This window comes from Talpa occidentalis, unplaced genomic scaffold (assembly GCF_014898055.3).
Source record: "Talpa occidentalis isolate TD23 unplaced genomic scaffold, MPIMG_talOcc4v2.1 talOcc4.7, whole genome shotgun sequence".
Classification (NCBI taxonomy): Eukaryota; Metazoa; Chordata; class Mammalia; order Eulipotyphla; family Talpidae; genus Talpa; species Talpa occidentalis.
The window spans coordinates 105,647,027-105,701,673 of record NW_023605083.1 but is presented as its reverse complement, the minus strand read 5'-3'; the positions used below and the strand labels follow the sequence as shown (position 1 = coordinate 105,701,673).

At 40.6% G+C, this 54,647-nt stretch overlaps 2 protein-coding genes and 1 long non-coding RNA gene across 5 annotated transcripts; 1 reads left to right on the top strand and 2 right to left on the bottom strand.

The window, feature by feature from the left end:
* The first annotated feature begins 514 nt into the window (after positions 1-514).
* On the top strand, positions 515-11,654 carry HEATR9 (HEAT repeat containing 9). 3 transcript variants are annotated; one of them, XM_037492780.1, is made up of 15 exons: positions 515-736; positions 1,871-1,920; positions 3,489-3,676; positions 3,966-4,095; positions 4,308-4,364; positions 4,557-4,613; positions 5,226-5,283; positions 5,654-5,784; positions 7,917-8,096; positions 8,473-8,565; positions 8,681-8,800; positions 9,866-9,939; positions 10,415-10,466; positions 10,854-10,940; positions 11,171-11,654. In XM_037492780.1, exons 1-15 carry the CDS (start codon positions 649-651, stop codon positions 11,552-11,554), a joined length of 1,749 nt encoding a protein of 582 aa, XP_037348677.1. In that variant the 5' UTR covers positions 515-648; the 3' UTR covers positions 11,555-11,654. The 3 variants fall into 3 exon arrangements, with proteins under 3 accessions (XP_037348677.1, XP_037348676.1, XP_037348678.1); XM_037492779.1 differs by having other exon boundaries at positions 7,914-8,096; XM_037492781.1 differs by lacking the exons at positions 5,226-5,283; positions 5,654-5,784 and having other exon boundaries at positions 7,914-8,096.
* On the bottom strand, positions 3,207-13,434 carry LOC119231127 (uncharacterized). The gene is made up of 3 exons (XR_008549455.1): positions 12,956-13,434; positions 12,246-12,299; positions 3,207-3,265 (listed from the first exon to the last, which is right to left on the bottom strand). It is a non-coding gene; the product is annotated as an uncharacterized LOC119231127 (long non-coding RNA).
* A 4,545-nt stretch (positions 13,435-17,979) lies between these two features.
* TAF15 (TATA-box binding protein associated factor 15) lies at positions 17,980-46,291 on the bottom strand. The gene is made up of 16 exons (XM_037491711.2): positions 46,182-46,291; positions 40,146-40,185; positions 38,656-38,707; positions 38,488-38,572; positions 38,304-38,403; positions 35,145-35,338; positions 33,805-33,925; positions 27,070-27,104; positions 26,405-26,437; positions 25,113-25,222; positions 23,702-23,831; positions 21,351-21,443; positions 20,614-20,695; positions 20,410-20,498; positions 19,604-20,288; positions 17,980-18,305 (listed from the first exon to the last, which is right to left on the bottom strand). The coding sequence occupies exons 1-16, from the start codon at positions 46,186-46,188 to the stop codon at positions 18,266-18,268; spliced, it is 1,896 nt and encodes a 631-aa protein (XP_037347608.1). The 5' UTR covers positions 46,189-46,291; the 3' UTR covers positions 17,980-18,265.
* Between the last annotated feature and the right edge of the window lie 8,356 nt (positions 46,292-54,647).

The following is a 54,647-nucleotide window of genomic DNA, read 5'->3' as shown; positions in this document are numbered from 1 at the left end:
CCCAGTGCAGAGGACCTCAGGGCACTGATGTTCATTCACGGGGCCTGTTAAGTCTGATGACTCAGTGGCCATGTTTTCCTGTCACAGTGAGTGGCAGCTGTGTGTCAGGCACTAATCCATTTGAGAAGCTGTTTAACAGGTAAAAGGGAAGTAAAGCCTTGATGGGTAAAGTGAAATAACATGCAAAAGGAGGAAGTCTGAGGACAGTTCCTTACCACACAAGGAAGAGTTCAGTCTCTTGTCACCAAGGCAAGAGGCTTTCCCATCCCCGCCACTTTTCTGATGACTAATCCTAAGAACAACTCCTTCCACAAACATTACCAAATTCTTTGACTTTTTAATTTATGCCTCACCACAGCCCCTCTGACAAATGCATCTCACTTGCCACCTGAGGAGACTGAAGCTCACAGAGGTAAAGATCACAAGTCACTAGATGCCAGGGCGGGGGCAAGAATGCCGCTGGAGTATTCTATTTACCTAGGAGATCTGGTTGCTCAGGGCTTGCAAGCTTCTACCTGTAGAAGCCCAGATCTCTCACTGGTCACTCTTATCCACAGACGGGCCAACCGAGCTGTTCTTCCACTCCAACAGCCCTATATTCTCCCCCACTCAGGTTTCCTACAGTCCTTCCAGGAGAAGAAAAGAAGGATGGCCTGTGATAACCTAGCCAATGTCATTGACATCTACAGGTCAATGGTCAACTACCCATGGCTGAAATATCCAAAAAGGAGCCAAGGTGAGGCTGGACTGGACAGGAAAGGAGTCAGGGGCAACTGCAGTTGCAAAGGAAAACTACAGGGTTCTCACAGGGTCTGGGTGAGTTCAGAAAAACCATGAGAAGGGTCTGGGCAGGTTTTTGGACACTTCAATGGCTCCCCATGGCCTTCAAGGTAAGTCTCCAGCAGCGTCTAAGGTGGGACATAGGCACGTCTCCCTGCTGCTGCTCCCTTATCTGTACCTGTCTTTCTAGCCCAACTGGCACACCTCCCACTCTGCATAAGCTATTCCCTGTCTCCAGTGGTTCTCCCCCTTATCTATCCAGCTGACTCCTACATGGAGTGAAGACTCAGTTTGTATAGTACCACCTCCGGGAAGCTTTCCCTGATCCACCCAGCCAGCTAGAGAGCCCTCACTTGTACCATCTAGGCCACTATTTGCCTTCACATTTATTTCCCTTTGCTAATCACTAATAAACAATTTTGTGGTTCTAAAAAGTGTGGTCCTAGGACCAGCAGCATCAGTAGTTTATTAGAAATGCAAATTTTCAGACCCCACCACAGATTTACTGAATCAATTCTCTGGGTATCTGTCCAGAAATGTGTTTTAACAAGCTCTCCAGGTGATTACAGTGCACACTCAAGTTTCAGAACCACTGAATGAGACCAGTGGTCTTTATTATAAGCTGCACATTAGAATCCTCTTAGGAGCTTTCTAAAAAATCTTGGCCCTGTCCCCAGAGAATCTGATTCCATTAGTCTGATGTATATTAGACTTCCCCCCAAGTTATTGAGTCATTCCCCCCTCCGCCAAATAATTCTAAAATGCAGTTCTCAAGGCAACTCTGCTAGGCCAGTGTTTCTCAAACTTCAGTATGAGGAATCTTGTTAAATGAAGACCCTGGTAGCTCCAGGGCGGGGCCTGAGATATGCATTTCCGAGAAGCTTTGAGACTACGGCAATGTTACTGTTCCACAGACCACATTTTGAGCAGCAAGCTACCAGAAAACAGTTAGCCTCTTAAGGACAGGAATTATGTTTTATTTACCTCCCTGGTGTCTGGTACTAGTGTTCACTAAATGTGGAATAAATGAGTACCTGAATGGAAGATTCTTCAACTCAACTTTGCAACTGCTGTCTCATTTATACAACAGAATTCAAAAAAGTCATGACTCCTATGCACCTGCCCCAGTCCTCCTACAAGGTAAGATCACTAACTTTTGTCACCCTGGGAGCTTTGTTGAAATAGGCATTTTCTTAGCCCATTAAGATCAACTCTCAGAACACTGACACTCACCACCTGGGGCTGCCACTAATTCTGTGACATTGGACAAGTCACTTTCCCCTCTCTGAGTCTTGGGAGCTTCCTCCGTCATAGGCCAACCCTGCCCAAGTCTCTTTGTAAAGATGCCATATGATAATATCTGTAAGGTCTGGGATATGCAGGCAGTGCTTAAAATTTTTTATTAGGGCCTCCCCGGTGGCGCAGCGGTTGAGCGCTGCGTTGCGAAGCTGCCCGCAGCCTCTGCAGCACCGGTTTGATCCCCAGCTGCTCCCCGGCCACAGGAGGAGGGTCCCACATGGTGCGCAGACCTCTCCTGCCGCCCGCTGCTCCCCTCAGCAGTGTACTTCAGTCTGCCTGCTCTGTTCCCCGCTCTGGCTCTGGTGAATTCTCTCACCCTCCCTGCACTTCTGACTGTACCCAGTGCTTGTATAAATTAAATAAATAAATAAATAAATAAATAAATCTTTTTTTAAAATTTTTTTATTAATTAACATAGGGATCCTCAGAATTGTCAGATAAAATACAGATGCCCAATTAAATTTGAATTTCAGGTAAACAATAACTTTTTAGTATAAATGTCTCAAATATTACATTCATCACCTGAAATACAAATATACTGGATGTCCTACTTTTCATTTGTGTGTTTTTACTAACTCTGACCTCCTCACTCATTGTGAGTCAATGCTCTGATCTCTGAAATCATGACAGTTACCTGAAGACTCTTACAATGATTTTCTCAGTCACCAAATTTGGAATCACTGTCTGAAGCCCCCCTTTCTTGTTGCTCAGAGAGATCTGTTGTAAAGACAGGAAGGCTTGAGAAGATGAATCCCAGTCATATCCTCAGAGAAAGCCTCTGACCCACTCAAAACATGTATCAGGAGATATATCAATATATCTCCACTATAATGAGAGTTACAGTTTCACAATTATTTAAGAGATAGGTCATTTGGAGAAAGTCTCTCTTTCCAACTAAAGTGTTAAGTTCCATGAGGTCAGGGGTAGTAACTGCATCCTCAATGCCTAGTGTAGTGCTTGGCTCATAGTAAGTGCTCATTAAATTGTTACTGAATTCCTGGATGAATGTGGCCTTGGACAAGTCACTTTCCCCTCTTATTTCACATCTCACTAACCTTTTCAGCTCCTCGCCCAGATGACCATTTCAAAGTGCTTGGAGATCCTCAACAAACCAAAAGGCACTCAGATCAATTTACAGATCACCAATGGCTTCACAATCTATAACTCATTTGCTCTTCATAACCACCTTGGGAGGGTACAGAACAAGGTTATTTAGCTCCCTCTTGGTGGGGTGACATAACTTGCCCAAGTCACACAGTGGGTTATGTGCCCAAGTCACACAGTGGGTTGTTGTGACTCTAACCCAGGTGAGAGGCTGAAGGACACATGTCTTACCTGTTCCCTCCCACCCCGGCCCTTTTCCCAGCTAAGGAATATTTCATGACTGCTCTGCCACTCATACCCCACAGGTGCCAACAGAAGAGTTTCCTCCAAAACCAGAGTGCTGGAGGCCACACCCAAACAAGTCAAACTCAGTTCCTTACTGCTACCACAATAAACCAGAGATCTACACACACTGGCACACCCTGTATGATCCACGATGGGAACAGGAACGGGAGTCTCAGAAGATGTTGCGAAAAATGAGAGATCACTTTAGGTATGCTTTGCCCCGCCCTAATTGCCATACCCTCCAGGTCTTCTAGGAAAGAAAGGAAGAAGGATGGAGTCGGGCAGGGAGTGGGATATGTCAGTCTAAAGACTCCAGAGTGGACCCTGGAGTTGAAGGCAGCGCAGTGAGTATGGCTATCACTGAGCCCTCATCTGTTTTCCTCTGGTCCCATCACTAAGCTGGGCTGAGGGCCAGAGGCAGAGGATAGTTCACAGCATAAGGAGGGATGGAATAAGGGGACCAAGGCTGCCTGCATAATTTCTGATTTCTCACACAGATACTCCAAAGAGGATTCCCCCATCTCTTCCCCATTCTACCTCCCCATAAACAAGTTGGCTATAAAACCGCAGATGGGACCCAAGCCCTTGGACCCTACTGGAGACTCCCTGAAGTGGCAAAGATTAAAGGTCAGGGACCATGGTGGGAGGAAGAATAGGGAGATTTCCTCCCTATGTGGACCCTTACCTTGGGCTCCTACCACCTTTCAGCCCTCAATCCCTGCCTACAAAATGGGAGAAGAGGAAGAAAAGGATTGGATTGGATGAGCTCCTTTCAGTTTGAACCTCTACAACTATATTTATCCCTTGCTTTCTTTCTATTGGCTATCTTGAATGGGCAGGAACTCGCAAAAAAACTGAATTCTCCCAGAGAGGATGAGCAGTGCTATGCAGCACAGGTGAGGAGTGGAAAGGTTGCAGCTTGGGCACAGGTAGGAGTTGGCTGAGCTGGAGGGTAAAAAGATGCTTGAAGTGCAGGTGGGGTATGTGGTATTCCAAGACCAAACTCTAGCTGCATCTAGAGGATAGTGACTCCTGAGGGTGGTATTCAATGTCTCTTTCCCTTCCTTTCTCTACATCTGTTCCTGCAGGCTCTGGGGCGTCTGGGCATCAGTGACAAGTGTGTCATGGAGGCACTAGGGAAAGTGGTGAGTATGGGGCAGCCTGAAGTTCAGGAGAGGAGAAACAGGGTCTGAGTTGTATAGAGCATGGGCACATGGGCACTGGCAAGGTTCACTGGGGTGCAAGGACCATGCAGAGCTAGTGAGGAGAGAACCCCCATCTCAGGCCCTTGGCTCCTTCAAAGGGTGCCTTGATTCAAAAGATGAGGAAGGAGGAAAACACTGGACTGAAAAACCAGGGACTGTATTCATTTCTAATTTAACTGAATCAATGTATAATATATACGCCAGTTATGTTGGGAGCATGCATTCTTATCTATAATTTCATTTAAATCTTACAATGCTAGGAATAGGTAGTACTATCTGCAGTTTCCTCATGAGAAAATGGAAACTCTGGGAAGTCAAGTGACTTGTCCAAGGCCATGTAGCTATTAGAGAAGAGAGAGGGATCTGAAAAAAAGTCTGACTCCTAAGCTGTCTTCCCATTGCACCATCCCACGTGAACTCTGCATTGAAGCACACACAGGGGCTCTATGCTTCAGTTTCCTCATCCGTAAAATGAAAAGTTATGCTGAGATCATTCTTAAAGCTCTGACATTTACGCTATGGCATGCTTCTACCACCTGCCTCTTAAATCAGGCCCAAACTGGTCCAGAGAAAGTGAAGTATGAGGCCTGTCGAACCCTGGCCATCCTGGGTGAGTAGTCACCTCCCTGGGTGGGGAGTAGGGAGAAGAGAGAAAGGAGAAAGAGCAGTCACTTTCCCTTTCGGATAAGGACAAAAGGGAGTGGAGCACCTCTCCAGCTGGGTGTTGCTGGGAACTATTCCAGGTACTGTTGGGCAGTGGAGAAAGTGGAGTGAAAAGGAAGCAGAGGTGGGAGAGGGAGAGGAAGGGCTCTTGGGCTTGTGGTTATGCTCAGCGAGTTGCTCTCGTGCCCTGGGAGGAAGGCAATACCTATGGACCTAATACTTGGAATTCCACTTCTGGGCACAGTGGAGTCAAATGGATCCTGGCAGAGGGAGCAGCCCCTGAGGCTTTGTCCCACCTGAGGACTCTCCCTGCCCAGGCTGCCTGAATAAGCACGTGATCCAGGTTCTCATCCAGCAGCTCAAGGGGGGAAATGAGGAGCAAAGACTGGACACTCTGAAAGGGCTACGACAGGCTCTGAACATCTGGTCTACTGTCTCCAAAGATAAGGTGAATGGGAAGATAGTAATTGGGGCAAAGTAAGACAAGGTCAGTGACAGTTTTGGCTGAGGTTTAGGTCAGGGACAAGGTAGCCAAGGTTCCAGCTTTTATGGGGGAAGCCATTATCCTTGTAGAGTTCCCTATGGATTAACTTTCCTAAATAGAAGCCTATGGTGTAGCCACTCACTAGACACACAACCTCTGAAAAGTCAGCTTTTAGACACACAATTTATCCATCTCTAGGACAGATTTATCATTTATCCAATTTATCCATGTGTCTTAGACATGGATAAATCGCTATGAGTAATAATCTCATAGCATTGTTGAGAAAATTAAATAAGATGTAAAGGACCTTGATCAATGCCTGTGGTCTTTAAAGGATTAACCATCATTATAATTACCATCCCTAAAATAAACTTCTGTCAAGAGGGGATAGGCACTAGGCTTTTTTCCCCTTTAGGGTCTTCTTGCTTTGATCCCATCACTGTTCTATGTGAAAGAAAATCCACCATTCATCCACTTATTCAACAAATATAAATATCACACATGATGTTTATCCTAGGTTCTTAGAATATATCAGTGAACCAAGCAGGGAAAGATTTCTGCTCTTGTAGTGTTTACATCGTACTCATCAATGAAGATGAAGAAAGCTGTAGATAGAACGAGTTTGGAAGTAACATCGGAAGTCCAGTTTTGGACAAGTTATGTTTGAGATGTCTATTGGAACTCCAAAGGAGTCAGCAAGTAGATGGTTATATAATTTGTAGTCTAGAAATCTGAACTAGAGAAAGAAAATTTATAAGCTGTCAGCATGTAAATACCATTTAATGTCATTTAGCTAGAGAAAATGACTAAGAACTAAGAATCAAGCCTTGGGACACCCCAATGTTAACAAGTCAGGAAGAGAAGGGAGAACCAGTAAATACTGAGAGTAGCCAGTAGGGAGGAAGACAACCAAGAGTGTGGTATTCTGAAAATCAAGTAAAGAAACTTGTATCGAGGAAAGAAGAGAAATCCACTGTATCAAAGTTTTCCTGGAAAGGGTTATAGTTGGCACCAGCTATGTATTCTAGAAAAAAGAAAAATAGCAGCGTGTTTCTATGCTGAGGGATAATGATCCACTTGATAGAAAAATAATTTTGAAGACACTGGGAAAAGTTGTGCAGCAATGTCCTTGAGTAGGTGAGAGGGGGTGAGACTAACACACAAATGGAGAGACAGACTTTAGAGAGATGGTCATAGTCCACAATAACAAGTAGAAAGGAAGAACACAGGGATGCAAGTGTTAAAAGCTGGATAGAAATGGAGATAGGTCTCTGGAACTTCGTTTCTAGTTGCTTTTATTTGCTCACTGAAGTAGAAAGCACAGTCATTAGCTGAGAATGAGAATGGTAGAAGAGTTAGAGCTTCCAGAGAGAGAGGATGTGAATTAGGAGAGTGGGAGAACTACCCAGGGAAAGACATCATGAAGAGTCTACATGAAGTTTGTGTTCATAGACTAAGCAAGATCAGCCATCATGTGTTTTCCTCCAGAAAGTGTAGAATAGAGTACAATGATGCAAGAGAAGGGGTAAAAAAGTTGCATGAGGCAGGGAAGGAATTATAGCAGGACCGTGGGATATAAACTGGATATAAAGAAGAGGATGAGGACAGTAAAAAGGTGCTCAATGGATTGTTTGTCCTGTGGACTACCAACTGTGGATTCCAATAATTGTTGGCATCAGGAAGTGAGCTAGAAGGTGATGAGTTGGATCCTTGAAATGGAGATGATGGGGAAGTTGCAATTATGAGTAATGATAAAGTGTCTCTCTTGAAATAAGTGGCTAGCAGAGTGGAGGACAGGTTATTGGAGGAGCGGGGTAGATCAATGACATATCTATGTTTTTGCAATGTTAGCAGAAGTGTTTAAGAGAGTAACAGTGATTTGTCCATAAGATAAATGCAGAGAAATGACGGGACATGACCTAGGAGCAAAGAGATGAGGAGAACCAAGTGAAATAATCTGATGACCAGAGATTCATCTTAGGGAGGAGGGAGCTCTAAAAGCAATCAAAATAATGGCCTTTGGAACCTAGCTAAAGACATAATTCTACCACCACCACTCCCACTACCCATTTCATCTCCTGTGTCCCTCTCAGAAGATTCAAGTTGGGGATGAAGGGAAGTTAGTGACTGTGCTGCAGATGCTGATTAAGAAGTCACTGAATGAAGCAGCCGTGGAGGCAGCCCTGTGCCTGGGTTTCCTGAGGCCCTGCAGCAACATGGCTCAAGAGCTCTTGCTGCAGTGCCTATGCCAAGAGCCCAAGACGCAGCGAATGAAGGTGAGAGGGAGAGGAGGCTGGGTTCCCTGCAGAGCCACAGGGAAAAAGACAAGTGCTGACTTTAGTGGGGTCTGAACCCAGTCATCCTTACCCCAGAGAAAAAGAGCTTCATTAGGGAGCACTGCAGGGTCCTCTGTTTGTGAATATGTATATGCATGAATACAGGGGCCTATAAGTGTACACGTCTGTGTGTATTTGATTTGTATTGGTGTTCATCTATGTGTGCGCACATATGTGCACACGTGAACTTGGGCTCTCACTTAAGAGGCCAAGGAGAAAGTTCCCCACAAGCTCTAGCCTCAGTCCTCAAGTTGGCCTGGCCATCCAGATGCCTCTCAGACCTGAACACCCCACCACACCCTACCTGCCCCCACAGGCACTTAGGATGCTAGTCAAGATGATGCATGTGCACTCAGCCATAGTCATCAGGGCCATCCTAGACCAGTTGTGCTATTCCAGAGTACTTGAGGTAAGTCCTAGGACTGCCTAGTCTCCTGCCAGAAGCAGGACAGGGTGGGAGCAGAACAGGGTGGGAGATGAGGAAGTAAGTCTACCTTTCATGCCTCCCCCACGCCTGCCCTCAGCACCGCTTTGAAGCCACCCAGATGCTCAGGACCATTGGACTGGAGCAGATCCAGGCACAGGGGCTAGAAGTAGTCACCTTTGATCTGCTCAGGAAGAGGATATATAATGAACCCTTCCTGGTAAGTGAGGCTAAAGCTGTGAAGCCCAGGTAGCCTAAACATGTCTCTTCTCCCTCCTCTGAAGCCATCCCCTGCCTTGGTTCCCACCATACTGGGCCCCGAGGTATCACATTCACCCTAACCCACTCCCTGTTCCTCTAACGCAACCCATGTTTTCAAATCCCTTGCTTTTGCTCGAGTAGTTCTCTCAGCTTATAATGTCCCAGTCATCCCTCCCTCCTCTACGAGCTGAAAAAAATTCTCGTACTATTTACTGGCACTGGCAACTCTTCCCTCCTGCCTATTAAAGTACAACTGCTCCTCCAAGACCAATCTAAACAACACCTCCTATGGGAAGCATTCCCAAATCACCAAAACAGAATCAGCCTGGCTTTCTTGTGTTCCCTTGCTTTTATCTTTATTATAGCTTATTACAAGACCAATCACAGAACTTGATATTTTCTGAAGTGTAAATCAGATTGTTTCACCTCTACATAAAACGTTCCAATAGTTCTCCAACATCCCCAGGATGGCTTACATTGCCCTTCACCACCCTAGGCCTGCTCACCTCTCTAGCTCCATCTCTCCCTGCTCTCCCCGAGAGCCACGCACCTATTATGTTTAGGACAAACCTGTCCTGATTTATACCTGTTGTTCCAGTATAATTAGTCACAACGCCCCACTAGCTAAAAACAGAATATTTCTGTTTCCTAACCCCTCTGTGCCCAATACTGTCTCCAGGCTTTTGTGCTTGCTCTCCTCTCAGACTAGAAAATCAGCCCTCCCCATCCTTCTGTCTGGTTAACACTGACTCACCCTTCAAGTTTCAGCTGAGGCATTATCTTCCCCCAAAATCTTGCTGGCACCCGGACTGAGTCAGGAGACCCTCCTATGCGCACCCTACACTTAGTTCAGTTATGACACTTATAGGCATACAGCTGCCTTTTTCACTTGTCTGCTTCCCCCACCAGCCCATGAGCTCTCACGGCACAGATCATACGCAGTACAAACATTCAATACTGGCTTGTAAAGACCTAAGGGCACACCCCTGTAGTCCTCTCTGTTGTCTACTTGGTCCCTCTTCAGGCTATAAGGCAGGCTGTGGCGGAAACTGTGGACGAGCTCAAGATGAAGCCGATGTTGCTCAACTTAGTGGAGGCGTGAGTGGCTTGAACTGGGAGCTGCCAGGGCTAGATCCTAGGCTGTGGGAAGGGGGAGAGGGGTTGGTGCAAGCTGAGAGCCTGCTGCCAGTTCATGGCTCTCACTGCCCATGTCCCTGGCCAAGTAACTCCTTGGCCCTTGGGGTTTCTTCCTCTATTAAAAGGGGCTGATGACACCTACCACTTAGAGTTGCTAGAAAGCTGTATTTTAGATGAGGATGTGAAAGGAACTTGTAAAAGGTAGTTTTGAACAGATGTGAGTCTTATTCATGTCCCACAGTGCCTTGTGGCAAACTCTAGTACCACCTTCCTCCTCCCAGCCCCTTTCCTGACCAAAGAAATAAGAGGGGTAAATTAATGAAATTAACATCATTCATCAGCATTATGTTCAAATCATCCTGGGCTATATGAAGACATAATCAGCCTTCCTCCGCTACCCCTTAATTGGACAACACACTCACTCCTTTCTACGCAGGCAACTGATGGACTCAAATGCCAACGCACGCCTGGAAGCAGTCATTTCATTGGTAAGGCCAGCTCTGCTTCTCTGACCAGATGTGGTGAAGGCAGGGAAAGTAGGCAACTGAGCAGTTACTGGGGGAAGAAAGGGCTAAAATGATTTGGGATGCTGTTTGTTGATTTTGTAATTCTAGCCCTATCAAGCTTTTCTTCCAAATGGGATAAGGGACAGGAACTCAGTATGGAAAACACTGCTTAAATATTACAGAAAATGTCTCAACTCTTCCTGGTGAATAATGTGTACTAGGGCCCAATGCAATGGTCCCAGGAAGCAAGAAAAGGGTATCTCAGCAAAGAAGTCATATCTCCCACTCAGGGGGTCATCACAGGATAGAAAAGAGCATATAGAGGGCATCAACCCAGGGCTGGCTACTTGGGCACTCTCATTCTGCCAGGGTGCCCTGGGGATTCGCAGCTCACAAATGTTCCACTTGCTCCTGGACATGCTAGACGTGGAAAAGAATCAGCTTGTGAAGAAGAGTGTAAGGCATTCCTGCCCACCTCCTCCTCTAGACTGTCCTCCATCTCTCCCACCCATCCTCAGTACTTGCTCTTTATTGGGAGGGAGGAGGATGAACTTTCAGATGGGGTTCCCAGGTTCATTCCTCGGTCCATAGCGGCCTGTGGCCAAAACTCTCCCTCCCTGGGAAGCCCCTCCCCTCCCAGCCTTAGTCTCAAATAAGTCAATCATGGGGCCTTTTTTTCAATGCAGCTACAAGAAACATTAATTCTTTTGACCTCAATTGATCCCTGGGTCCAAAACAAGCTTAAGAACAAGATTTTCTTTGTATATGAGGAACCTAAGAGCAAAAAGAACACAATGCCTACCAGGTTCCGGAAAGAGCCTGAGAACCCAGAAGACGTAAATATCCAAGACTTTAAGCTTGCACAGCTGAACCCCTTGTTTATTACAAAGTCTAGCACCATAGCAGACCAACAAAGAAAATTGACTGCCCAGAAAGGATCTGTCTTCTCCCTTAACTCTGCCTTGCCATGCTGTTTCTCTAAATCGCTAAAACACAAGTCACGAGCCACAGGGCCCTGGGTACCAACAATCAGGAAACAACTCCAGATGCTTTCTAAAAGCCCCAAATAGATCAGTTCTATGGGCCTGGCCCCCTTTCTCTCCTTGGGGCTGCCTCTCAGGTACCACCGAAAAAACTATCTGTAATTATCTCCTGCAAATAAATACTACTCTACCTAACACTGCTGTGCTTTTCATCAGAGGTTGTACGGAAAGACAGGTCTCCTTACTCCTGGCTGAGTATTCCTTCTACTCAGCTACATATCCTTTTCATGATGAGAGAGGACAGGATTAAAACTGCTCTGCATGGCCAGTCTGCTTTCCTAAATCAAGCCCTTGTATATGCCCAGAATTTGATGACAAAACTAGAGTTGAACCTCTCTCCAGAGGGGATTGCTAAGAAGGAAATCCTGGAAAGCTTGGCCTATTTCTTCTTATTAACTCCCCTCTACTCCTGAACCACCAACCTGGGTTCTCCCCCGCCACCTTCTTTATTATCAGGAAATAATTAGGTGTAATCCACTATGCTCTGTGCTGTCTCTTCTCCCATACCTGCTTTCTACCTACTACCAGGGGCGTACCCTGGCAGACTCTATTATACTCCAAAACTGCCTTAGCTTCTCTCTTATTTTTACTGAAGGCTTCAGTGTCCCTTTGCCAATAGGATGTGCCACACCTAACAAGCTACATCCCCCATCAAAAAGAAAAGTCCTGACTTCGGAACCAGACAAGTTTAAATTCTAATCCTGGGGTCCATACTTACTTCATCATTGAGTCTGGGCGAGTTAACTTAGCCTTTCCAACTCTGTTTCCTCACCTAGAAAATGAAGAGAATAATGCATACTATTTCAGAGAGCTCCTATGAAGATGAAATAATAATCTAAAGTCTAAGCACTCAAATGTGAACTTCTTTTCTCTTTTTCTCTCTTTGGTGTTGTCATATGTACCTGTGATCACCAGAGATGGAAAAAGTCCTACCATTCCCCGTTACTCTCCAATCTTACTGGAGTGACTTAATGGGAGTTCAAGTTCTTTGCATCAAGCAGAGAAAAGCCAAAGTAAAATACATTCTCCCTTCCACTTCCCTACTCAGATGGGGGAGTGAGGGAGAGGAAGCCATCAGATGGAATTATCTCAACTTCCTGCCACCTCACCTATAGGTATCCTTGCATAAAGTACTTGAGAGCATAGGCTTAAGGCCAGATGTTAGAATCTTGGCTCTGCCAGTTAATGAAGATATGATCTTGTTGGGCAAGTTGCTTAGCCTCTCACTGCCTGTGTTCCTCATTGTACCCTCTGAAAAGCCCCTTACTAATGGCAATCAAAATCACTCACATCACTCACCTCATCTGTGAAATGTTCCCTATACCTCCTTGACTCATAGAATTGAGAAATGAGTCAACATAGATAGCTTATAACAGTGCCTGACACATGGTTGTTTCTATTATTATCAGCATTTGTACCTATTCTTACCTCCAATTACAATGAAAGAAGTATTCTCCTCTTGTAAGGCAAATCCTCCATCAGTATTTTGGATGCTATTCCTTCAAGGAATTTGAACATCAATTATCTCCATTTCCTTCCAAGTAGTGTACAAACATGCTCAAGTCTCACCTGTCTTAAAAATAACCTCCCACAAACCCTTCTCTTTTTTGAGATGCCTCTTCTTACCTCATTGTAACTGTAATCAATATTACACATTCAAGATTCTTAAAGTTACCCACAGTACTTGTCTCCAGTTCTTCAATTCCTATAATTCATTATCCCACTTCAGTTTGGGGTCAGAATTCAATTCTTTGTCAAAAATGTTTTTACTAAGGTTGTGGTTTTTAGCAAGGATGAGTTTGCTCCCCCAAGCGACATTTAGTATTGGCAGGAGACATTTTTGTCACACCAGAGGGGTTGTACTGGCATCTAGTGGCAGAAGGCAGAGATGCTGCTAAACACCCTACAATGCATGAGCCACAAAATTTTGTCCAAACGAACATCAGTAGTACCCAGGCTGAAACACCTTGTCCCTGTAATATTATAATTTACAACCTCTAATATTGCTAGATATAATGAATTTTTTCTATCCTTAAGACTTAGCCTGACCTGAGCACTTGATATCATTAGCTTCTCCCTCCTTAAAACCCACTCGCCCTTACAGGTTCCACCAAACACATCACTGGTCATTCCCAGTATGTACAGGATCCTCTAGTGTTATCTTTAAATTAGTGTTATCTTTAAATCAGTACTTACTGGGGTTCTGCCCTAGACCCTTCTTTCTCTACATATCATCTCCCAAAATCATTTAAAATCAACTCTTCTTTAAAAAATGCCCAGGTCTCAGACTTCATTATAGTGCAACCCAGATATCCTTGTGTTCAAGCCTTTCTACCTAATTCTAGTACACAGCTAGAAAGCACTAGTCATAATCATAACCACTCTCATCACCTTAATTACCAGTTACATGTTATGGTATCTCCAATCTATAATGGATTCATTCACTTAGTCAATATTCATTGAGACACACTCAGTGCCTGACACTGCTGAAGGCACTGACTGGGGCACAACAGTGAACAGACAAGTTTACCTATTCTCCTGGAGCTTATATTCTAATGAAGGAGAAATTAACATCCACAAAAAGATCATTTGACAGTGCCAAGAACTTAGAAGACATTGTAATAGGGGAGGAAAAGATGTAAGAAGTGATGTCAGAGTGACTGGGAGAGGCAATATTTTAGATAGGAAGGCCTGGGAAGACCTGGAAGAAAAGGAGACAGGGAAGTAGGGGAGGAATACGACCCAAAGTTGTAGTAATGATCAGTCATGTGTATATCTGAGGGAAGAAAATCCTATATAAAACATATACAAAGATATTGAAGTAGAAGCATAATGGGGTACCACCAATAATTATGACCAAAGTGGATAAAGCAAGTCACTACATGCAAAGTCACTGAAAGGGTTTTTAAAAGGAATGGAATATGGTCTGATTTACATCTTTACAGTATCATTTGGCTGCTATGTGAAGATTCTAGAGGAACAAGATTGTGTAAGCAGACCTATTAATGGGATATTGCAATTGTCCAAGAGTTCATACCAAAAAACCAAGATGGCTTGGTTTATAAAGATGGCTTCAGAATACATTTTGGGGGTTGGATTAAAAGGACCTACAGGTACAGGATTAAGAGAAATCAAGTTTAAGTCCTTTATTTTTTATTTGATGTGATCTGGTGGATGGTAAAGACATTTACTGAGGTGAGGAAGACTAGGTAGATAAAACTGATTAGGGGTCTCCCTGGTGGTGCAGGTGGTTGAGCCTAGCAGTGCCGGTTTGATCCCCGCCAGCCGCAGGGCAACCCACATGGCACGGCAGACCTCTCCTGTCTCACCCGCTGCTTCCCTCAACAGTGTATTTCGGGTCAATCTGCCTGTTCTGTTTCCTACTCTGTCTCTGGTGAATCCTCTCACCCTCCAGCACATCTGGCCTGTACCCCGGTTCTTGTAGAAAATAAAATAAAAATAAATCTTTTAAAAAAAAAAAACTAATTAGGAGGGAGAGATCAAAGTTATGTTCACTTAGTACACCCAAGTGGAAAGGTCAAGCAGTCAGCTAGATAAAATCCAGATATAAGGGGAGAGTTCAGGACTAGAGACATAAATTTGGTAGTCATCACCAAATTAGATGTTATTTAAAGAGAGCCTGTGAGAATGCAGAGAAAGAGGAACCCCATTATACTGTTGGTGGGAAATGGAAACTGTATAATCATTTTGAAAAGTGATCTAGATTTGGGGCCTCCCTGGTGGCGCAAAGGGTTAAGACACAACCTATGAAGCTCTCCGCAGCCACTGCAGCACAAGTTCAATCCCCAGCCAGGGAGCTACTCACATGGTGCAGCAGACTCTCCTGACTTGCCCACTGCTCCCCTCAGCAGTGTATTTCAGTCAATCTGCCTGTTCTGTTCCCCACTCTGTCTCAGGTGAATCCTCTCACCCTCTACACCTCTACCTGTACCCCAGTTCTTGTATGCATAAATAACTAAATCTTTTAAAAAGTTATCTAGAGGGCCTCCCCAGTGGCGCAGTGGTTGAGCGCTGGGCTGCGAAGCTGCGCGCGGCCTCTGCAGTGCCGGTTCGATCCCCGGCTGCTCCCCGGCCACCGGAGGAGGGTCCCACATGGCGCGCAGACCTCTCCTGCCGCCCGCTGCTCCCCTCAGCAGTGTACTTCGGTCTTTCTGCCTGCTCTGCTCCCCGCTCTGGCTCTGGTGAATTCTCTCACCCTCCCGCGCTTCTGACTGTACCCAGTGCTTGTATAATTAAATAAATAAATCTTTAATAAAAAAAAAAAAAGTTATCTAGATTTACCTTTAAAATACCCTACAACCCAGCAATTTCACTCTCTATCCAAATATTATGACCAAAAAAAGTGTATGTTCCACAAAAAGTTTATTGCAGCATTATTTACAATAGGTAGGACATGGAAGTTTCCTCTACTCACTGATAGGGGACTGTACATCCACATAATGGAATACTAAGCCATAAGGAAAGATGAAATGACGCCATTTATAAATGGAAGCAAAATAGAAGGAATTCGAGGGTGTGCAATAAAGCATGTCAGAATGGTAAAGACAAATATTGGGCATTGATGTAGCAGACAACTCCACAAAGCATAAGAAAACTAACAAACACTAATAAAGGAAGTTTCTGAAGCAAGGGGGAGAGGGAAGGGATAAAGGGTGAAAGAGGTGTAAGGGAGGTGGTAGGAAATAAAAGCCATAACCTGAATGAGTTCGCCCAGGTTGAGTATAAACAGAAAAGAGAAAGGAAATCAGAACAAGCCCTGAGAAACTTCTAACATGTAAAGAAAGGTCAAGTAGAGATGATAAAGGAAGAAAATCAAGAAAATATAGTGCTGAATGCCAATGTGTTCTGAGCTGCAGATCTGCACATCCAACTGCCTGCTTAGAAGTTTCACAAGTGCCCCAACTCAACATACCCCAAACCGAATTCATTCCCCACATCTTGTTTGCAAATCTATTCTTTCTCCAGTGTTTGCTATCTCAATGAACTTCTATCCAGTTGCCCAGGGAAGAAACTTGACTCCTTTCTCTATGCTATTTCTGATATCCAGAATGTCAAATTCTGTCACATTTCCTTCCTCCTTTCTAAGCTCTATTTAGTTTTCTCCTCCACTCCCCAGCACTATTTGAGCTCATACCAAATCATCTCTCACTTGGCTTACCATTCTGTCTCCAGACTCTCCACACAGCAGTCATAAAATCATCTTTCAGTGGATGTCATTATGGTCAGGTCACTCCCGTTTATCATCCTTTTATAACTCCCTACTTGGCAGCAGGGGAAAAAATGAAATGCAAGGGCCTATCACAGAGCTCTTTTCACCTTTCCAGTCTTATCCTTTGCATGCTCCTCCTTGACCTCTATCCTATCACAATGCACTGCACATCATTCTCAAGTACAAGGCCTGAGCCTCACTCTTTGACTCAACTTCTGACTTATTTGTTCATGTCATTAATTTTCTGCTGGGAATACCATTTCCTGACCCCAGCCTCTTTACATGGCCAATTACTAGTCTCCCCTCAAGCCTTCCCATACCCAAATGTCCAGATATAAAGAGTCCTTCAAATCAGCCCTCAAAGCACCTTGTACTTATTCTTGTTGGAGCACTTATGAGACTACTTACTGTCTACTTGCTTGATGGGCAACAAATACATCTGGTGCAGTGCCTTACCCTTAGTAAAGGCAGGAAAAATAGTCTTCTAATGAATACCAAATAACATGCCTGTGGGCCTCCCTGGTGGCGCAAGGGGTTAAGTACCGCACTATGAAGCAATCCACAGCCTCTGCAGCACAAGTTCAATCTCCGGCCAGCAGGGGAGAAACCCACATGGCAAGGCAGACCTCTCCTGTCTTGCCCGCTGCCCCCCTCAGCAATGTATTTCAGTCAGTCTGCCTGTTCTGTTCCCCACTCTGTCTCTGGTGGATCCTCTCACCACCCCACATCTCTGGCCTGTACCCCAGCTCTTATGTGCATAAATAAATAAATCTTTTTAAAAAATAAATAACATGCATGAACACTGGTTTCTTAATATTGACTGGTTGAATGGGTCCTCCTCCTTGGCCCTTAGATCTCTATATTCCACTATCCAGAACAGTCCTAAATGGTTCTCAACTGTACACTGAAACCAAAAGGACTCTTGTTAAAATCACCTGGCTAGTTTATATCAAGATTCCTAGCCTTGTCTCCCCACACCCCAAGTTCGGATCCAGAAGACCTAGGGTGAGGTATAGGGAGTTGTAATTCTGACAACCTCCTGAGGTGATTTTGACACGTAGTCTTTTTTGAAAACTACTATTCTAAACAGAAGAGTTCAATATATATTATTAAAAATAACATTTTAATTTAATGCAGTAAAATTCATTTCCTAATTCTTCAGAGTTAGAATCTGCTGTAACTGAGTCCTGAGTGTGACAGGCAATGCACTAATGTACAAAAATCCACAAAACAAGCAGCCTTTATTGCAGTATTACAAAACACTTTCCATTTTGGCAATATTTTACAATGCACTTAGCTTCAAGGGTAGGGAAAAGGTTGGAAACTAAGGGGGAAATATCAGTGGACATTTCTAAAAGAAAAACTGTCCCAGCCCTCCCACCCAAATAAAAATCCAAATGTCACTTAATTTCACTACCCAAGAAGAGGCCACGAGGAAAGCAGCAGGCAAAACTCTGGCAATTTCACTATGGATCATGTCAGAGACAAAGGAACATTCAAAACAGTCATCAGTATGGTCGGTTGCGCTGATCATTTCTGTAGTCGTTTCTAGGAATGAAAAATAAAGAGCCAAACTAAATTCTAATTTTCTACCAAGGAGGAGCATAAGACACTACTTCAGAGTGTTGGTAATTGTATCAGCTCTATAATTTCTGTAAGAATGACACCATTCCTTATTTCCCCTAAAATATACTTAATAAATGTCTAATTTATCAGTTCTAAGACACACAAAGTTCTTAAAAGCTTTGCAATCACTAATTCTCTTAAAAACCTCCCATCTAGAATTAAGAACTCCAAAGCACTATGGTATTTCAGGAGGTCAGAGACTGTGCCAACTGCAACACTCTATGAACAGAGGAGAGGCACAGTGGAATAACACCAACGCTTTCATACAAGAATTCTGCATATGCCATTTACTATGTGACCTTGGAAAAGTAATCAACATTTACTACTTTGTAAAATGGGAAGAACGTGTACGTCATGGGGTTGACAGGACTACAACTAAAACATATAAAAACACTTTCATAGGATTTGCAACACAGTAAGAAGTGTTCAACAGATGATAATTACTAACAGCTAACAATTTCAGAGTACCTACTATGGGCCAGCAACTGCTATAATCTAATAAAACTCTACAAAGGGGGTATTATTAGTGCTTTTTCAGATGAGCATCCTGATGTGCCAAAGGGCTAAGTAACTCACCTAAGGTCACATAGCTTGTTCATGGTGGAGCTAGAATTTGAAACCAGTGTCTTCAAACTCTATTCTCTTAACCACACGCTATACTAATTTTTGCTACCATATATTGCCTCTGGCATATAGATACCTAGTATACTAGGTATAACTGAAGTTACACTACATCATTGGTTATGCAACTTTTTCCACCTCTTTACCACTCATATGCACAATACATTCCCATGAGTACAGTCTTATTTTCATCTGGAAAAGGTATTACCAGAATTTCCAGAGAAGAAACTAAAGGGCAGCACATGTGATTTGAAAAAGAAAACCCATCTGAAAGGTGTGCTCCCCCCCTCACTTAGATTAAGAACCCAATTTACACAGTTTCAAACTGTCATTCTCAATTATCTTTAGGAATGATGAAGAATAAACAAATGCACACTTATACAAATATAACAATTTAGGAGTAAGAATTTCCATAACCAAATAAATGCTGCAAGCTGCTAAGCAAGAAACTAAATGAATCCCCATCCTGTGACTGCTAGCAATGGAAAATTCAAGTTCAAAAAAAACTGCACACTAAGAAGAAAATGACAAAAAAATGCTCAGACCCTAAAAACCTAGTAGTAGTGACGCAAGGTTAGTAAGCACGTTCTGACACTCACCTTCCTCCCATTTTGCCTCCATAGCCGCCTCGGTCTCCTCCATATCCCCCGCCTCGGTCTCCTCCATAGCCACCACCACTCCTATCTCCCCCGTAGCCTCCACTCCGGTCTCCACCGTAGCCACTGCCACCACCACGGTCGCCTCCATAGCCCCCCCCACTTCTGTCTCCTCCGTAGCCTCCTCGTTCTCCATAGCCACCGCGGTCTCCTCCGTAGCCACCGCGGTCTCCTCCATAGCTGCCGCGGTCTCCACCGTAGCCGCCTCGGTCTCCACCATAGCCACCTCGGTCTCCACCATAACCACCTCGGTCTCCACCGTAGCCACCTCGGTCTCCGCTGTAGCCTCCTCGGTCGCCACCATAGCCACCTCGGTCTCCACCATAGCCACCACTCCGGTCTCCTCCATAACCACCTCCTCGATCTCCATAGCCACCTCCACGGTCACCTCCATAGCCGCCGCCTCGGTTCCCACCATAACCACCTCCTCTGTCCCCACCATAGCCACCCCCACTTCTGTCTCCACCATAGCCACCCCCACTTCTATCTCCTCCATAGCCACCACCCCCGCTTCTGTCTCCACCATAGCCACCCCCACTTCTGTCTCCACCGTAGCCGCCTCGGTCTCCGCCTCTACCCCCACGACCTCTGTAGCCCCTCTCTCCACCGTAGCCTCTTCCCCGGAAATCTGCAAGGTAGAAATGCAAACCAATCAGGCCATTAGAATAATACAAAGCCTTCTTAATGCTAGCTAGAATATAAATACTACGTAGATGCTATTAAAAGGTTGGCCCAAAAGGCTGACATACCTCCACCTGAGGGACGAGAATCCTCTGGTCTGGGCTCATTGCACTGATTGCAAGAATTCCTTCGAGCAAAGTTCATATTTCCACATGACCTGAAAAGGGAACAAAAATGTTCCTCATTAGTTTCCAATGGATTCATAAACCCCTCTTGCACTCTCCAACCCCAATGCCAACTGCAACTCCCACCAAAGTAAAACGGATACTTACGGATTAGGGCAAACCCAGTCCCCACTTTTGGGGTCTCCACCTCTCCCCTGAAAGCCTCCTCGGCCTCTATATCCTCCACGGCCTTGGGGAAGAAGTGAATAATCATTAGCAGATGTTAATAAAGCAGAGGAAAGCACCAAATGAAAGAACTTTGAGCAAGTGGCCATCAGTAACTGAACAATTCCCCAAAACTAACCCTTATGGGTAAGACTCCAGGATTCCTTGATTTCAGGGCTTTACTTAGTAAATGCAAGACACGTAGAAAAAGAGCCCAGACACAATTACAGTGCAAATAATGCAGTACAAAGTGCAAACCCACTACCTATAATACTCTCCTTAGTTTAAGAATCTCAGTAACAAACATTTAAGTCAGGAGACATTGCAAATTTAAGGAATTAGATCCAAGAGAAAAGAACAAGATGGCAATAACTGAATAGGGGAACTTACAAACTAGTCAGATTAATTGACGAATTACGTATTATTTAAACAATTACCTGCTGATTTCCAGGTGAACAATAAACCACTATATAACTTTCCAGAGAAATTTCTAGACCCTTCCTGCCACTTCTTTCTGAGAACTATTATGACACTTTATTTCCCTAATCTATTCAGTACCCACCCAACTTTTAGAAGGGACAACACCTAGGGAGAAGATGAATTAATAGCAAGTTCACACAATAGGGTCAAAATAGGAACTCAAATTTAAACCCTAAGTCTGTGAGCAACAAGTATCTTACCTCGCCGCCCTCCTCCACTTCCACCTCCTCTCATGAATTCAGGTCTTCTGGTAGCAAAGGACACTTTAATGATGTTGCCATGGAATTCTTTTCCTAAGAAAAAAGAAAGGCCTTTTGAAGAACTGCTACTTTACATCACTACCTCTCAATAAAAATATAAAACTATGCAAAAATGAAAAATAATGTAAAAAATATATAAAATAATGTAAAAAAAATTAAAAAATATATATAAAACTCGGAATTTTTAGTCTTAGAGGAGTAACAGACATGTCCTCAGAGAAATTCAAACTAGCATTCCAAAAAGTCATAGTAACAATGCTAAAACATGCCACAATCCACTGAATAGAGCAAATCTGTCAGCTACTGACAAATCTCACTTCTTACTAAGCAAAAAAACCCACATTTAATACTTTCATACGGAAAAAAACATGAAATGTGTGTAGTATGCTACCATATCTGTGTGCACATGTGTGTATAAACATTGCTCATAAATACACTGCCTACTGTGTATTTATGTGTATTTACCTCCTGAGAGGAGGTAATTGTTTTCTCTCAGGAAAGGAAATAAAAATCACTGAGTGTCAAACGTGGAAAGGAAACTCATTTTTTACAATATACTCAGCATTGCTTGAAACTTTTTTTTAACCACTTGTAATATCGTTAAAAAAAAAAAGTGTGTACATATGTAATTATATGTATGCACACATATAGATATACGTTGTGCCAGAGTCTTAGAGCTAAGAATTAATCTTTTTACTTTAAACAAGAGAATTGACAGATAAAGAAAAGATACCTAAGCATTTGTAAAATAATTCTAAATCCAGGAGCTTTATCTCCCTGACCAAAACCCTAATCACTGTGCCTGGCAATTTTCCATGTTAGATGGTAGCCATAACAAGCACATAGACATAGGAAGCAACTCATGAAATTAGCATTTTAAATGCTATAAAAAGATATGTAAGATGTGAAATATAAAGTTAGATTTAAAAGGTTCATAGGGGCGCAAGGGGTTAAGCATAGCACTATAAAGCTATCCGCAACTGCTGCAGCATGAGTCTGTTCCCCATGAGCTACCCACATGGCTTAGCAGACCTCTCCCATCTCTCCTGCTGCTCCCCTCAGCAGTTTACTTCAGTCAGTCTGCCTGTTCTGTTCCCCACTCTGTCTCTGGTGAATCCTCTCACCCCCTGCATCTCTGGCCTGTACCCCAGTTCTTGTATAAATAAATCTCTTAAAAAAAGAAAAAAGAAGTTCCCAAAAAATTTAAAAATAAAAGGCTCATATATCCCGTGGCCAAAACGCACAATAATTTTTTTAATGTATCATGAGCAACAGAAATTGCTTTGTGATTCCCAGAAACTGGGGGAAAAACAAAACAAAAAAGCAAGGAAGAATAGATCTAACCTTCATGAACAAGGTGACAGGATCTGATGGAATAGTACAAAAAGACAAGTATGGAGGTGAAGACAGACAAGCTATCACAAGCACATCTTTAAAGAACTAAAGAAATGCAACTATATTTTGGAAGACACAGGTGTAATCATCTTGAAACTGGAAAGGACCCCAAGTGTCTGTGAATCAGCATAACTAAATACTTTAGAAATAGGGAAGCCAGGCTGAGTTAAAATCCTAACTCTGACACTTAATCTGTGATCCTGGAAATTAGCTTCTCTGTGCTTCAGTTTCATCATTTGTAAACTGTAATACTAGAGCCTATATTTCATGGGGTTATTGTAAAGATCAAATTGATTTAATGCATGTAAAGCCCTTAGAACTGTCCTTAGCACATAAACCACAGTAAACATATAGTACATATTAGTTATCAAATTAGGGTACAACAAAAACAATGAATTTGCAATTAACATGGAGAAATGATTATTAAAATGTTAAGAGAAAAAATTATGAGACAAAATTACATATGGAATAAAAAAAGACCAGAAGGAAGTTTACCAACAAATATTATCAGTCGTTATCTCTAAGTACAGGAGTATAGGACTACAGATGTTTTTACCTTTCCATATTGTCTTATTTCCATAGAGGGAAAGTCTTACTATTTCTTCTAATTTGAAGGTAAATTAATCTGAATTTTAAAAGACAATAGAATTAACCAAACCAATCCTCTACATCTATATGAGGGTGGCCTCAAGCCTAAAGCATGATTTAAGGAAATAGTCTAAACAAAGAAGACAGCTTGTCTCATTTCTAAAGGTATATAAAAACCCTATCCTATATTCTTAAAATATCTACAACAGTAAACATGAAAATAAGCAGTTTACCAGAACATATTCTGACTTCAAGATTAGAAAACATTAATCCAAACTGTATATTGAAACTATAGGAATGAGGTTTACCATCAAACCAGTCAATGGCTGCCTTAGCTGAAGGAGGGTCATCAAATGACACTGTTGCCTCCCCTTTAGGTTTCCCTGTATCCTTGTCTGTGTATAGATTTATCATTGGTTTTCCGGTCTTCTTATTTGTCTGAGGAACAGAAAAGTTTGGTGTTGGCATTTTAAGAAACTCATAAAGATCAGGAATCATAAAGATAATTAAAGATACATATTTTTAAGGAATTCATACATTCATACAATAATATGCAGTAAATAAAAAGTGAAGTTATCTGTAACTTTTAAAAAGAAAAATTAAGATACATTTAAATGAAAACCAAGCTATAAAAAAATGACATAAAGAATACTGTTTTATAGTTTCTTTAAACCTACAAAAAAGGGAGACATTTCATATAAATATAAATACTTGTAAAACACTTTTTAAAGGGTTAGGAAAAATACCCACAACAACAAAAAAATCAATAGATCACCATTAAGGAGTACACACTAGATTTGGCTGGGACAGGAATGGAAGACAAGGAGAATTTTTATTTAATCAGAACTGTGGGACTTGTGTTACATATTTCATGCATAATTAATCTCTTAAAAATTGTTAGCTTCCTGAAAAGGAAAAATAGCAGTAAGTCCACAGGCAACAGAACAGAATAATTGCAAACTTATTTCAGGCAAATGCTACAATGTACTACCACACTACTCTAAACGCTTTCTAGTGGAAGAGATGAAATAGTACACAAAATACTTAAATAAACAATAAAGTTATAAAACTTTGGGCCAACATGTAGCACTGACATTTAATACCAAAATAAAAAGTTGTTAGTAGCAACATGAGATTGCATAGTTTGGCACTACAGAATCTATAAAATGTTCTCACAATCTTATTTGGGTCTCAAAATTTCAAAAGTTAGGCATAATCTACTGTTAGAGCCCTACGACTAAAAGCTAAAGCTGTGGAAGACTGTGGAAAAGTAAAAACAAGCAAGGAATAAAATTTTCATGTATTATTTAGCAAATTTAGCAAAAGTTGACAGACATAGGTGAGCATATATATCAGGGAATTTTAAATGTCAAGACTTACTGGAACACAGGTTTATTATGTTAATTTATATATCTCAATGAAAAAAACAGCGCTATCAAACAGCCACTGCAGCACAAGTTCAATTCCCTGGCTGGCCAGAGAAGTGACCCACATGGCACAGTAGACCTCTCCTGTCAAGCCCACTGCTCCCCTCAGCACTGTATTTCAGCAGATCCACCTGTTCTGCTCCCCACTCTGTCTCTGGTGAATCCTCTCACCTCCTCCCCCACCTGCACCTCTGGCCTATATCCCAGCTCTTGTAGGTGTAAATAAATAAATCCTTTAAAAAAAAAAAAAGTTAATGAGATTTTTCAAATGTAAGCCATACTTTTTACTCACCTTGATAATTCCTATTTGTTTAAAGAACTCCCCTACTTGATCTGTAGATACACCCTCCCCAAGTCCTTGCACAAAAATTGTGTTGTTATCTGAATTATCAGATTCTGAATCTAAGAGAAAAAAAAATAATGGTTAATTTTATATATTCCTTGGTTTTACTACATCCTGTTTAGTAATCAAAAACAGTAATTTCTTGTCCAATATTCAACTGTTTCTATGACCAGAAGGAAAAAGGACCAACATAAGTAAAATCTTATATAAACATGCAAAGTGGTCACAATAGTTATTTGGTAGTAGATCAATTCTTACAATTAAACTTCAGGTAAAGTGGATCAAGTCCACACTGTGCGAAATACAGAGATCAATTAAGGGAGATCTTACAACTCTCTCTTCAGAGTCAAATACTAGACTAAAGTTCATGAAGAGATAAAAAAGTTAGTATAAATTAGCATTCATTTCTTTGGAGAGCTTTCATTCTTTGACTACTCAATACTTTTAAGGCTCTCTAGTAGAAAATTCCCCAAATCTGACATTTTGGACTTTCAAGCAAGCCAAGCAGAATTGCTGGTTTCCCATTCATTGCAATAAGCTTTGTATATACCAGAGGGTAGGGCACCTTGACACACACCTTACCTTACACGCACACTTTTGGATTAGTACAACAAAGTAAGAAAGATGTACAAAAATTCAGTCCATCAAGGGATAATTCAGAAATTGCCATCCATATAGAATACTTTGGCATCTTAATAAAAACAAAAGTTCTGATTTCAATATATTAAAATTTTTTGGTTCAAATAGATTTTTAATCTCTAAGTCCTAACTTTCAAAAAGTTCCATGTAGCCTTTAATTTCTTTTAAAAATAAAAAGCCACATGATTTTAGTGACCTATGCCCAAAGTAAGACAATTTTTTCACATATAAATTCAGGTTTCTTAGGCCCACTAATCCAATATAAACATTTTCTTAAACACAGCTTTTCTAATTTCCCAATGATACCAATTCTCTCATTAAATCTGATTTGTAGTAATTAAATAAATACTAACTAACAATAAAAAATAAAAAGTAGAGCCAGGAGAAACATAAACAGCAATTTTCCCCAGCAAACTTTCCAATCAAGTCCACTGGATTTTTCTTTGTGGTATGTATTTAAAAGTGAAGTGCCGTGGTTCTGCCAGCACTTACATTTAAATCTTCTTCCTGTACTAACTCCTCCAAACACACATTTTTCCCTTGAAAAAATGGAAAACTAATGTTTTCTTAACTACAAAGTCACAAACTATCATAAGCCTTACCAGCATCTGGTCTGGGTCCATAATCCCTGTGACCTAAGGGAAAAGAAAAGAAAAAGGAAAAAAACTATTTAAGGCAACTCATTAGAAATAATTAAAAACTATAATAACCAAGACATGAAAAGTCAGTATTTGAAATCCTTGAAAGTCAACCATAACTGATTTACAAAGTAACTGTATAATTATATTTTATTAAAAGTTTAAGAATCAAGTTGTCATTATTTCCTTAAACTTGTCCCAGACGGCACCCACCACTTTGGCATTATGCTAATATCACTTTTGTTAAGCTCTGGTTGTGAAGGCTGATTGGAAAACCCTAACAATTTAAAAGCACCATGTCAGCTACCTTTAGTAAAAATCATACTGCCAAAATCCAGTGAAGGTCTCATTCATTGGTCACCACAGACTCTTTCATGCAAATTCACTGTGTAGAAACCCATTGGTCTATTTGAGATCAACTCTGGCTTTTTAATGTTTTCTTTGATATATATGTGTATATATATGTGTGTATATATATATATATATACATATAAAAAATTTTTAAGCACACAACACACACCAGCCTCAACAGAGTAAGAAAGGATTTTAGACTGCGTCTACGGGATATTGGTGGCTTTTAGATTTATATAGCAATTCCACTGAAACATTTTGGGATACTCAGCACTTACCACCAAAATTTTTGAAGCCACCGCGGTCACCACCACTGCAGAGGAAAAATTGAAGAAATGATTTCTTCCTTAAGTCTCTAATGTGCTGAGCCCTGGGCTCAATCTACACTTAACTGTCACAAGTAGAGCACCTAGGAAAACAGTAGCACCTCTATCTTTCCAATAAATTCCATTTCATAGACTTCAAAATGTTGTTTTCACAAGTGTTTTCCCAAGATCTATTTCCACAAGGGTGCCTTCTAGAACACATCTAATATACTTAAAGAACACATCTAATATACTTATTTTAAAATGTTCCCAACTCTGAAAGGGGTACTATTACTATTAGCTAAAGGAACAGCATGTGGAATGCTGAATTACAGCAAACATTCTGTCCTGGGGGATTTTTTTTAACATGACAAAAAGGGGAAAAAAAACTAGAACAATAATATACAGCAAGGTTAAGATTTGATAGCAAAATGGGAGAGGTAAAAACTTGAATACCAGGCTCTATTGTGATACCAAATAGTAGGTATTATGAGATGGAAAAAAAAAACTGAGGTACAAAATATGCACAAAATTAAGTCTGAATGAAAGTAGTCTTAAAATTTCAAATCACTCAGAAATCTGACAAAATGAGCACTAAAAAAAAAAACCATAACTTAAAATTGCCCTCCTATTCCATACAACTATAATATACTAGATTTCACAACATCAGAGCTACCAAGGTTCGTGCTGCCAACAATTCTTCATACCACATCAATGAATAGATCATATCAGAGACAGAATGCAACATAGTCCAATATTGCAGCTTCCCACAAAAAAATAGTTTGGACAAAGCCTCTGCCAGATAAATCAATGGTCCTTATGTGCAAAGCTTGAAGTAAGAAATCTAAAATCGCTCTTCAAAAATACCCATGTATTAGAAGTTAGTTTTTCTTGGCTGAATTAAATTATGCTCTAAGATCCATGTGCTGACATGGAAATAAAAACATGCAAAGTTTTCAGATGGATATCTAATCTACTACTACTAATCTTCTATTATAATCCAAGAAACTAACACCAATACCCTAATCTCTTCAATGCTTTAAGACCTTTGCCTGTGTGATCACATTACTGATGATGACTTTTGTGAACCATCCAGAAAAAAAAACACTGACTAAATGAGAAAGCATTCTTCCTTTATAAATCTATTCTAACTTGATGTAAAAAAATTTCCCCTGGCAACCCACTTAGGTACAGACACATCCATCTAAATTTGCTATTAATTTTTGATTAATAAGAAGCCTAAAAAAGAGATTAAGACTATTTCAAGGCTCTAGAGACAATACATAACTCAGGTCCTTCACACACATATAGTTTCCTAGTGAGTCTCTAAGACCCTTCTTTCAAAACAGTACCCAAGTCATCCCTACGCTTCTAAATGACCTGTATTTCACTGTAATTCTTTAAGAAAGGGAAGTCAACAAAGTTCTTGATGTTAAACTACTGAAAATATAACCACTAGAAACCAAGATATCTTAGGTTTCTTCAAAGGTGATCATTAGGACTCCACAAAATGAGAAAGAACTAAGGAAAATATTAAGCTCACATTCCCCTATGTCAGGAGGTTAAAGTCCTCAGGATAAAGTTTTTACATAGGAATTTTTCACAAGTGTTCTTATGAAAATTTAAGATTTAAGATACCTCATAATTGTTTTGCTGTCATATTAACCAAGTACCAAACTGTTTATCTGACCACAATAGAGGGAAAATAATGCAATTTCATATATCAGCTAGTTCTTAAAATTTCTATTCTGGCTAGCAATATAAATATAACCCTAAAAAATTTTTAAGAAGGATATACCCCAGCAAAATAAAAGGGATATAAAACAAATTACATTTGAATCAGCTATATCTTCCTATTCCTTCATGACATTTTAAGTTTTCTTTACTGAGCATTTCCTTTGAAAACACAGCAGCTGATGATTTCAACACAATAGCATAAATATGGAAACTGCAGAACGCGTCTGAAAAATTACCGGTCTTCAAATTAAGAGACTCGGGGTATAGTTATAACTATCACTAATGTATCTCGAAGATTTAGACAAGAAAATAATCTCCCTTTTAGCTTCCTCTTTCAGAAAATAAAGAAGGTTCGACTACCCTTGCTATTCAGAGTGGTCCATGGAAAAGCTGCATAGGAGGAGCCTGAGAGGCTTCTCAGTAAGCAGGATCTCAGGCTTTACCTCAGAACTACTGGATCAGAATCTGCATTTTAATAGGACCCCCAAGGAATTTATATACGCATGAAAGTTTAAGCACTGGTTTAAATGATCTGTAATTCTATGTGAAGCTTTCAAGTTCAACCATTTTCTTCTTATTAGGAAATTCAATATTAATTATAATTCCTTATCAGGAAATATTACATAAATGTAATAAATAAACCTCAAGCAGTACTCACTATTAAAAAGCTAACAGAAGATGGAACTGTAGTTAAAAATCTTTCTTTCAAACTTGAAGTCAAGTTACATGTCCCTTTCGCATATACTAAGTGAAGGACTCCCTAGCAAATTAAGACACAAAGGTATGTGAACATCTGAGTCAAGATGTTGCACAACAAATGTGTTGTCCTCCCAGAAAAAGCAAACTTGTACACATAAAGAATTTCTGAAGTAAGGACATTTTTAAGGTGAGGAATTTTATTAAAGTAGAGACATAATATGCATTAGGAATGGCCCCCTACAAGAAAACCAATTGTATATTCTTCATTTAATCTTAGCCAAAAGGTCAAGAAGCGATCCAATTCTTAACTCAAATACAGTAATGTTTGTCCCAAGTTCAAAACCACAGTGAGGAGCCTACCTTAGTCTCTGAGGGGTTCTCTCAGTAACAGCATTATATATTTAGAGGAAAAAGATTATGTCTCAGATAGTTTCAAGAAAGAAAAGGTTCTTTGGCAGAAATTTTATTATCTTTAATTAAAAAAAAATCTAAAACTGCCAAAAAGCAAAAGATCAATATAGGCATCTATATTCTCAGAAAATTTAATATCTAGAGAAAAAAAAAATACTTAGGTAAAAATTGGAAAAGCTTAGTTATTAAAAAACTACGCTGGGCTTGAGTTTTGTAGTTAATCTATAAGTTTTGGGGTATGAAGGCTAATATTAACAAATGTAAATGATTCAATAGACTGAAACACCATTCTTAAGTAGTTATAATTATGTTTATTTCCTCCCACATCTTTTATGTGTGGAGTCAATTTACCAATATCCCAGGATGCCAAGAATCTATCACTCTAAAGCTGCACTGACCAATCTGATATTCACCAGCCACATGTGGCTCATTTGAAATCAGGGTACTTTAAATTGAGATGTAATCTAAATGTTAAAAAAAAGGATTTCAAAGTTCTAATATAAAAAATTGCACACCATCTCAGTAATTTTTATACTACATGATAAAATACTTTGGATATATTAAATATGTAACAAGTAAAATTAATTTTAGGTGGCCTCCCTGGTGGCGCAAGGGTTTAAGCACAGCACTATGAAGCAATCCGCAGCCTCTGCAGCACGAGTTCCATCCCCCGCCGGCCAGAGAGCAACCCACATGGTGCAGCAGACCTCTCCTGACTCCCCCGCTGCTCCTCTCAGCAATGTATTTCAGTCAATCCGCCTGTTCTGTTCTCCACTCTGTCTCTGGTGAATCCTCTCACCCCCCACCCGCATCTCTGGCCTGTACCCCAGCTCTTGTATGCATAAATAAATCTTTTTAAAAATTAATTTTAGGTCCTCCCTGGTGACGCAAGAGTTAGTCTCAGGGCTATCAAGCTACTGCCAGCCACTGCTACGGTCAAGGTCAATCTGTACAATTCCTGGCCAGGGAGCTAACCCACAAGGTACAGCAGACCTCTCTGTTGCCCACTGCTCCCCTCAGCAGTGTATTTCAGTAGATCCGCCTGTTCTCCTCCCCACTCTGTCTCTGGTGAATCCTCTCACCCCCTGTACCTCTGGCCTACACCCCAGTTCTTGTATGCATAAATAAATCTTTTTTAAAAAATTAAATTAATTTCCAATGTGGCTACAAGAAAATTTTAAATTACATACATGGCTCACATTTGTGACCCACATTATTGTTCTACTGGGCAGCACCGTTCTATATTATCACAAGAACATATGCACCATTTCAAAGGAGCTGATCAACACTCTGGTAAGACGATGACAGTCAAACGTCAAGAAAACTTATTTTAGGTCTGAGATATTAAGGCCTGAAACAGTTACTTTGATGACATGCTAATAATGGAACACAATTATGGATTTATCACAATACTGAAGTTAAAAACACTGACAAAATTTATGGTCTTAGCTTCTAAAACCGAAAGAGGTCAGTGATCAATTTTAGATGACAATTAGAAAGTCAATCTTTTTTGCTTCAATTACTTTTTCAAAAGTTTCCCTATAGTCACTGCAAGATTCACATTTATCTCCATATTTGTAAATTTGACAGCTTCATTTTGGTTTGAATTTTCCTCCCAGTCATGCAATCATAAAGCCTACTAAGAATTCCTATCCTTTAACACACAGCCCACCTTCACCTTCTTTAAATATAAACCCAACTAATGCCAGGTATTCACCAGTCTGCAAAAGATTATTTTCAACCTTGCTATTTTTAAGTAAGATGATTAGAAACACAAATGGGAGTGTTGATGAAGACTAACAAAAAATGTTTGGGCATTTGGTACTTAAATGCAAAACCAAGTGTGAAAAAAAAATCTTGAAACTGGGCGCTTATATTCAAATTCAGAACACTTTACCCCTATAAATAAGCTAAAAAGCACATCTTGAACAAGGTATTATTGTGACACACAAAAATTATAAGAACTTCATTTCCAGTACCCATAAATGAAGCGTAACTGAAGCACAACTATATTTATGCATTTATATATTGCCTATGGTTGCTCTGACACTCAAGTACAGAGCTGAGTAGTTGCAAAAGAAACTGCATGGCTTACAAAAACTAATTTATTATGTGACCATTCACATAAAAAGTCTGCCAATCTAATATACAGAGTAATCATTCATATCAATTTCTAAAACACCCTATTTATTGGTTTGGGGTGGGTGGGTTGGTACGGTATAGTCAGCAATTGGACAATACCCCTTCCCCAATCCTACCCTGACTTGAATCAAATAGTGGGCTTCTGCATAAGACTGTTTGAAGAAGTGCTAAAACTAAATTTAAAAAATTGAAAATCAAAAACGTAATTCATGATTCAGTATCTGAGCCAAAACTTAAACTGAAATACTTTGCCAACGTTATAAAAGTGTTTAAAAATGGGATTTTAGGAACGGTAAATATCCTTTATTAGGAGGATCATTTGGGGTCCTTTCAACGCTCTGATTCTAAGATAAATCACCTCTGAAATATGAAAACATATTTTTAAAGATTCCTCTACCCTCCTCCTCCTGAAAAGTGGGATTCTATTATTCTAAGTTAGACACTGTCATAGTTTCATATATCAATTAGGATATTAATTGTAACTTGTTTATGAAAAACATTAAATTAGGATGTAGCATAAAATATAGATTCCAGGCAGCCAGTTATCTAACAAATTAACTGAAAAATGTTAAAATACCTATCAATTACCTTATTTGGGAATCTGCTGGAGGAAGGAGGTTATTAGGTAGAGGAAGCACCATGCCACTTTACCTTGTACATTTATATACACATGATAGCAGACTGCTCTCTTCAGTAATGAAGAAGCACACAATGTATTTGTTTTACCTTAGTAAATTGACTTTGGCTATCAATCAAAAGACTTTTAATGTTCAAATATTATAAAAATTTATCAAATGTTTAGTTTGCCTTAAAATCAAAGTACTATACACTAAACATAGAGAAATATAAGTAAATGAGATCAAATCCCTTGAAGAAGTAACAGTGCTGTATGTTGTAACTTGTTTTGTTTATTGGGTCACCTCAGTTAAGAGGCCACTGGTTATTTCAGTTCCCAAGGAACTGTGTATTTTACAACAAATTTGCAATCTGCAAACTTCATTTGAGGACAATTAATGTCAGCTTCTTTCTTATTCTTATTTTTAGTGCCATAGTGGTAAATTTACAGATATATTTACAGATAATTTTAAAACCAGCTTTCAAAATATATGCCATAAGTAAATGTCAAAGGCTGATAATATTAACAATGAGGGGGTAAAAGTTGAATTAAAAAGCCATCCCTTTTCCACAGCTTAGTCTAGACAAAATACACAATGGTATATGATGTTATGTTGATTACTTCAATAATTATTTACTTAAAAAAGGGACAAAATAGTGACATAAAATCCTCCATTACCAACCCTACCTTCATGCTGCTATTGCCTCCTAATATTTTCCAAGGGGATTAAGATTTAGAAATAGCTTTCCTATCTTCCAATCTAGAATTAACTTACCTTTTTTAAATTACATATATAGTACACCTGGATTTCCCAGAGTTATCTTTTAAAGGAGTTTAGATTCTATAGCTCTGACAGGAAAAACACAGTTAAGTGGCTTAACCACAAATATATAGGGGATTTTTCTCCTCTGGTATTTACTACTATATAGCACATAAACTGACTGCTAGCATCACCTACTCTGAGGTAATTTATTTGACATCTTAAAAATGCAAAAATTTTTAATTTCTGCTCTCTTCTCTACAACATCTAAAATAGATGCTACGTTACCCAAAAAAGAAAAAAGAGAGGAAAGAAATGTAGATATCTATATCTAAATACTTACCTTGATCCCATCATAGGACCTCTTCCATCCTTGTCATATCCCCCACGCCCTCTACCTCCTCCCTGTGACCCGCCATATCCTCTATTATCTTCTCCATACCTACTCATGTCACGACGGTCATCTACAAAAAAGAACATGATACATAAAAAAATTAATGACCATTTGTCATTTCTGACAAAGGCATCCCATAACATAATCCTAAGTGGCTCTTTAGGCCACATATTATGTCCTTTGGAAAATGGCATATGTGCACAGAACTCAAATGCAAGTCATCAAAAAACCATCTGGAATTTAAAGTTTGAGAACTGCAGCAGCGTCAAATACTACTCTGCTGGTGATGGAGAATGATGAGTTAAAAAACATCAGGTACAAGAACCCCAATAAAGATGAAAAGCAAAACCCCAATTTTAAAAGTTACTCTCTATACCTTAAATATATTTAAATGTAAAGCAAGCACAGACAAGGACTATCTGGATTTTCAATCTGAGATATTCAGTGAATGAGCTTTCTTTCTTTCTTTTTTTTTTTTAAAAAGATTTATTTATTTATGTATACAAGCACTGGGTACAGTCAGAAGCGTGGGAGGGTGAGAGAATTCACCAGAGCCAGAGCAGGGAACAGAACAGGCAGACGGACGAAATACACTGCTGAGGGGAGCAGCGGGCGTGGCAGGAGAGGTCTGCATGCCATGTGGGACCCTCGCTGGTGGCCAGGGATTGAACCAGCAGCTTCGCAGCCCAGTGCTCAACCGCTGTGCCACCAGGGAGGCCCTCAGTGAATGAGCTTTCCACTTTATATTCATTTACTTATTCATCCAATTATTCAGCAAATACTTACTGAGTGCTTAATAGAGACAAAGCAACACAGGTACAAAAATGAATTAAGACAGAACGTTTGCCCTTGAAGCATTTATTTTCACTGCAAGGACAGATTTCTAAGTATCAGTATGGGATGATGAAAATGCTACAGAAAATAAGGGAAAAGAATAACTGGTCCTTCTTAGATGAAGTTAGAGAAAGCTAGTATATAGGGTCATAATTTCCCCAAATCAAGTATAATACCGCTACCAAAAGAACTAGTAGTAGCAGCATTGTCAAATGATCAAAGTTGACTATGACAACAAAGGAAATTCATGTAATCAGCCATAAAAAGTCAAGTGACCATTTGGGAGTCTCTAGAAAAGTGCATAAATAGAAATGGAATAAACTAGGTTTGATAGCCATGAGAGAGCACCCTAAACGTTCACAAAAAGGTAAAACCCTGTGTGGGTCTTTTAATCCAAAACTCACCATACAAACACTGAGGAAAAAAAAAAAATAATAAATGTCAGTATATCTTACCTTGTGTGTGGTGGCTATAATTTTCCCTTTGTGAATGGTAGGACTGCTGGTTTTGATTATAGGAATCATGCTGCTGATCATAATTTGAATGCTCGTCATATGAGCCTTGATGCTGATCATAACCTGACTGCTGGTCATATGAATCTTGTTGACCATAGTTTGACTGGTCATATGAAGGCGCTCTTCCACCTTGGCTAAAGAGAAATCAAGAATTTAAGAGATTTTGTAGAAAGATTATGTTTACCTCTGCAAGTTAACAGAGATGAGACAGAAATAAGAGGTCTGATCAGCTACATATAAACCATATTTAATACTACTTTCTCATGGGAATCATATAGCTGTTTTTGCTACAAAATCTTATCACAAATGGAATGACCTACAAGGACTTCACTATCGTTAAAGAGGTGCCACTTTATGAGAAAAACCACATGCCACCTTTGAAAACTACTAAACAAAAAAATCACCATGGTTTTTACCATCTTCTTGAATTAAAAATAAAGTTAACGTTCCACAAAGTACAATATGTCCTATTCTTTAACAAATACGCCACAGGTGCTGACTGAGCCCTTTTAACAGTTATATTGAAAGGGTAATTATTAATTTAACAACATTACCTCATAATATTTTTGTAACTATTTTCTTGGTAGTATCTTTAGAACCTACAGTACATTCTTCTAAATATTTTCAATGATAGTAAAAATTAGGAAACAGTAATAAATCATCCAGACTTTAAGTCTTTTGAGTTAAAGGGAGAAACTGGCTTTGTGATACCATTTTTTTATCCTGAAAAGTCTGACTACTAAATACTAAGATTGTTATTCTATGATCTCTGGCAATTCAAAAAGAAAATTCTAGTTATGTTCTGAGCAATATGACTATTAAATACCTGCTCTCAAGATGGGAATGCTGAAAGGAATACTTAATGGATGAGTTCTAATGTTTACTTAAAAAAAGAGAACAAAAAGGTCTCATAATTTAATAGTCACATCTTATTCTATATCAGATTAGAACAGCTAATAAAGTATGCTCCCCAACTCACCACAACACAACAATGGTCTTAGATCTACCCATATGTAAGTCACACTTCCAAAAATGCACTCTTATTTATAAAAGGATTCTCCTTAAATTTAAAACTAATAACAGGGTTTGAAGAGTTAGTTATTCCTTCTAATGTAACATTACTTTTTCTTCTATTATTTCCTTTATTTATTTTGCATAGAAGAAGTGGAATGTAGGCCAGGGGTAGGAGGGGGTGAGAGATTCACCAGAGACAGAGTGGAGCCAAACAGGCAGATTTACTGAAATTCACTGCTAAGGGAAGCAGCGGGCAAGACAGGAGAGGTCTGCTGCACCTTATGTGGGTTAGCTCCTTGGCCAAGGATCAAACTCAGGCCATAGTGGTGACGGTGCTGAGACTTAACCACTAGGCCACCAAGGAGGCCCTTTCTTACATTATTTCATACGTTAGTACTCCACTTTGCACTTTTCAAAGCACATTCATATCTGTAAGACTAATATTTTGAAGTCACAAATCTTTCCCCAATGCTTTTATTTTATGAATTTCACTTGAAATAATCTTCACTGCAGAGAAAATACTCTTGATCTCAGTTGTTGCCCTTTTTATTTTTTTTTTAAAGATTTATTTACATACAAAGATTTATTTACATGCATACAAGAACTGGAGTGTAGACCAGAGGTGCGGGGGGTTAGAGGATTCTAAGACAGAATGGGGAGCAGAACAGGCAGACTGACTGAAATACACTGCTGAGGGGAGCAGCGGGCGAGACAGGAGAGGTCTGCTGCGCCATGTGGGTAGCTCCCTGGCCGGTCGGGGATTGAACTTTGTGCTGCAGAGGCTGCGGATAGCTTCACAGTGCTGTGCTTAACACCTTGGCCACCAAGGAGGCTCCAGTTCTTGCCTTACTTTTAAGATGTGTAATTTGACAGAATATGTAATCTTAACTTCACATCTCTTAAAATGGGAATTATTGTTATTACAGTAGTATTTGAAGCTCAATTAAGTGAGATAATATAAAAGCATTTCACAAAATATAAAACACAATTTTTTTTTTAAAAAAGCAAGATGTCATTATTAAAATTATTATCAAGTATGGGATCTTCAAATTGGAAAATTTTTTAATTTCATAAAATTTGTAAACTATTCAACTACCTGTATTACAAATAAAACATATTCTAGGGTATCTGATATATGTGGGGAGTTTTGGCACTTTTTTCTGTAATAAAAAGTAATACATGGGCCTCCCCAGTGGCGCAGTGGTTGAGCGCTGGGTTGCGAAGCTGCCTGCAGCCTCTGCAGCGCCGGTTCGATCCCCGGCCACCGGCGAGGGTCCCACATGGCGTGCAGACCTCTCCTGCCACCTGCTGCTCCCCTCAGCAGTGTGTTTCGTCAGTCTGCCTGCTCTGCTCTCTGCTCTGACTGGTGAATTCTGTCACCCTCCCACGCTTCTGACTGTACCCAGTGCTTGTATAAATAAACAAATAAATAAATCTTTAAAAAAAAAAGTAATACATTAAAAAGATTTAAAAATAGGAAGAGAAAAAGGTAAGCATTGAGAAGTCTAATTTGATAGGTAGGTACTTTTAAAAATTTAATCTAAGGTATAAAGAAGATGTCCAGGGCCTCCCTGGTGGCACAAGGGGATAAATCTCAGCACTATGAAGCTATCAGCAGCCACTACAACACGAGTTCAATTCTGGCCAGGGAGTTGACCCACATGGCACAGCAGACCTCTCCTGTTTCACCCGCTTCTCCCCTCAGCAGTGTATTTCAGTCAATACACCTGTTCTGCTCCCTACTGTCTCTGGTGAATCCTCTCACCCCGCCCCCAACCCACCTCCCAGCTCTTGTAGGCATAAATAAATATTTAAAAACAAAGAAAAAAGATGGCCAATCTTTTTAACATTTAAGTCGTGTTTATATACAGCTAAACAATAATTTTACAAACAACACATTCTAAGAATCAAATGACAATGCTGTCAATTTCCACATTCTTAAGACAAAACTGTGAGATTCACACTATTGCAACTTTTCAGGAAAAAATATTTTGTTAAAGCTAGGATTTTTTTTGATTTGTTGGTTTAATACACCAAATGTTATTTCAATGCCCGACACGCTCAGTACTTTTACTGTTTCCTTACCTTGATGGTTCCGTGTTTTGCTGTCCTTGGTTATTGTAAGATTGCTGGCCGTATGAACTCTGCTTCTGATTCTCGTAGCCACTGTAAGACTGTGAATAACCTAAAGATTGGAAGGACATGCCATTTAGCAAAGGTTCTGATTTTCTTAATTTCTGAAATAGAAAATTTAAGAAACCAGTCTAACCTGATTGGCTCTGTCCATAACTGGAGTAGCCACCATAGTTCTGTCCATATGAGGAATCTGCCGCTTGCCCATAACCAGAATAGTTCTGAAATTTAGGTAAATACAAGTTTTGTCACCTGCTTAAGATAAAAATAACTATTTAAAAATACAATTTATATTTTAACCTACTTGTGGTGCTTGTCCATAACCTTGGTTGCCTTGATTTCCATAGGAAGAATAACTGTAAGATAAAAATACACTACTTGAAAGAAATGTGCTAAAACTTAAATGCTTTTAAAGAAGTCTATCTTCATTTTAACTCAAATACAAACTTCTTTTCTGAGAAACTGTCAAACTGCTTGGCTCTTATAGTCTAAATCACAAGGTGATAACCAAAGACTCTTAAAAACATAAAGTCACGCCTAGACCTCCTAAATGTAAAACACCAAAAATTTTGTTTTGACAATCTCCCACAGATAAACAAAACTTCACCAGAGCTAGAAAATCCCAAGAGAATTATACTTGGGGCAGGGAGGTACGGGGAGGGGAGGGGGGAGGAGTAAGGAGAGTGACTACATGGCAGCAAGACCCATAATAAATATCTGAAACAGAAAATGATGGCCTCTTAAGTTAGAATTTTAATCAATTTAGCTATGTTTTGACAGATTAATTTCTCCTACCATTTATCTTAAATCTGTCTTCAACTTCCTAAAAAAAGGCAGTGTGGCACTAAAAGTCCAATTTTAATGCCTCAGTAATTTAGGTATGTATATCTTCAGAGTACTATCATAGAATGAAATTATACTGTATTCCAAGTCATAGCAGAGCCTGAAATGGAGTAGTCTGTTATTGAATGAAATAACAAATGTACATTCCTCAGATTTGAATTTAATTTTATAGCGTGTAAGGTCTAGCAAGTCAAAAACAAACTTTCTGAACACGTCAAAAATTAAAACATTTACATTAGTTTCTTTTTAGTATTTTAGAGGTTATTACATGCTAAAAGAATTTAACTTTATAAAATACTTCTCACTGAATAAACATTTGCTAGATGCCTACTATGAGGTTAGCACTATCTTATGAAAAGAAAAGTCAAGTCAGTTTTTATGATGCTTAAAATCTGATGACAAGAGATAACCTGACATTACTCTGAATATACTGTACTGAACTGTAAAACATTTATTTATGTATAAGTTGAAGCCTACATTTATGCTAAGAGTAGCCTATTGCATGCACACATTCGCATAAAACAGAGTTTCCATTGTGAGCATGGTAAGGAGTTTGTAGAGCTTCAAGAAAATCTGGTCTGTGAAAACCACATTAGTATATTATATACAATAAAAAATAAAATGTGTTTTTTCCTAATTATCTGTTACAGTTCAATTTCTTAAATCCTTTTAATAAGGATTTTTTTTTTTAATTTCTGAAAGAAAATATAATCTTTACAATACTTAGAGGATGTGTTTTAGTCTCTAGGGGTTATCTATTTTTCACTGATTCTTTAAAAAAGAAAGAATGTTTTATAGCATGTATATATAGAAAGGCTGACTTCTCTGTGAGAAGCAAATATTTAGCTCTCTTAAGTCAATCAGATATCAAATCTCAAGAGGGAAGCTTACATTCATCTTTTTCTCAGTTCTACTTTCTCATTGTATTATTCAAATGTATATATACTTTACCTTTGCTGCTCACCCCCGGACTGACCGTAACTTCCAGAATCTAAAACACATAAAAGGAATTTTAGATCTTATTTAAAATTACGCTCCCTCAAAGACTGACTTTAGCTCTTACAGATGTACTAAGAATGTATCATAAAAATGCAAAGGAGGCAAAATTAGAAGTTAAAAACACACTGCAAGAAGAAATCTGTACAAATAATACCTGCTTTTTAAAATAACTACATCTTTTGACAACTCTATTCTACAATCATGCCCTGATGGTCACAAGAACGAAGTGAACCAGATGAAACAATCAGTGGAAATCCATTCTTTTAACAAAAACTCTAGTTATCCTTATATGCAAAAAGACATCTGTTAAAATGTACCAGGACTAACAAGGGAGAAGACATGATTCTGACAAGACAAATCCCCAGAATTACATTTACTTGTGTATCCTCACCAGCCCAACATGTACACCATTCCCCTGTACTGGGTTGCTTGAGCGATCACGAGCAACAAAAACATTCCAAAGACTGGTTAAAAGCAGCTAAGTTACTTGTTTAACCACACTTTACTGAGCTTTTAGGGCCATGGCCAGTTGGTATATGAATTTAATGATACCTACACTCATTGCTCCCTTTTTAACAAGAAAAACTACCAAGAGAAGCATGAATTGAAAAATGTCAAAAAAAAGAAAAATTCAAAATGTCAGTTATATCAAAATTATTAAGTTCAACCTTTAGGCTTCTACTCAGTCAAAAGAATAACCTAAGTTCATTAGTGATAAGAAAAAAGTACTCAAATACTCTCTCAACTGCAAAAAAAAGACTGAGTTTCAAACTGCTAACCATCAGGCTCAACCTCATCCAATCTGAAATGAAACTTGTCAAACAGCTCTGAAATCCCACTAAAAATCTTATCAATATAAATCTGCAATACAAAAACACTATCACTGATTGTTTTAATGACATCAAATTTGCCACGCGTCTGCAGTATAGAAGATTCCCAATCAGACTAAATATAATTTTTAATTATAAGAATACTGAATGAAATGCTGACACAAACTACTTCCAAGTATGAATGAAATAAATTACCTAATATGAAAAAAATTAAACATCACTGCCATAATCTTGACAATGACTATAGATTTATAGCTAACAACCAAATAATAAAAATAGGCAAAGGATACAGAAACTGGACGCATTTATCAGAAACTGGTAAGAGGGAAGGAAATACATGACTAACACTTAAGATATCCTGGGGATGCCTGAAGTCTTCCGTTAAGCTACATCCCAAGACCGTCCGACGCCGGCTCTCCCAGTAACATCATGGAATCCAAGATCTCAGCATATTCCTCTTTGGCTCAGGCAAAATTCTAAGTATACAAGACCTAAATCATGTGAGTCTGTCTGAAATCTATTAAGTTTTAGTCCTTAATTATAAGCCAGTTTTCAGTTCTAAAATCTGACTTACTTAACTGATTTTAAAAGTCCTAAAGATAAAGAAATGAGATACTGGCCAATTAAGCCTGGCCTTCAGATACTTGAGTGATGAAGTTACGGCTGTTTCATAGTCATCAGAAAAAAATCAGTTTATAAATATTATTTATGAAATTTCAAACTGCTCATTCTAGTTGACACTTGAGACTTCTCTCTTGGACCCATGAATTACTTAGAAGTGCTTCCAAATAGAGTATAAGGTTCTCTTGTTTTTGCCTTCTAATTACATTCCACCGCAGTTAGAGAAGGTACTTTCTATATTATTCCTGGTATTTGTTAGGATTTGCTGGGGTTTTTTTACTTTCCCACCTTGTTAAGTACTTTTATTTGTGTAAATATCCCCTATGCACTTGAAAAAACTTTTTTCATAGCTGAAAGAATTCTCAGTGTATGATGCCTGTTAGTTTTATCATTCCTATTCTTACTAATCCTTGGTCTGCCTGATCTATCAATTGGAGGTGTGTTTTTTAAATTCTTAACCTTAGATTCGCCAACATCTTGTATCTGTTTTGTTTCACTTCTATATTTTGAAGCCATACTGTTAGGCACATAAAGTACAGATTTCTATCTTCCAGGTGAATTTCCTTTTAACATTACATTTAGACTATCACTAAAATATCCACACTGTTTCACTGCTAACAACTTATCATCCTTTGGGTTTTTGCCTGGTTAGCCTTTTTTCATCTTGATACTTTCAACATTATTTTTTGAGTATATCATTTCTGAACATCATTATACATAGATCATTTTTCCCAAAAGTGAAATATTTGTCTTCCAACTGGTGTTTTAGTACTTTAATTATTGTTACTTTTTATTTATTCCTACCAACCTAAATTGGAATTTCCATTTACCATCTTTCTTTCCCACAAATTGTATCATTTTTATTCCTTATTTTTCCTCTCTATTGCTTTAGAAGTTACACTTTTAATTTCTGCTTTTTCAGTTACCATTCACAATTTAATGATTATATTCAATTTTTAACATAAACTCTTGACAAAGTTCAAAATTATCTTCAACCTCCTTTAGAATTTAAGAATCTTAATACTCTAATGCCAATCACAGCTTTCACCTGTCATTTTGCTTCCATTTTTTTCCCTGCACCTTCTGCTTCCACTTTTTGAAAATCTCTAAATATAACCACTCTAATCTTTAATATTCCAGTTGATTTGATTATTGACATTTGTTTCCTCTATGTTGTTTTTGCATTCTCATTTTCCCCTTCTGAATTTATTCATTCTTTTGCAAAGGCCTGAAAATGGTATAGTATTTATTTTTATTTGTATAAAAAATTCAAAGTTGATGGTTGATTTCCCTCAAATTTTCAAGGATCACCTCATTTTCCAGATTCTTAAAACCTCTAAGAAGTCTATGAATATTACCACTTCCCTATTCCCTCCAGATTTGTTACTATTCTTTATCTGCAGTTTCATATCAATTTAATTTGAATTTAATTTTGGCTTGAGACTACTGCTTGACTTAAAACATCCTCAATTTTGAAAAATTCTCAACTATTAGTTTTTCCCCAATTTCTGCTTCCTGAACTCATACTAGATGTGACAGGAATTCTCAACTATCTTCTGTGTTTCTTAATCTTTCATTTTTCATCTTTTATCCTTCTGAAATATGGATAATTATATCACATTTATCTTCCACTTCACTAAAGACTTGCTAGTCTTATCTGCATTTCAATTTATTGATCTTTTCCACTTAAGTAAATTAGACTTTGTTCTTTTTCAAATGTATGCGGTCTCTCTTCATAATATCTCGATTTTAGAAGTGATCCCTTAAATCCTTTATAACTTAAAATACCTTATTGTCTTTCAGATTATCTTTTAGGAATTCTAATTTGGTTTGCCACTTATTTTTGTTGTTTCCTGGAGTCATTTCAACTTTTCACTCTATTTTCAACTTTTGCAAGGCATATTCCTTGTGACCTAAGCTGTTAAACTGCCTCCAGAAATCTACTAGGAACCCCAAAATTACCGTTCAAAACCAATCCTTATGTTAATTTCTTGTCTTAAAGTAGGTTTCCTGGACCCCATAACTAGTTAAATATACACCCAAATTTTACTAACCACAGGTCCACGGTACAAATTCTCAGACTTGTTTCCACTCAGGGTCCAGGTTTCCTTGTTATCTCTATGCTGGTGTAAGACTTTTCCTAGTTCATTCCTTCACTGAATACAGTCTTTAAACATGTATGTAAAGGTCTCAGCTACCACTAAGGTAACAGGCATTACCTCTTGTCCTTTCACAGTTACCTGGGCAATAAAAGCCAAGTCTGTAAATGATGAGACCTACACCCTCCTCTCCAGGAAGCCACCAAAGTTAATTCACACCTACCACACTGGCTCTTACTTCATTTTGGCAGTTAGGATTTGCCCTTTCTTTTTAGTAATTTCTTGCATTTTTAGGCGTTTGTAGATAGAGGATTTTAAAGCTATCATGCCTTGCCATGTTGCCACAGTGAGAATTATTTTGACATTTATATGTATAATTTATACTAGACTTGTAATTTTAACTGGAAAGGTTTCATAAAATTCACATTCGTAAACAGTATTTGAATGCCTGATTTACAATATCTGTAATTTTGATTTTCTTGATTAGTGTTTATATTTTATTAGGTTTATAAGTTTGCCCTGTCAGACAGCTGGTGTGGTTAGGTCAATTTAACAGATTAAATTGTATAAGTGTGTCTGAAATGTTTAAAGAACTAATTATGTCATTAGTTGTTTAGGGGCAGTTTACCGTTAAATTTATTAGTTTAAACATTCATCAAAGAACAAGTCAAAAGCATTATTGTTTTTATACAAAGTCAAAAAAGCATTTTATACACATATTTATAAATAAACTTAAAGATTCTAGCTTTAAATGGCTTAATTCAGAAGCGAGCAATATTTAACAGTTTTCACATGAGAAAGTCAATCTCAATATAAAAATATTTGCATTACAAAGTGACAAATAGCTGGCATTTGATGATTTGTAAATCAGTACTAATGGTCAGATCAGTTCACACACATGACACACTAAAAATTGACAAGGAGTACACCCCTAAACGTTAACTTTCCACAAAAGCAACACAACCCTATAAAAATAAGCCACCACTTCATACCAATAATTATGTTAAAAATCAAGAGAGTCCAAAAGTGTTCTTAGTGAGTATAAGCATTGAGACTTGGTAACTTTCTCCATGAAGGTAGGAGACTCTTTTATTTTTTTAAACCACGATGGATTACACAAGCTCCTGACAATGTACTTCTAGAGTTTTACCAACCTCATCCCAGTGTATGCACCTGACAAAAGATATTCCACCAATGTCTACTTTGGGGTAAGAAATTATTTGTTGTTTGGGCAAGAGTTGAAGAGAAATTGAAAGAAATGCTGAGCAGCTACTAGCCTCTTAGATGGGATACCCTCTCTCCCAAAACACTGATATTCTGGCACTTCAACTTCAATGTGAATCACTTAAGTTTTTCATTTTCTGCAACCAGTACTGCTAATGTGGTCACATTTTTGCATCCTTCTACAAAAGTGGATTACTTCAGGGAGGGAGGTCATTTTACTACTAACAGGTTCTCCCTTTCAAAAACTGTCAAGACTGCCAGTCGGGTCTTTGCAGCTTGTGATGTAGTCCAACACCTGAGGACCGGGTATGATTAGCTAAAACGGCTCAATCAAGAGGACATTCACCCTCCAGATTTTATATTCTGGCTTAGCAGGATCTGAACTGGTGGCCTGGAGAGACCAAAGCCTCTTTTCCTCTTCTACACAACAGGGCACTTCTATCAACTGAAGTGCTCCACAGAAGACTGCCTTTTCTTTGGTCTGCATTTTGGAAGGTAAACGCCACACGTGCCTAGAGGGGCCTACAATAACAGCAAAGGCTCCCTTTCCAGCTCGCGAAGGAGACCAACCAGAGGGGTCGAGAAGATTGGCAGAGAAGGGTGAAAAGGAAGTTGAATTCAATGGAAACACCCCCACTTCAATCCTGGGGGTTACTGCAGAGAGCATGCCGGATCTCGCGTAAGGCAACGTCCTTTGAAAGGGCTCCCGGAGCGTGAAGGCCCCCACCTGATGAATGGGTGAGTCAGGAAGGCCCAGCTCCACTTCACGGATGGGGAAACTGAGGTACGAGGCGGCGAGATGACTGGCCCGAGGCCTCGCTGAAAGATCCGAGGCGGAGCGGAGAACCAGAAGCACCGATTCTCTCAGGCCGATGCTCTAATCACGGGCTCCCCCCGCCCCTAGGATGGCGTAGACGGCCTCCGCCCCCCGATTTACACACCCTCCCCCGGGGGCGGCACGTCTCCTCAGGTTCCAAGGACAGGGCCGAGAGACACAGGCGCCCGCGGCGCTCCCGCCGAGATTTGCAGACGGAGAGCGTTGGGAGCGTGCGTCCCTCCAGTCCAACATGGCGGCGGCCGCGGCCGCCCCCCCACCCCCAGCCTCCCTCAGGGCCGGAGGCGCTCCCTCAGGGCCCTCCGGTGGGCGGGAAGACGGCCCCACCCCGCCAGGCCCCTTCTCGCTGCTGCCGCTGCTCGCTGAAGGAGTCACCTACCCGACATGACTAACGGCCGCGGAGCGGGGCCCCCAGAGCCCGCCGAGAACAAGGAATACCAGAGCCAGGCGGCGCGGCGGCCGGAGCTGAACTGAAGGCGGCACGGCGGGCTGAGCCGACTGCGGGCCCGCGGCAGCCAATCAGGGCACGGCGGGCGGGACCACCGCACCACGGGAGGAGGGGTGGTTCTGTACTAGTACCGGCCTCCGCCCCCTGAGGACTTGAGGTTCCCTCTCTGTTCACCCCTCTGTGGACGGTACCATTATTGAGAGGGAATTGAGAGGAGAAAGTACCAAGGCGGCCATTTGAGTGGGGGAGGAAGCTGAACTACTCGCTGCGTCCTAGTGACTGTCGTATTTCTCCCTGTACGGGGGCCGGCAGAATTTGAAATCGGGGAGCACAAGAGAGGAGAGCTGGCAAACACAGACTATTTGTTGGCAGAGACCTTGCGTCCCCTAATATTTCGAATGGTATGCCCTGGGTCGCTCCGCTTTTGCTGAAGAAAGCCGGAGCCACCCGGGGGCGTTCGGAGTCGACGTGCTTGGGGACGGAAAGCTCTGACACCTGATCGCCTTCGGTTTGCAGTAACTGCCTTGTCAAATAAAAAACGCACGACGAGATGATACTGGAACAAACGTGTGCATTAAAACGAAATCACACGCATGTGGATTTGGAGGGGGGAACACTGAGAGGAGTGTCGAGCTTTCGCTTTCAGTGCTATATTAATGTTAACTTAAATTGTCATTTTATTTTTTTAAGATTTATTTTTATTTATACAAGAACTGGGGTACAGGTCAGAGGCGCGGGAGAGTGAGAGGATCCACCAGAGACAGAGTGGGGAGCAGAACAGGCAGACGGACAGAAGACACTGCTGAGGAGAGCAGTGGGTGAGTCAGGAGAGGTCTGCCGCGCCATCTGGGTATCTTCCCTGGCCGGCCGGGAATCGAACCTGCGCTGAAGAGGCTGCGGACAGCCCCACAGCAGGCGCTCAACCCGCTGCGCTATCGGGGAGGCCCACATCATTTCATTTAATTCTCACAGCACACTGATGAAATATTATCCCCACATTACAGGCAAGAAGGCAGAATTCACTTACCTTAGGTCACACAGCTAGAATATGGCCAACATGGAATTGGATCCTGGTAACCAGACACCACGGCCCAAGGGTTTAGCCATTATGCTGAACTGCCTAGTGAAAGATCAGAGAACACACAAGGACATGTTCCCTGAGGACACTATGACATCTGAAGCAAACCACATAGGGGGTGAGCAGAAGCTGACCAAGTGAAAAAGTGGGGGGAAGTGTGTTAAAGGCTAGTTAAAAAGTAGTTCAAGGGCCTCCCCGGTGGCGCAGCAGGTTGAGCGAAGCGCTGTGAAGCTGTCCACAGCCTCTGCGGTGCCAGTTTGATTCCTAGCCGGCCAGGGAGATTCCCACATGACAAGGCAGACCTCTCCTGTCTTGCCTGCTGCTCCCTTCAGCAGTGTGTTTCAGTCAGTCTGCCTGTTCTGTTCCCCACTCTGTCTCTGGTGAATTCTTTCACCCTCCCACGCCTCTGGCCTGTACCCCAGCTCTTGTATAAATAAAAAATAAATCTTTAAAAAAAATAAATAAAAATAAAAAGTAATTCAATATGTTGGGGGGTATAAGAGGAAGGATAATAGGAGATGGGACCAGAAAAGTGGAGAACTAAATAACTGAGACCTTGCAAAGTACTTTAGATTTTGTGTTTTATCTTGAAGACAGTGGGAAGTGCTTGCCAGAGGATTTTAAAGGTGAGGTATAAGTTCAGACTGCAGTATGAAGAATGTGTAGAGATAAGAGCTGTCTACAAGCAGGGAGACCAATTAGGTGGTCAATGCAATAATTCTGGTGGAGATCATAGTGGCCTAAACTTAGATTGTAGCTGTGGAGCTGGAGGTAAGAGAAGAGATCCCTGAGCTATTTAGGTAGGTGGTATACTGGGTGAGGTCTGGTGACCAATTTGGGTGGAAGGGCTAGCAGAGAGGGAGTGGTATAGGGTGAATTCTGGAGTTTTCCATATAGGCAAGTGGACAGATAGAGGTGTCATTCAATGTGCTAGAGAACAGGAGGAGGAGCAGGTCGAGGTGGAAGTAGAGCAATAAGTTTAGAATGTCTTCACATGAGAAAAAGACATGAAGATACCATTTTTCATTATACCAGCAGTAATTGCCCTCAACTCTGAATAAAGAGGGTCACAGAACCCTCTAGACAGGTCCAAGCAAACAAAGCTAAAGAAAGAAAAGTTTGGGCCTCCTTGGTGGTGCAGGGTTTAAAGTCTCTGGGATATCAAACTATCGCCAGTCACTGAAGCACAAGTTGATCCCTGGCCAGGGAGCTACCCACATGGTACAGCGAACCTCTCCCATCTCACCTGCTGCTCCCCTCAGCAGTGTATTTCAGTAGATCTACCTGTTCTGCTCCCCACTCTGTCTCTGGTGAATACTCTCACCTTCCGTACCTCTGGCCTATACCCCAGTTCTTGTATGCATAAGTAAATAAAAATAAATCTTGAAATAAAAGTTTTCATGACTGAAGATGTTTTAGCTGTGGAGCATGTCTATTGAGCAAGACAACCCAGAGAAGATGGTAATAATGGGGGAACTGGATTATTAGGGGTAGGGACCACTTCTAAATGGTCCTTTTTTTTTTAATAAAAATTATTCCTTTATTGTAAGGTTTTTATTTTATTTATTTTTATGTAGAAGAACTGGAGTGCAGGCCAGAGGTGCAGGGTGTGAGAGGATTCATCAGAGACAGAGTGGGGAGCAGAACAGGCAGATCTGCTGAAATACATCGCTAAGAGGAGCAGTGGGTGAAATTGGAGAGGTCTGCTGTGCCCTGTGGGTTAGCTCCCTGGCTGGGATTGAACTCGGACCATTTTGCCATGGGAGGGCCATTGCGGTTGTAGCACTGCAACTTACCTCCTAGGCCACTAGGGAGGCCCATCAAGTGGTCCTTTCTTAACATTTTTTAGAAGTGGAATTTTGTTTTAAAGGTGGAGATACAAAAAGTGAATAATCTAATAGGCTGCTGTTCACATTTTATAGATGAGAACACTGAAGCTCAGGTAGTTGGAATTCTGTACCATGTTCACACACCAGGTCTTCGAACCAAGCCTAGTGTTGTTTATACAGTGTTGTTGGTCTCCCAAACTTGAAACAGAGAACTCCCAGGTCTGCCCTGCTCAGGGACTTCTTTCCAAAGAAAGAAGGGTCAGATGGACTCCTGACCTCCTGCCTTCCAGCCTTTTGCCTAGAGTTAACTATCTACAATAAACTTTAACCTTCACCCATCCTTCCTGCTACAAAATCCTGACCCCTGAATGTTCACTATTCTGGCTTCAGTGTACATATTTAGTGATGACAGCAGGTAAGTTTTACACATCAGCTTTAGCTGAATGTATCAGGGAAGGTGTTGATATTGGACCTGTTTGCCCCAATCCATTCCTCAAGTCTTCGCTTGGGTATCTGACCCCTGCAGGCTACCCTTCACTTTCAGATTCCCTCAGGTGGTCGCTTCCAGCTGTGCTAGTCAGAAACCTATGGGGAAATTGGACCACAGAAGAAAAGGAGGAGCAAGGGTTTTTCCTGTCCTTCCCTCTCTGCCTCAGACAGCAGCTATCTTCTCTAGACTATTTCCTCCAGTGGCGCTGGTTTCAGGAACCCCAGTCCCTCCAGCAGTGCAACAGCCTACAGAGAGTAGTCTTCTTGCTGTTGGTAATTTCTCAGTAGCCTCCATCCTGTTTGGCTTCCCAGCCCTGCCACCTCTCCACCTTGCAAGACGTGTGAGGACTGTGGATTTACTTAGAGTGAGAGGAGAAGCCGTTAGAGGGAGCCATTTGAGCAGAGGTCCAGCATGCGCTGACCTGTTTCATCAGGAGCACTGTGGCTGCTGTCTCCAGAGCAAACTATAGGGGGTGACAGAGGTTGTTGCTCCCACCAGAGTAAAAACCAGGTCATAAGAGATCTTTTGCCTCTTGAAATAACTGTGGAGTTCAAGACGGTACTACATGATTCAAGACTTACCTCCCTTATTAGAGGCCAATTTGTTCTCTAGCTGGGTCACCTAGTTCATCACTGAACCCCCAGTGCCCCTCACAGTGACTGAAACACTTTTTTTTTTTTATAAAGGGAGGCGGGGAATCTTGTACTTAATGAATGAATAAACAAGTGGGGGAAAACAGCATGCATGCTTTGTCTCTCTGACTTGTCTGTAAACTTTCAAATGCAAAGACCTTGTCTAGGACTTTCCTATGTCTCCCATGGGGCACAGAGTAAGTGCCTGATGGCTGTTTGTTGAAAGAATGACAGCCTGCTCTCTGCCAGGTGCCACAGGCAGTAGTAGCCACCAATACCACCCTCCCAGCCTCCAGCCTCCACAGAGGGGTCCCTGGGGCGCTGGTCCTCCAGTTTTGCAAGGAAATGAGCCTCCCACAAAAATTACATGGAGGGTCCACTGCATCAAGGGGAGGCTTCTTATAAATGACCGGGCTACCAAGTGCTCCCTCTGGACAGTGGCAGACACTTCCTGTTTGGGGTGGAAAGGAACCAGACACTTTCCTGTTAGCAGGTCTGAGCAAAGCAGCAGATGCTGAGCAGGTCCTGGCCCGGCTTTTCAAGTCAGATGCCTGGTGATTAGACAGCCTTTATGTGGAAGGGAAGTAGGGCACAGTGCCAAACTAGCCAGGCTTTTATCGTTCTCCTTGCAAGTCCCTTGGGTCCTGGTGTGAGTAAAAAACAAACCAGAAGAGGCTGCGGCCCAGAAAACTGTGATAAGCGTTAGGAAAGATAGGGCTGCTCTGAGCCAGAGAGTATCGTGTGGCCATTGTCCTGTCCTGCTGGCAAGTGTATGTTATCTGATGTGAATGTGCTTGAGTGGGTGGAAACCTGTGCAAAGAATACCTGTGTGTACATACACGTGTATCTGTGTACCCATGGTCCCGCACTTGAAAGGATTTAACACTTACTAATTGCCTAGCTTGTTCTCCATAGCAAATCGGGGTAGTAGAAAAAGCAGAAATTATTGTTCTCCCATTTTAAAGTGGTAGAAACTCAGGAGTTAGTTGACTGGCAAAAGGTCAAAAACTGTAAAAATCAAGATTCAGCATAAGTCTGCCTCACTCAATTTCTTTCTTTTCCAGCTCTACATGCTCTTGCACATGTGTGTGTACATGCTGGGAGGTTGATAGGTAGGTATACTGGTGAAGTGCCCCAAACTGAGTCCACGTTCACATGTGCTAAAGAGAGGAAATTTCTCTTCTAGCAAAGAGGTGGTTGCTAGAAAATCAAGAATTCTAGAATTGAATCACAGCAAAAACTGCACAGAGGTTATGATCAATAATGTATCCAAATGATCACAGCTCAAGTCTTCACAACGCTGGGAAAAGTCTCCCTTTCAAATCCCCCAAGCTGATTTCATGTCCTCACTAGTCTTATTATTGTGGTTTTTGGAGGTTGATGGTTTTGTTAGTGGCTTTCTCTGGAGCCCAGAATTCCTTCTGATAAAATCTACTTTTTGTTCTGCACATTTCCTGGGGAGAAGGAAGGGGCAGAGACAAAGCTGATTGTTCCTCATATTATGAAGAGAGAAACTGAGGCCCAGAGGTCCAGATCCACACATCCGGCCTGATTGAAGGGGTCCTTGTCAGGAAGGGACTCCTTAGCCAGCTGTTGCCTTCTGACAGACGGACTGGCCCAGGTAGCTGTCAGCCACTCCCCTGAGCAGACAACATGAACAGGTCCCTGGCATAAGTTCCACCAAAGTCCTGTCCACCCTGGGAGGCCACGAGGCACTGTGGATCTGAATCAAGCCTCAATGCAGGGTCAGGGTGGGAGTGTAACAGTCCTCTTTGAAAAGGTGGTATGGAAAGAACTGTCAGTCCAGCTGCTCAGAAACCTGCTCAGTCAAGACAGGGAAGGAGAGCAGCAGACCCTTGAATACCCCAGGCCTGTTTTGCTCTTGAACATTGGTATATAGTATTTAATGATTCAGTAGGTCTAGCTTAGATCTCAAAAATCTGATTTTTTAACAAGTGCTTCCAGGTTATTCAAAGCAAATGATCCAAGAATTAAATTTTATCAGTTTTACTAGAGGCAAGATCTGTACTTATATTAGGTTTGTGTCCTGGCTCCTAGATTTGTGATGTTGGACAAATGACATAATCTCTCTGTGCCTCAGTTTCCTCACCTTTCAAATAAGGATGCTCATCATAGAAGCTTTTTCATAAGGAAACCATAAAGACTGAGTAACATAATTTATCTAAAACACATGGCACATAATTAATTTCTCAACGAGCACTACCCTTTAAGACTTTTTCCAACTCCTTATTTCTACCCCCACCTCCACTCCCCTCAGAGGAAGAAGTAATGGTATTGAATTAATATAGACACTTGTCAGCATAGAATTATTTTGCATGTGGGAGATCTTTGGGCCATGCTTTGATAATCCCTGCTCTGAAGCCATTCTCCTTCTGTCACTCTTCTGATCTCCTTGTTGGCAACTGAGCTTCTTTCCAATAAACTGCCCTGCCTTTTTCATCTCCCTTCCCTCCTCAGGCCCCCTCTCACATGGCAGGCTGCCCTCCTTCTCCACCCCATCCAAAGTGATTGATTCAGAATGTGTCCCTGGAGTAAAAACAAAAGCAAGTCAGCAGTGGAACTGCATAGGTCCCTGAATTCTGAAGAAGATTACAGAATTTGATGTTATAGGACTTATGAGTAAGCTTCAGAGGCAGAAGGGAACTGAATTCTCCCCTACCAAGGTTTAACCATGGAAATGTGCTATCTCTCTGGGAAATAGAGATATCCTGTTCATAGGCCTAGCTGAAGCCTGGAATGGGTGCGTGGGTAAAGGAAGCGCTGTTCTGCCTAAATTATTGCAGGCACTTCCAAGTCTGGATGGCATCTATGACCACAAGCGGAGGTGGAGTAGAAGAAGACCAGGATGGAATGAAATTATTCCATCAAGGACACAAAGGGAAAGAACAAGTCAAATTTCAAATACAGCAGGGATAAAGGCTAACCTGATGCAGGTGAGTTCTCTGGGTGGCCAAGCCTGTCCCATTCCAGACACTCAGCCCTCTCCAGAGAACCACTGCTTCCCACCTTCGCCTCTCCTCCTCATGCAGCTGATATGGAGAAGCCCTGGGCAATGTGTGAGAGGAAGGGGTCCAGAGATTCTGCCTGGAGAAAGTACTGGCAAACCTAGGTTTGACTCCAACTTGGCCAACAGGGTCCTTATCAGCTGTTGTAGTTCAGAGCTCCCTGCCCCAATGCAGAGCTGTACTTGACCTATCAAAATATACCTATTGGTCCAAAGGACCATATATCACGTCATTCCCCCAACCTTCTGACCTAACCCCCCCCCACACACACACACATTATGGTTACCAGATAAAATAGAGGACACCAAGTTAAATTTGATTTTCAGATTAATAATGAATAATTCCTTTGTATAAGTTTGTCCTAAATATTGCATTGATTGACTCATTAAAAAAAAATTCGTTGTTACTGGTCCAACCACTATGGAGAGCTGTGTGGAGATTTCTTGACCTACTAAACATAGAGCTTCCATATAATCCAGCAATTCCACTCCTAGGTATTTACCCAAAGGACACAGAAACATCAATTCCAAAGAGCACCTGCACCCCTATGTTTATAGCAGCACTGTTTACAATAGCTAAGCTTTGGAAACAGCCCAAATGCCCAAAAATAGATGACTGGATCAAGAAGATGTGGTACATACACACCATGGAATATTACTCAGCATTCAAAAAAGATAAACACATGCAATTTGCAGCAACATGGATGGCGCTGGAAGGGATCATGCTCAGCGAAATAAGCCAGAAAGAAAAAGAAAAATACCGGATGGTCTCACTCATAGCAGGAATCTAGAAAACTTAAATAAGAGGCCAGGAAAAAGAATAACTATAAGAAAGTAAAAATCAAAATCAACAAACAACTATGAACCAAAGACACTCTATGGGGGATGGGGGGCGGGGAAAGGAGGGATTGGGGTCAAAATAAGGGAGTTGCAATTGTATGGGGAATATAATAATAAAATTTAAATTTTAAATAAATAAATAAATAAAAAATATTCGTTGTTAATCTGATGTCCAAGTTTCACTGGACTTCCTGTATTTTTATTTGCTAGGTCTAGCACAAATAACCAGCTCCCCTTCGGACTCTCTCTCCTCCAGGCTCACAGCAGAACTTTGCCTGAACCTATAGCCATGTCACAGTCTGTTCTGTCCTTGGCTGAGAACATTTCCTCCCAGTCTGTCCCTCTAGATTGAAAATTCTCTAAGGGGAAGGCCCAGGCTTGGTTCATCATCTCTGGGGCTGCACTTCAGACAGAGACTCTCCTTCCATATGTTCAGAAGAGCACTCAGGAAGATGGGGTGCAGATGGGCAAATCCACCCTGCACTCTGAGTATTGAAGGGCAT

Bases quoted from the DNA above. Each gene is read 5' to 3' on its own strand.
- HEATR9 (XM_037492779.1), top strand. From the start codon at position 649: ATGGCCTGTGATAACCTAGCCAATGTCATTGACATCTACAGGTCAATG. The intron at 8,801-9,865 runs GTAAGTGAGGCT...GTCCCTCTTCAG, and splicing joins TATATAATGAACCCTTCCTG to GCTATAAGGCAGGCTGTGGC. The intron at 10,467-10,853 runs GTAAGGCCAGCT...TCATTCTGCCAG, and splicing joins TGGAAGCAGTCATTTCATTG to GGTGCCCTGGGGATTCGCAG.
- TAF15 (XM_037491711.2), bottom strand. The intron at 25,223-26,404 runs GTAAGGCTTATG...TTTTTCTCTTAG, and splicing joins TGGACCCAGACCAGATGCTG to ATTCAGAATCTGATAATTCA. The intron at 21,444-23,701 runs GTAAACCTCATT...CTTTTTTCTTAG, and splicing joins AGCCATTGACTGGTTTGATG to GAAAAGAATTCCATGGCAAC.